Genomic DNA, 64,739 nt, shown 5'->3' with positions numbered 1-64,739 from the left:
TTTGAACTCATGTCCAGAATGCCCAGTAACCATAACGATTGCTCTGTATTGGTTATCCTTTATCCATCTATGACTAAATATGACAAAAACCATTTTAGCAAAAATTTCATATTCAGTTACGTAAGATTGAAAAGACTGTGCTTCGTCAGCAGTTCAGTTTCTAACATCAGCGGCCAAAGTAACATATTTAATGTGTTTTCGTCTTGCTATTCTAATCCATCTTCCATTACAGAACACAATGTGTGTTAATGTGACAGCAGCCTCTTCATCAGCGCATCGTCGTCTCTGTCCCCCTGCTGAGCAAACCTGTGAAACCAGACGGTGACGCTTAGCGTATTACCATGGTCGTGTACAGCCGTTTCCTCGGGTTGCTGAGCGTAAAAAATAAATAAATAAACTGGCTTAATGACTTCTGAGATTTATTTTGAACTTGGATTTTCCATTGCAGAATTGTTTATCAGAAGAGACTCAATCAGCTCTGAGTATGTTCAGCACTGGGGGAGTGTGTGTGTGCATGCGTGTGAGTGTGTGTGCGCGTCTTGTGAGTGTGTCCTTGTGAGAAATAACCAAAAAAAAAAAAGAAAAAAAAAAAACCATCAGCGATGAAGCTCAGATACCCTGATTCACCATGGTAACTGGTCAAGAGAAAGCAGAAGCTACATTGAGGGAAAAATCGGAGAACAGCAGGTTTAAAAAACAGCACAATATAGAAAGACTTTTTACATTAATAAATTGATGCTCTCACATCCACAATTTGAAAAATCTCTTAAAAAGATTACGCTGGACGAATTTATGGGAATTCATATAATTTATCGATTGATCACTGATCAGGAAAATCAGTTTCATAAGTAGAGTTCTGTGGAATAGAAGATCAATCCAGATCTGGTATGATGTGCTTAGCCTTAGACAAACTTCTCTATTTTTTTTTCTTTCCATAAAGAATGGAAATAGACTTCTGAGTGAAAACTTTGTCCCAGATACAGACACATGAATGGCTCAAAAATGACCTACCAGCAAACATTAAATAAGAATCTTTGTCAAAGAAAATTAGGATATTTTCTGTTAAAAAAAATCAGCACATGCTATGTATGACTTCAACATATGGAATATTCAGCATATAAGCAAATGAATAATCAAACAAAAACAAAACAATGAACATTTTTCTCTACCAGCACCAATTCTCTCTACTGTCCTCCACTTGTTCTCTTCTGAAGTGGACCAGTTCAAGTCCAGTGCTGTCTATAATAAAAAAAGAGTTTCTTTTCTCACTCTTCTGTTCTCAACAGGAAGTTTGAGTTTTGAAATTCATAAAAAGAATTCACTAGCAGTCCACTATAGCTGGCCTTTAGGATGACCCACCCAATGGGTCAGCAGCAACTAAAAACACAAGCAGTCCATATTTTGAGCAAATACTCAAATATCAACTATTTACAACCAAGACACTTTATGCATAAACTTAGAAAGGGAAAAATAAAAATATAACATCTTCTCTGGTTGGGATTATCAATCAAATCATTTGTTCCAAATTTTGTACACTATTTTCTGACATAATGTTAAATTTTCCGTCTAGAAATGTTCATTTTCTTGCAATCAATTATAGTTGGTGTTAAGCACAGTTCTCTCTTTTTTTGACAACATCATTTCATAAGGAATAAACAGAAAATAAAATACAGAGAAGTCAGAATATTTACTTTCCAGGTGTATAAATGATTTTATTGCACCGTAAAGTAAAAACTGAGATTTATTTTCTCTAATTTGAGGAATGACAATAAACCTCTGTGGCAAGAAAACTCAGAACGTTACCAGTAGAAACAGTCTCTCACACTGAGGAACTACAGTCCTCCATTTCTTAGCAGTTGTGTTTTTTGTCAGGTTTTGCATCCCGTTCTCTTTTCCCTACAGCTTCTGATATGCGGATATCACTGGAGAATTTGTCAAAGCTGAACTGCAGCAAGTAAAACCTGCTTTTTTCACCTCTGCAGACGGCTGCAGTCCTCTGGGAAATGCTGACGACATGAACGACATGAATTTAAAAGGTTCAGCTTAGGATCTTGAGTGCAAGAAGACATTTAGAAACTGGCATAAAAATTCCTAAAAAGTACTTATACCGCTTTTCACTATTGAGTTACAGCCACATAATGTATATATCTTATTGAAGTCCTGGTGAATACTATTTCTGACCCCCTGTCTGTCTGACCCTGAGATCTGGAACCGCCTGACCTTATGGATTTGGATTCCCTGGCTCTGACCCTGGCCTGTCTGAATCTGAAAAAGCCGATCCCTCAATAAACACCTGTTCTGAATTTACTGCTCAGTCCCTGCGTCCATCAGTGCCTGGATTGTGTCAAACACATTTTCTTCTAAAGTGATCCAGAAAGGAAAACATGCCAAAAGTTCATACTGTAAAGGAACGGGGTAAAAGATGGGATGCCGCTCCCACAAGATGTCACCCTGGGTGGTTGTCAGTATTGTCCTTTTCAGAAACTTCCACTAAGAACAAGTGGCTGGTTTTTTACCAGACTGTCTTCTGTCTAAATCAACCTCAAATAGAAGATTTAAGTAAAACCAGATCACTTCTACTGGCCCTGCTAAACATCCACCACACCGCTTCACTTCGGTAGGAATTTCTGTCGACTTCTTGCTCCAAATGGTTCTCAGCAGCTAGTTGAATGACTCTTAAGCCGAGTCTCCTTGGCAGAATTTTACTTCGTTCACAGAAACAGAAAAAAATAAAATAAAAATCCACTGTTCTGCATTTGTAATGTAGAAGCTCCTTCAGACTGAACAGTATTGAAATATCGTCAAAATGTGAGTTAGTTCCAAATCACATTGTTTCTGTATGATAAATGTGATAAATGATAAACCTGTGTGCTGAGAAGGAAAATGAACATTTTGCAAAGAATACCATGTCAAATTGAATTTACTGTTGGAAATAGAAATAAAGTTGATATCTAGATATTAATATTCTGTGAATAACATAATGAAAAAGTCTAAAACATTGTGATTCTGACAGAACACAGAGGAACAGAAATTCTCTCCTTCATATTATTAATGGTGGCCTTGATGTCTTGCTTTGGATTTGATCACATGTAAATAAATCCAAAACACAGACAGACAGACAGACAGACAGACAGACAGACAGACAGACAGACAGACAGACAGACAGACAGACAGACAGACAGCATGTGCAGCCAGTAACAAATTGCAGTGGATGTAGAATCATTCCCCAGAGCTAAAGAACTACTAGGATTATGTGTTCTTACTTGACAAGTAAGCTGCCGCAGCAGCAGCTGCTCTTTGTTAGGCTTTAAACTGAGGGGACGTTAAAAAAATATGTATATTAAAATGTGAATCGTTTGCAAAAACTGTTCAGAGAACAAAACTGCTGTGTGTTCCTGCGACCTGGGGCCGGCTTTAATGGAGGAACTCCAACAGTGAGGGACAGTGGCGATGACAGATAATTGAAGCACTGTGCTGGATAATTTGTGGTCTTTTAAAGACTCATAAGACAGCAATTCCCCGAGACGGGAAGCTGTAGAATGTGAAATGGGCTTATATCGTAATGCCTGCTTAAGTTGAGGATTATGTCACATGACTTAGTGATGAAATGCCAGACGTAGTCACTTATGCCTCAGTTAATGACATTAGATTGAAGATTATTTTGTACTCAGCAGACGGCCATGGGCTTCTGTTACCTAATAAATGAGCCTTTGGGTCTGAATCTTTAGGACAAAGGATCCAGTAAGAGGTAGTGAGGTCTTTCAAATTAAACCTACCTTCAGGTAAATGACAATCTGGAAAAGTGATAACAATGCTACACCAGCATGCTGTTGGACTGCATGACAGCCTTGGAAGTTTCAAGAACAAGGCTGGGAAAAGGTTAGGGGAGGAGACATTTTGTGATGCAACACCAGGAAGTGGAGGAATCCATCAAAGCAGGGAACCAGCTGCCCGAGATCTCTACTGATCTCAAAGACTGGTGTGTTATATGGTGTTCCAGGTATAACATTTAAGGTGTAATTATAATTTGTTGTCTTGATTGAGTTCCACTGGTTTCTCCATTTCTCCATAAATCCCCCTGTGTGTTCATTGATAGAGGTCAGATTTGTTTGATGTTCTTAGTTCATTTCTTTTGGGCCCCTTTTCTCGACTTGTTTTTTTTTTAATTTCATTGAAGAAATGCCAATGCTCTAGAAACAATCACAAAACTTGGACTAAATCAATCATTTCAAACGGGTCCTATTAATGATCAAAAATGATTTCATGAGAGTTTGGTTAGTAGATTAGTGCTATAATGCCTCGTAGTGAACTACATATGTGATTATTGTTCAGTACAGTAGAAATGGTAGATATTAAACTCCTTAGGGTTTAAAGTAAATCTTGCCCTCATAACAGTTTCATCAAAAACATCCAACAAAGCGGAGATGAAGTGTGTTTGTTCTTCGTTCGTCGTTCATTCTTCATTCTGCTGATTCCTCTAAGAAGCAGACGAAGACTGCTTCTTTTAGACTGGCTTTTTTATTCTTATTATCTTGTTTGGTTTTTGTACATTTGGTTATTGTAAATCCCATTTGTTGGTTTTGACCCATTAAAGGTAATATTAACAAAGTTTGTCAATTCATTAAGAACCAAGTTTTTCTGAGTAAACCAGTGAACACATCCTTTGCTGCTCTATAGTCAACATCACCAAACAGCATCTGACCTATGAAACAAACTGTGACTCATCGCTCCCAGGGACATTGTACTCAAACCTCTTAATCCCCTAATATGCAAAATCAAGGTTTGGCATGGCTGTAGAGGCAAATGTCACAGGCTGCCATTTCCCTTCCCACTCAACGCCAAGAGCTGCTCCAGTGCAACAAGTGAGTGTTAATAAATGAGGATGCAGCGAAATGCCTCTGTATGGTTTTCCTCTGATGTTAACATAAGAAAGAATAGAGAGGCTACACACACAGAGACACGCACACACACACACACACACACACGCCTACACGCGCACACACACACACACACACCCACACACACACACACACCCATGTTTGTTTTGCTATCTTTGTGGGGACTTTCCATTGACTTCCATTCATTTCTACTCATTTCTACAGCCTAAACCTTACCTTTACCCTTTTCCTAACCCTACCCATCACATACCTAACCCTAACCCTAACCAAAACTCAATTCATACCTTAGCCCTAACTCTGACCCCTGACCCAAAAACAGGGTTTCCCCTCGTGGGGACCAGGCTCAGGTCCCCACGAGGAGCGACTGGTCCCCACAACGTAGCATATGTCAGGAAAATCGTCCCCACAAGGTATTACAAACAAATGCACCCCCACACACACACACACACACACACACACACACACACACACAGACAACCGACTAGTTTTTCTGTCATAGATGTTATAAATAAATCAGTCATTTAAGAAATCCATTCTGGATCAAAATGAAAACATTCAGATGCTGAAAAATACAGTTGTTAAACATTGAATGTATTTTTTTTTCTTTTTATGAAAGGCAAACCACAGTAAAACATGGTGGTGTTAACTGAAATACATAAAAATGGTAATTAATGGGGACCTATCAACCTAACCCTAAAACTAGCTAAATTATACCGGATTTAAAGATATATCATTTGTTTTTATGTTTATGGATCTTATTAGCTTTTCAAACTGATGTGAAATTTTTGCCCATCTGCAAAATGGCAATCTGTTGTTCAACAATAATTGAATACATTTTTTGAAAATGTTTTCTTCTGTTGAGTATTCATTGCCCAATCCATGCTCTGACCTTTATGAATTCAGCACCTAAATATTATACACCTAAAAGTAGCAAACACACTAAGAACTAATTCAAACTAACTAGAGTACACAAACAAAATGTCACAACAAAATAAAACTAAGCTGTAACAAAAAACCCCAAACTATTATATCATCTCCAGCACTTAAAACAATGATTACATTTCAAAAGGTGATCTACATAATACATGACATGCTTGATGATTAAGTTACCAAACATAGGATTTCAAACATTGCTGTTAACCTGTATATGGACACAGCTAAGCCTCCTGCAGCTCTTCTTCTGCTCCTGGCAGTTTTGTACAGGGATATTGAGAAACTAATAAATGTTTTCATGACTGTGGTTATAATATAAACGCAATAAGATCTTTGCGTAGGATCCTATTTGAAGAGCAGGCTCCTCAGGGAACACAGAACTAACACACAGGAGTGTGTGTTGCCTCCTTTGAAGATAATGTATGGAGTCTTCACTTAACTTTGGCAAATTTATATTTGTCTTACTCTTCTCTGATTTTATTGTCTATAATGAGCACCTGTGCACCAAGGAATTATACATTCCTGTGGGACAGTGGGAGGTTCTGTAATTATTCCGTCCCCTCCGTGTTTCAGATCAGGAGGGAAACCCAGACATCCCTCTCTGCTGCTAGCAAACCTTACACTGTTTAAAGTTGACAAGCTCTCATCAGTAACATGACTTATTCTCCATATTTTTATTTCTGCAACATAAACCACTTCCTTCTCTCCGTATTGATACACTCGTCCTCAGACCTCTCTCTCACACTGATGACCTGAACTTTCTCCTGATCTCATTCTCAAAAACCTTCAGATGGTTGAAAACAGAGCAGACCGTATAGAACCTCCTCTCTGCATCAGATGGAAAACTCACTGCTTCAAAAAAAGTCATGCTCTGCAATTCTGTTGGGTTTTTTCTGTTTTCTACTGTGACTTTTATTGTACCATGTCTGACTGGAACTTTATGGCTAAAATAACAGAGCTGGAGACTGAGACACTGACAGGATTATTTGAAAACAGCAGCTACAGAGGCAATTTGTACACAAATCTGTAGTTTTGTACCCAAATCACACATAAATCCAGAGGCCAGTGTTATTATGCTTGTTTTGAGTTTTGTTGAATGAAATTAATTTCGGAATGATAAGTCATTACGAAACTAATGATTTCTGCATTTTTCACATTTTTGGCTACAATTTCCCCAGATATTATTTAGAGACGATGTCCCTCTGATAATTTTTTGAAAATAAATTTTAAATTATATTAATTCTAACTTGTCCAACTTTATTCTTTTTTTTTTTACTTTTATACAGTTTTTATTTCCTATTATTATTATTATTATTATTATTATTATTATTATTATTATTATTATTATTATTATTATTATTATTATTATTACTAATAATAGTTTGATCAGACTGCTGCGAAGCTTAGACTGGGTCAAAACATATAATCCTATGTTATGTGAAAACTAACCAACTTCTGCCTCACAGTACAAGCCAAAGATTTCCATTATTACAGAAAAATTTCTTTTTTTTCTTTCAAAAGTTAAAGGCTTAAAGTTTTCTCTCAGATGTAACCATGTCGTTGTGCCAGTATTGAGAGAGAAAACAAACTGCTGCCTGGTTCAGCCCAACCATCCATAACCTGCCTGTTCTCTTCCAAGCCCAGTCAGAGCTTGACCTGTTTGGCAGAGAAGAATGGGCCACATGTTTGGCTGCCATTAGATAAATGGAAACAGGTGCATTTCTGAAAAAGAGCCAGGTGATTGTGTGTTCCTTAGAGTGGCCCAAAAAGCAGGCGACCTCAAAGCCAATCCATGCCTCCATTTACTCTGCCGACACAGAGGGATGACTCAAGCTGCTGGTAATGCTGCTTTTTTTTTTTTTTTTTAGACTGCTGAGTCTTTCTGCAGAGAATGAGAGTACATCGAAACAACATGCATTAAAGGCTTCTAAGTGCTTAGATAAAAACATATGATATGACCTCTGAAAAAGGTAAAAGGTTTTCTAATCATGTTGAGTAACCACACAAAGGAAGGACATCAGGGTTCCATTTTTGTAATTGTTCTTGCTCTTACTGGACCCTCATTGTTGCTGCTGCTCTGCCTACAAAATGATTCTCTTTCTGCAGCTCTCTGGGAAAATCTGCCTCTGACTGAATCCAACACAATTTTCCACCATAATTAGGAACTATGTTGAATCGGTCAGTCACATCACAGGCACTGATGCTTTCTAACCATACTAATTAGGTGTAAACCAATTGTAATACTCAGTTCATTGTTAAGCTTCGAGAGGTAGTATTATAAATATCAACCCAGAACAACAGGAACCAACATTTAGTTTTACACCTCTCTAATCCAGAACAAATGTAAGAGCCAGAGAAAACCCCTCCCATAGGAACCATTCAGCTGTGCAAAATGACTGGGTGGACCTAGCTCTGCTTTACAGACACAGCTCAACCTGAGTGACTCCTCCTTCAGCTCCTTCAGACTAGCCAGCAGCAATTAGCAAACACCTGGTGGAATTGCGCGTCAGCGGAGCTCATTATATGAGCTAGTTCTCAGAGCGACGCTGGTAAAAACATTGTTAAAGGGTTAATAGAGGAGCCATGTTGTGATGACTTCCTGGAGGCGGAGGTTAAGAAAGAGCAGGAGTTTTTAAAGATGGTAATCCTGTCTTTTTTTTTTTAAAGGTTTTGTTTGGCTCTAGTGGCTTTGTTTTTTAAAGCACTCTGACAGGAAAGTAGCTAATGAGAGAGAGGGAAGACATGCAGCAAAGGTCACAAAGCCAGGATTCAAACCTGTGACCACCACCACAGAACCCCGTTAATCGTCTCTTCAGAGATGGGTTCATTTGGACCCCACAAGTTTTTTACCCTGTGCACAGTCCAGCAGGGTCACATTGACACCACATGTACCTTTTTTGAAAAACAACTGAGAGCTTAGATCAGTAAATCTGTCTTTGTTCATGTTGAAAGCAAAAGGCAATTTCAGCTGGGTTTAAGTATCTCCTTGATGTTCTTTTATATTGCTTTCTGTTATAAATGGCTCACATTACCACACATTTAGTCCAGACCTCACAGTTAGAAATGCTGAGATGTCACAACTTTTACCGTACACTCAGATAAAAAGGGCATATGTGTATCAGAAGGCCGGGGATTGTGACTTAAACAGTAAGTGACATTAAACACTGTCAGAAAACCCAGATAACCTTTGGCTAACCAGCCAACTTTCTCTGGATGGGAATATCTGCCGACACTTACTGGATTGTGCTGCTAATTGTCTGTGAAATCCTCCTACTGGGAGTGGATGAGACTGAAACACAGCTGTGAAATACAGAAGAGCAATAAAAGTTTCAGAATTTGCACACATTACCACATATCGGTAGGGGCAACAAGCAAACATGTGAAAGACGGCGCTATTGTTCACTTTGGAAAGTTGAACTTTTTGGTCTGCATACAATATGCTATGATTTCTGAAAGAAAAAAAAATCCCCCTGAATACTCAAAACCCACAGCACAGCCAACAGGATCTATGTTCCAGTGTCTTTGATTCTATTTTTAAATTCTGCCTGCAGAACAAAATGATCACAGTGAAATTAATACATTTATGTCTCTGGAGAGCAGCTGCTTTGTACATTCAAAAGGCGAAGGTATTTGTTTTAGATGATGGAGTCATCCTCACTACCACACTGTGCTGACATGGTGGAGGTATGAGTGATGGAGAAACAGCCTGGAGAATATAGATAAGACCCAAAATAGCAAATATGGCAAATGATGTTTGTATTATCCACTCTGAAGGTATTTCTAACATAGAAAGTTCAATTATCTTTTTTCCAGGTAGACAATGCATTTAAAAGCTTAATTAAGTACCTATGATTTTATTTCTATCATATGTGAGTAACACAATGGAGTAATTCGGATCATATTTTTAAACAATTATTAAAATTATGACACAAAGTTCAACAGTGTAAAATTTAACACTCCTGACTGAAGGAGATTTTGTCACCGCTTTGTCTCTGAATAAATGTATTAATACAATGGAAAATGAATTTGAGAAAACAAAATTAGTAAGGCTTTCAATGCAACAGAATGGCTCAATATATATATTCCCAAGGACCCCTTAGCTTCCTGACAAGTTGCCTGATGTAAAAACACTAAATTCAGGGCCTAGCAGTTCCCACACAATCAAACCTAGCTAATGCTAGGTGATTTGCAACACTTTCCTATTATACCAGAAATATACTCAACAAACATTCAACCATTTAGAAAGTGTGCAACTTGTGACCAAATTCAAGTGGAATAAAATCTGAGGACAGAGACATAAATTCTAGTCAGGGTTTTCCCAGTGTATTCTAAGCCTGGCGGGTCACCAGGCTTTACTTGCATCCCCAGGCTAAGCATTGTTTATTTGCTTATTTAAGATTTTTTTTTAAATGTTCGCCTTTTCTGAGTCCCTGTAGTTGGTGTTGTTAATGTCTTCCAATAATACACAATTTTTCAATAACATTTTAAAATTTTCTGCCACCTTTAAACATTTTTTAACTCAAAAATCAAAGGGACACTGGATGACTCCCCTAGCTCCCCTAGCTCCCCTAGCGCCCCTCCCGCCAGGAAACCCTGCTTAGTGATGCTCTCAACAAAATGAGATGTATCTGTACTTCTTGTTTTATTTCAGTGAAGGCATGAAGACAGTGATGAAGTCATTGTAAAAAGGTTTAGTCTGGTGTTTGATTTTTGTATGCAGCCAGAATTGGAATCAGTAGAGGGATGACTGCTTTCAACACATCCAGAGGGCTTAATTAAAAAACGAATCCTGACAGCAGAATGAAATGGGAGCTCTGTTTTCCCCATGTAAATTTCTTCTTGCATTGCTGCCACAAACTGATAAGTGACGTGGATGCAAGTTATATAAAGTTTCGTTACTGAGTGGCGCCTCATCAGCACGAGTCAGCATTCCCTTTACTGCTGGCGATATCTTTGCTCTCATTAATAGGTTTCTAGTTGTACTTTATGTTAAAGCTATCTTGAACGCAGCTCTATCTGTTTTGCTTTATTCTTCCAATTAGACTGCTCTTTGATCTGCAGGCCAGTCGGTGCATGATGCCTTCATTTAAACAGATGTCAGACACAAAGACAGACACATTTGCCGTTGGGTATCCCTGCCACCTGCAGTGCATCATGACAGCTCCAGAGAGTTCTCAGTCTTCTCCTCTCCCACTGGTAGAGAATGAGACAGACTGTATCCAGGCATGCCAAGCCACCGGCCTGGGGGCCCCAAACGGTGCCAAATTACCCAAGAAAGTGAGGAGTTGAGTTGTGTCTTATTCTTAAGACTGAAAACTGAGCTAGCTCTTAAGCTAACCTGTATGTTGATCAAGTTTAAGACTTCCTGTTTATTCATTTAGAAGAGAAAATTATTTATATGAAAAAAAAACCAATATATTGTTTGTGTAAAAACTTTGGTAGCCACTCTAATGAAACTAAAGAGTGAATCATGGCTTCACCGCAGTGGTAGGAACTGATACAGAAACGGTAGCTGCAGATCCATAATTAAGATGCTTCAGCAGCTATATAGACGTTTAATTTAAACGTCTATATAGCTGTTAAAGCATCTTGTTTTAGCTAACACGTTGGACAGAGGAAAAGAATCAAGGATAAAAAACAATCAGTTTCTTGAGCGATGACTGAAGCCATTCAGTCCCACCAGCAGTGAAGTTTATGTAGAGGTCCACAAAACCCAGCTTTTATTTTGATAGTCCACAAACACTTCTCAGCAAGTTAATTTGTAGATTCGCTAAATGTTTAGCTTGGATCTAAATATTTAGTTATAAACTAAATATTTATGTATCAACCTGAATATTTAGTTAGCAAGTGAAATATTTAGCTTGCTAACTAATATTTATCTCATAGATAAATATTTAGCTAGCAACCTGTTTAGTTAGCAAGCAAAATGTGTTGTTTGCTAGCAAAGTATTTAGCTTGCCAGCTAAAAATCTAGCTAACTAAATATTTGGGGTACAGAAACAGCAACATTGCGCCGCATACGTGCCTGACCGTCACTTCCTATCTCACACAATTAGACAAAGTAATTACTATTACTCTGTTACTAGAGTAACTTTTTGGAAGTTGTCTGAGAACATTCACTGGTGTTTCATTTTGACATTCGGTAAACGTTGTCTACAAAGTTGGGAGGGTTCAGAGGACTTTGTCTGAACGTTTTGTGTTAGTTGGGAAGTGAGTAATAAACCTTAATCTTAATTCCAAATTGTCACTGAAAGGAGGGCAGTAAGATTGGGTTGAAAGAGAGAATGAGACAGCAGAGTCAGGAGGCGGGAGATGCAGAGCTAAATGAAGCAGTTTCAAGCTTTATTTTTAAATATTCTTTCTTACTCGTGTCGCATCTATGCTGTTTTTTTCAGTGGAAAGTTTGAGAGTGACATTTTGGAAATCAGAACAATTGAATAACCTCAGGTGTTTATTGCTTCAGTTGTTCCTGAATATTTGAAGAACAATTTCTATGTATATCCATCCTTTCGCTTTGCACTTATCATGTGCCAGTATGTGGCCTTGATGATTGACTGTTTAATCTTACAGAACAATCATCTGTTTAATTGCCCCTGTTGTTCCTTAGAGAACGTCCTGCTTATCTCTCAGCGTTCCTTTCCACACAGATGCCTTCTGTCTGGGGTTTGCAGGATCTCCTGTCTTTAGTATGAGGACCAGATATTAATAAATGCTTAGCATTACCATCAGATCTGTTAATAAGTGAAAAAGCTTCAACAGAAGAAGAAGGAGAGACCTCGAAGGGCTGCAGTTAACTACAATTACATGACTCAGTACAATCCATGCACATGGTCTGTTTTTGAAACAGACTTTCTCTGCTTCTTAGAAATGAGGTACAGAGGAAATCTGACAACAACAACAACAAAAAGAGATGATGACTGCCTTGTGGGCAGCTATCTGGTAAAAAACAAACAAACAAGCTGTGAGTTTAAATGTTTCTGGACACCAAGACTAAAAAACAAGCAAGCAACTCGTCTAAATTAGGAAGAAGTACATTGTTAACATACAAATTATTTGTTGAGAGATCAGATTTAGACAGTATTTTATACATTACATTTATTCCACAGTCACTAAATCTAAACCTCAGCAGTGTTCAACAAGTTTATGAACTTCAAAACGGATTTATTACCTTGAATATTCAGGACTAAATTAACCAGAGTGATGGGGTGAGTGGGTTCACAACCAGACTAGTTTATGTTCATGAAGTGATAAAAAGAAAAGGCTTTTGAATTTTTCCATTTTGCTGGTAGATCACACTTTGAGCCATTTAGGAAATTATGCAGTGCAATAAAAATAGTGGATATTGTTGTTGTTTTAACATTCATGACAACAATTGCTGGAAACCTAAAAACAGTTGACAATGTGTTAGATGCCCTTTATCATATTTATGCAGAAGATAGAGCTAGTGATGCTGTGGCCCCTTGTCCTACGCTATTTGGATCATACAAAGGGTCTGAGCCCTCAGCTACTGAGAAACGATTGCTTCCTGGAGGCGTGGCCTCTGTTGAACTTTTAAATTTCACCCCTTCGCTAACATTAGCCTATAACGCATGTAATGCACCAGTTCAACGCTAAAAAACCTACTGGAAATTACCTGTGCTGTAAACAACCATCCTCCACTGCAAAGAGAGAAGTCCTGATCCGACCAAGGCAGCTGTTGAGGTTAATTCAATATTTAGAAGTGTGGCCAACAGTGACTTTGCTGCCATCACTAAAACTACAGGCAGACTACAACTCTAAAACAGAGCAGAAAATCGATGCCTTCTCCCACTCAGAGTTCCCAGTTCCTCCATAACCTCAAAGACTCACAGTTTGTGTCATTTTTCAATGCTACCAAGCCCATTCCTCACACCAGCATAACCTCAGCTCTCCTCTGCAGCTGCAGTAAAATCATAGACACTCCATACAGAAACACCCAAGCCAGCATTTTAACATTGAGGTTTTCTGTGCACCAGCATTGTACAGCTGTGCTCTCTATTTTGTCATTTTGCTGAAGAAATATTGCAGTCTCTTCCCCACTCGGATCACAAATGTCCTCTAACGGACAGCTATCTACAGATTAGGCAGCCTAAAAAAACGTACATTCACTATAGTAACCCAAAAAGGGTCAATCAGGAGCCTGAGGATGTACACAGAGAAAAAAATGAGCTGCCAAATGACTTGTATGCAGAATTCACAGTACCAGAAGGGGGATAACGTTCCTGACAGATAAAGTTTCTTGCAGATGACTGAAATTTGCATAACTTAATAGCTTGATAAAAGCTTTGCAGATACATATAGTCACAAGGAGCACAAATGATAGATTAGAAAATAACACCAATTAAATTTAAAGTGCCCGATTTGTTTGTTTGTGCCTCAAATCCTATCATCTCAAAAAGAAAGCCTTGGCCTGGAAATTAGAGACCTGTACCACCAACCATATGCTGCGGCACAAACACTCCGCCTTAACAGATTCATCTCCGCCAACCTCTCTGTTTTCAAGCAGTATGAAGGGAAATGAAGCCTCAGCTAATGTGTCTCGACACTTCCCTCCTTCTCTTCCCCCATCTCCCTTCACTGCTGTGAAAAGGCTTCAGAGCTGCCAGCTTAGCAGACGCCGCTGGAGATCTCCCACATAAACACATCACTACTTCAAAGTCTGGCCGAAACACCTCAAAGAGCAACGCATCATGGCCCGAGTCAGGAAGATTTTTATCACCGATGAGAAGAAGTCAGTAGCTGCGTTTCCATTACAAATGTGCGCTAATCTTTGTCTGCTAATGTCAAAAAATAAAAAACAACACAATTTCGCAATTGCAGTGTTTTAGTTAAATACGAAATGAAATGAAAATCACCAATGAATAAGATTGTTCACATGATAAGTTGTTAAAAATCATGGCAGCGACAGATGTAAACAGTTACATCAAATGTATTCAAAATGCTGCCATGGCGCTAAAGCTCATCATCTATCAGCCAATCAGAGGAGACAACAGCTTTTTATTTAGCAGTTGGTGCAACTATTTATGTTATAGTTGGGAGCGGCGTTTTGGGAAAATTGTAGTTGGTGATTTTACAGAAGAGTTATAGATTCAACACGTTGGAATGACACAACTTTTATTGAATGTATGATGCTGTGAAGCTCTGGTGGAGCCAGTTGCATGTTGGAAAAAAAGAAAAACAAACCATCATCCTCCTACCACTTCCTGTTGTCTTTTTCATCTTTTCCACTAGTAGTAGCATCACACCATCACCTGATACAAAAAAGTATTTCAAAAGTGATGCAAAATGCATCACTTTCCATTCGACTGAAATAGCACCTCGTGCTAACGCAACAACTTTAATTTGAAAAGGGCAAAACTGGCATTCCATTAAGCAAATTTATCTTCATAATTTCAATTTGCCCAATTCTATTGTTAATATAAACATAATAGGATTAGATAGAATCATTATCAGGTCATCACTGCTACCCCGGAGGCAGACTTGAATCAGTTTTCTTCCAATACCATCAAAAGAGAGGTGGGTTTGTAACAGTGGTTACGTTTGTATGAGCCATAAAATTGCACAAATTGAAAGTTGCTTAATGGAAAAACACAAACACTAATTTTGAAAAAAGTCATATTATTCGATACGACAGGGATGAGATTTTTTTTCAGTTGTATCGGAATTGGTTTATTTTCCAAAATTTTAATGGAAATACTTTTTCACATCACACAAGTCACATGATCAACAGCCGGAACAACAACGAAGACATTTACAGGAAGTGGTAGGAGGAAGATGGTTTGTTTTGGTTTGCTCCACCAGAATGTCACAGTTCATTCCAACATGTTGAATCCATCACTTAGCGCATGGACAAGCTTATTCATGTGTGATTTTAATTTCACTTCTTATTTAACGGAAACACTGCAATTGCGAAATTGTGTTTTTACGATATTAGCAGAACATAGACAAAGAAGCACAGAGTGTCATGTGGGTGTAAAAGTATATTATAGTTTATATGAAAGAATAGTGTATGTGAGATACTTCATTTATCTGACCCTGGCTGGGGTCACTGAGTGGTTCCATGGGGTTCTCATGCCAGGAGGTTGATGTTTATTAAAAGAGTTTTTCTGCCCTGGTGCAATACAAATCAAGTCACACAACTCGATATGACTTGACTCAGTTAGCTCCTCTGAGGTTGCACAGCAGCTCACATGAACTCACCACCTGCTAATATTCCACTCCTTCTGTTGTCCCGGCAACGGGATCGGCATCAGCTGAATGATGAAAAGTCATCATGTTTAATTTGACGCTGGGATCAGAACAGGAGCACATAAAATGCTGTTTTATTGCACCGCACAAATAAATAAATAAATAAATAAATAAATAAATAAATAAATCATCGATAATAGAAAAATTCCGACAGGCAGAACCGAACCACTGCAGAGGTAGAGCTACGTTTGACAGATGATGATGTGCTGCTGCTGCTCATGAGCTCCATATTTCATTTACTCCTTCATTTGGGATTTTATCCCTCAAGCTTTGCTCTGTGGCTCTAGCAGTTATTAGATGTGTTGACAAAGGGCTGCCTGGTCTTTTTTTCCTTTCAAGAGTAGCAAGGTTTTTATGCCGTATCAGAAATGTGTTTGCAGTGCAGCGCAAACACTGTTTAGTTGAAAACATATTTAGAAAAGAAAAGTAATCACCTTGTAACCACAAAAATGTGTTTGTGGTGGTTTAATTTACAGTCTATTAATCTGTAACTGCTGCTCCACACAACAGGGCTTTAAAATACATAAATGAATAAATACATACATTTTGATATTATCAGGTAACTTAAAATTTGATTTTCAGGCACTTTATGATTTGCAGTTTTCATTTAGGAGCTGAAAGTGAACTCCCCTGTAGTCAAGATGTTAAAGTCTGTTTTTCCTCCTTTGTTAGTATAAAACCCAGTTAGTTTCATATTCTCAGTGCCTGTGGGACAAATATTGATTTGTTGCTTTGTGAAACCCAGAATTCGCCACACAGAAACTGCGAGATCAAAATTGCAAAACAAATATAAATAAAACATAAAAAGTTTAAGTTGGATTACTAAGTTACAGGCAGGATAATATGACACATCCTCATGTAAAACTAGGTGTGATATTCACTTCCAGCAGTCTCTGCTGTTCTCTGCCTTTCCAGCTCCATGCCTCACTTATTTATATGAAGTGACATCCAGCTCTCTTCATGCTGTGATTAAACAGTTGGAAGGAGGTGAGAGCAATATATCCTCATTAGCACCAAACACTGAGGCTTGGTCAGGGATCTCGGCTCTGTTTTAGAGCGCCGTTTTTCATCATGCAGACTATGATCAGATTTGGCTCTTGCTGAGTCAGAACTTGTCAAAGAAAACCCCCCAAAAAACAGTGAGTGGAATGTTTAAGGACTTTGATCCAATTAACTCCTATTGAGTTTCTGTGCCATTGTGACTTTATTTTTGTCATTTTTATTTTTGGTCACAGCCAGACTAGGTTGTGTTTGGAAAATCAACTTATAAGGAGCAGGAATGTGGAATTGCTTCTTCCTGGCTGCATTTAGAGCTTTCTTTGGTTGCACTAATTGGACAAACAGAACAATGGGAAAGTCAAAAGATGAGAACGTCTTTTTCTAGAACATCAGCATTTGTAATTGTTTGTGCCTCTTCTCCACATGGGGAACCTGTGGATCATATGACCCTAACCATTTTATTTTTTAACAGAGTTCCAGAGTGAAAATTTTACAGTGCATAATCTGAGTTGTGTGGACTCTGTGAACGCAACCTAGCATTATGCTAGGGGTCAGATTTGAATGACTTGAGGACTCAAAAATTGTTGGACATTTGAACAAGCTGATTCTGAAACCAACTCGTCATTCTGCCAACAGAGAGAGGTCAAATATTTAGTGAGAGCTGTTCAAGGATCTAATTGGTTACAAAATGGTGGTGGTCCAGGAGCTCCTTGTTAAAGAAACATTTCACCAAATAGTACCTTTTTGACCATATTTTCAAAGATCACTCATTGGATCTGACCAATGAGTGATGAGCAGGAGGAGAGATTCCACCAGGACAGAGAAGAGACAGAGAATGTTACACAGTGAAGATGTGATATTCGACATGTTTTTACCCTTATCAGTGTTTATTATTCAATTTACAGAAATCCAGGTTTGTAACATTGAATTAATACACTCTGTTAGAAAACATGTTTTTTTTCTCCTAAAATCTCTTTTTGGATGATAAATACTAATGGAAATTAACTGTTGATGTCACAAAAATGTCACCAAATGTAGTCAGAAGATCAAATTTCTCTAAATCAAATTAGAATAAAAACCTGACCTGATTGAGAAAAAATATATAATTTTTGGATTTAGTAGTGCTAAATAATCCCAATTCAATTGAAAAAAACTAGACAACTTCCAAAAAATATTTTTTTGTAACCCAGTGTTATGTTCCTGCTAACTGTTTCAACCCAGCACCACAGGTTTGGAGTGAAAACTATAATAATTATCTGTCTGAACGTCTGCTCAGCATGAAGAAATCACCTTCCAAAATAAGAGAGATGAGTCCAGAGATGGAAATGCACAACATCATCCCTCTGTGTTTCTAAGATGACTTTCATCCAGAAGTAATAATGAACCGATGCTCATCCTGGGTAACAATTCAAGTGAGAGAGAGAAAAGGAAAAAAAAAATCCAACTGCGAGCAGGACTCATTAAAATACGAAGAAGCTTAGTAAAGTGACAGCCGGGTCAATTACACACCGATGGCAGAGGTTAGGAGCGGGAGACTCAGAGACGCGCCGCATACTGTGTCTCTTTACATATTCCTAATAAGCCTGTGATTCTGCTGCTGTGGGAAAAGGAATGGCTGAACAGGACAGTAATTACAAAGACTTCCTGGAGCTGCAGTGGTGCCTTAATGGAAATTCTGAAGCACTTGAGACCACATGTTTTTATTTCAGAGCTAGTAAAAGAGAACCTGTTTGCCGTGGCGAGGCCTTAGAACCAACTGGTGGCAGCTGATAAAAAACTGGAAGTCTTACCCAATCAATAACCCTGAGTTTCTGGATGAGCAAACTGCAGCTGCTGTTCGGTCGATTTGTCTTCACGAACTCCTGAGATCGGCTGCAGAAATGTGAGTTATTACACAGACTAGACAGAATATGTCTACCTTGGTGTGGTTCTGAGGAGCAGCTCCAAAAACAGGAAGTGCGTTATAGCGCAGGGCATTCTGGGTAAACACAACCAAAACAAAGGAGTGAGTGGGAGAAATGGCTTGTGGTCTTCAACCAAAGACAAAATAGAAACTGGTCAAATCTGATGCAACTTCACTTTTGTTTACATTTTTGTAAAGAAGGAAGTTCTCATTGTCTTCTTCAAAGGTTTTTATGTTGTTTCCTTCAGTGGTTCTGGGTGCAGCGCTGCCACAGGCGAGGAGGGGAAGAGGCTTTCAAAGGGTTTGGTTTGATTGACAGTGCAGAGGAAATGAGAACCACAGCAGCTGAAAACAGAACAATCAAACTGATTCTACCAGACCATCAGGTGTGAAAACAGCCGTAGATTAACAGCAGGACGGATCCACACTTTAATGTTGTTTACGCCACACTCTGATGAAAATGAGACTCAACAGACCAGACAACATTTTTCCAATCTGTTACTCTGTGATGTTTGGTGAGCTCAGGTGAGCATCAGTTTGCGGTTCTGAACTCTTCTGTGTGTCGTTCTGCATTCACAGTTCAGAATCTCCCCATGGTGGAGAGGAAACCCCAGAAACCCAAAAGCTTCTGAAATACTCAGACTATTCACCACATTATCAAATCCTCTTTCTTCCACGTTGTGATGGTTAGTTTCAACTTCTGCATGTCTTCTTCACCACACCTACAGACATAAATGCGTTGAGCTGCTGTTATGTGATTTGCTATTTGTGTTGATGGAGCTGCTTTTGTTCACCAAAGTGTCCTGACGTTTTATGTAAACTAAAGCGGCTTTATCAGCAAAGAAACTTGTCGTCACACCGTGGGCCTTGTGTAGTAAATACTTTATATCTGAATTGGAGAAATATCTCGATCCTTCTTGTTGCCAACTACCATTTAAACCAAAGAGTTTCTAAAGGTTCATAAGAAGTGCAAAGTGTTGGTCACTTGATTGTACAGCAAGAGGCTCTGAGACCGAGTGTGGCTTCCTTCTCTGCAGCATCACACACACCTTTTAATTAGTCCACAGGAGAGTTATTGATCCTGCTCTGTGTTTTATCCTGCCCACAGCTTCCAAGTAGAAACAACAAACATGCTCACTGCTTTGTGCACAGTGCTTTGTCTGACTTTGACTGTTCCACAGGCTGCAAACACAAGAACAAAGAGTTCAGATGTTGCTGCCCCAGTGGAATCCTTCTTGCTTCCAATAATAAATTGTTTGTTTTCAATTGAGTTCAACTGTGATAAAAAAGAACTTTATCTGTCCCAAAGGGAAATTAGATCTTGCCGTCAGTAGAGTACCTCTTTGTGGATGGTGATGCTGTGGGCAGAAAAGGAACTCCAGTAGCAGTCAGTCTTGCAGTGAATTTGAAGAGGCCTCTGACAGAAGACTGTCCAATGATGGTTTAAACTTCCTCCTTCTTTTTCTTCTCTGCATCCATGGAGCCTCTTCTTCAACTCCTCTGGAATTTGGGCTCAAAGTTCAGGTGTTATTAGAGCTTATGAGATGCTAATCAGCTGCTCCCAGTTGTAAACTACACCTTGTTGCCATGGTTACACATCATAGCAACTGTCTGAAAGTAAGAAAACTCCTTCCAGCTGCATAGGGAATAATTGTCCAAACATCAACAACTCAACCAAAGAATTTGTGAACCGAAGTCCACAAAAAGAATAATTCAGAATTAGCATAACAGAGCTGCTCCAGCCTGCTGGCACCAGGCAGAGCAGTTCGAGGTGAAGTTATACCCTCATATGATGATAGATGTTACCCTGAACATTGAGGACGTAGCTAAGGTTTGTCTTTGCTTTGTTGTTTCACAGACATTAAGGCCAGATCAGAGTTCAGCTGCTTGTACAAACCCCAGGAGCCACATGGCAGCTAGCCCAGCTAAATAAGACGTGTTTACAGCTGCAAATGGTACAAGAGCTTTAAAAAACAAAAGAGACAAATTTCAAATTTTTGAAGTTGACAAACTTCAGAAAATTTGACATTTCTAAGGAGCTTCATTTTATTGCTGTTTTGAGGTTTAAAATAAAGAAAAAACATGAAACATTTGCAGAAAAGAAAAACAAATATGCTTCCCTCTGTGTGGGATGTTTACATTTGTGGAAAATGAAAATGAAAAAAAAAACAAAGTAAATGATTTCCAGCTTAATGACACAAAAATATAACTAAAGTAATATTACTTTAGTGCCAGTGATAAAAGCATTTCTTAATAAATTTATATTTGAAACATTAGTTGATTCTTTTGAAATCATTTTTAGACAGAGCCACTGCTGAAGGTCCAAAGAGCCACTTGCAGGTTGCAGACGCCTGGACTGGACACGCTCCAACTGAGCGATGAGTTTATTTAAAGTTTAAAATGAAAATAAATAAATAAATTATTAATAAGTAAATAAATATATTTAAAACAAATATTACATGTTTATGGTAGAAAGGCTTACATATGAAACCTAAAAATCCACGCATTTTTAGGTTTCATCCATGTATGTATGGCTGGATGGATGGATGATGGATGGATGAATGAATGAATGATGTAGTAGGGAACAATGTCTGGAGAACAAATAGAATCCATATCTCCTCATCTTTGTCCCAAACTTCACCAGAAGCTGCTGACTGCACGCGCTGAAGGGCGGACCATAAAGGAGGAGCGCAGCGCGCGCACAAACACACCGCTGCCTCGAGGACACATCTTTCTGTTCCTCCTGGATTTTAGAGGGAGAGGAAGGGAAAAAACTATCTTTTAATTTCTGCTTCTTTTCTGTTCTTTGATTCAATCATTTGTGACGTTAGATCCCGACAGTTAGCAGTGAGCCAGTTTGACTCGGTGAGGCGGACATGGAGCCCTACACGGTCCCCGGAGCCGCAGCGCAGCTCTCCCTGTCCGACCTGTACTCCGTCATCCCCTTTAACGTCACCTTCCCGGAGGAGCTGGCCGAGCTGAACGCCACGGAGCCCGGGAGCCCGGTGAGGGGCGCCGGGGGGATGGTCATCGCCGTGTCCATCACGGCGCTCTACTCGGTCATTTGCGTCGTGGGACTGCTGGGCAACGTGCTCGTCATGTACGGAGTGGTCAGGTAAGTATGAGCGGTGAGTGCGCGCGCTCGCGCTTGTGTGTGCATGTACAATAAAATTTGGATTTTATAAACTAAAAAGTGACTTTAAGTGAGATGAAAATTACTCACTTAAAAATGGGGGACTTTTTATTTTAAGTCAGAAAAGATCCAGCTTTTCCAATTTATTAATTAGACAAAATCCCAGTAGTCGTTGAAAACCTCTAGTGTCTCATTAAACTGCTCTGCTGTGGCCGGAGCCCTCAGACAGATCTCTCCAGTCTCTCTCATCTTTTCTGCAGGAATAAGGTCTTTAATGATGATGAAAGAATGTTCATTTTGAGTCTGATGAACCTTGTGTTAAAGTAGCCATATGTATTAAATCAGCTTGTTAAAATACCCAATTATGGCTCATTTTCATGTAACTCGAAGAGTTCACCATAGTTTTATTTCCAGTATAAGGTAATTGCATCCTCAGGACTCTTTGGAGAGGACTTTGACCCACAGCATAATGTTCAATTCAGTTCAGTTTACTTAAATAGCTCCAAATGTCATCTCAAGGCACTTAATGAAAATAATCATTTTAATTAAATCAGACATACTTTACAACTGATTGAATTATTCAAAGTTGATTAAAGCGTTTCCATCTAAGGAAACTCTGCAGATCCAGTCATTAATTTGCAGTAACAAACATAACAGCATGAGGAGATTTACAAGATATGGTCCTCTGATTTATGCTGAACGTAACCAGAGTGTTTGTGACTGAAAATCTCTTCATCTCATCTGACCACAGTGGACAGTGCTGGTCAAACTCTCAGTAGAGTTTCATAACTTCCTCATGATTACATTTTTTGCATAAGGTGGAACAGAAATGCCATTTATTTTTTTTGTATCATTTTTTTCTCACGCCCAGTTGGCATTTAGACAGTGTCTGCTGGTTGTTATGGTAACGTGGTGACCCCCAACAATCATCTCTTTGCTGCATTTCCTTAACAGCGTGCTATGACCTTCCTCTGCTCACTGCGTCTGTAGGCAGGATGAACACGAGTCCTACTGATCAGTGGCAGAAGGTGTTTGTGTCCCATTACAGTCACAACCCAGGGAAACAGAAAATTCCAGACTATTAAATAATTGATTTATTTACCTAATGTCAAGATGAAAGTAAAAAAAATATTTATCTTACAATAAAATAAAAAAAAAGAAGCTAAAAATAAAACCCTTTCAATGTGAGAAAAATGCTTTAGTATTAGAAGTTGCTCAGCAGAACCTGCCACTCTGACCTCAGCAGCCTGTTGGTTGGATTGGGTTTGAGCAGGAAGTGAAAAGAAATGTTCATGAATTTAATCGTGCTTTATTACATCATGATGAGTATTTGTGTGCATGCATTGGATTCTATTGTTTCTGGATGAACTCTCTTCATCATGAACAAGTGATTTCATATACATTCACATATTCTTACCACCACCCAGGGTGGGCCATGAGCACAAAGAGATGTACCGTGATATTTGCTGTATCATAATGATAAAAATAAAAAAAGATTTAGCTGAAAAACAATTCCTTCTGTATAGAAAGCAATCATAGCAGCACAGACACAAATACTGTTCTTGAAAAACATTAGAACAAATTTTCTTCAGGATGCCACATACTGAAAAAAGTGGGATTTATATTAATAAACCGAACGAAGTAACTACATTTAATCATATCTTTGAATGTACCAATATTTATTTATGCTCCCGTTAAACAGTTGAAATTGTAAACATAAAGTTTCCAATAATACTGACACAGTTTTGTTTACTTAAGGTCATTAATTGGAATTTATTGAAACATTGATAATACACTGCAATACACTCTCTTATGAAAAGATCATAAAACGTGACTCTCTGAAGATGCTGTTTAGAAACAGGCTTCATTAACTCCTGTTGGTCAGCCTGCTCTGATTGGCTGATCCTGCCAGCGCATCAGAAGAGCGGGCAGATTTATTTTCTAACACCGCGGTCTCAGCGGACGGCCAAACAGGAGGGGAAGCAGCAGGACCTGGCAGCAGAAACAAACTGTCACATCAGCTGCTGGTGGCATTTTATTGGAAAAGAAACAGAAGCCAAGATCAGAAGAGGAAATGTGGAAGGAAAAGAAACAAAACCAAAACAAAAAAACGGGAGAGCATTTCTGAAAATTCAAATGTATAAAATTATTTTCCATTTTTCTGAGGTCTGAGTGAAAATTGTGTGTGAAAAAAAAACACAACAGGAGGACCAATGGAGGGACATGATGGTAATAAATTATGTAGGTTAGAGGCTTCAGGCACCATGTCAAAACATGCTAATGAAGTTTATTTTATAGAAAACAACCTGATCCTGGTCAGGACTGATGGATCCTTAATCTCAGACATGATAGTTTTCATACCTATTTATCTCCTTGCCTATAAATTATGAACAAATTCCTTCTGAGATCTGATTTGTCAGGCAGAGTAAACAGGTCAAATACAGTAATTATTACTGTTTGATTTTGATCATTCTAGTCAAAATAAAATGAGTTCCTGAGTACAAAAGCCCTAAAATGTGAGGGAGATTTTTTTATGCAGAACCATTTCCTAAGTCTGACCAATTTTTTTCTCTTGTGGCCTTGGAAATTATCTGCAACAAAACAAAATGATCACCTTCCGAAAAAAATGGCCTGTCATTTTTTGTAAAATGTATTTTTTGGGCCATAAAGAGGTGGTGATTATTTTTTGTTTGTTTGTTTTTCTTTTGCCAAAATTACTTGGGAAACATTATAGGAAAGAGATGAAACTATAATTATAGAATAAAATAGTTTTTTTTATTTGCTTGTTTTTTTCTAAAGGAACATTAAATAAACAAATGAATATTTACTAAATTGGAGCAATTGTGCTTTTTCATTAGGTTTTCTAGATTATAAAAACATTCCAAAAAAAGTAGAAAATTAATATTACTTTCAAATTCAAAGCCCCTCACACCGCCAAAATAAAATCAACAAATAAATAAAACAAATGAAAAGCCTTGAAAATAATCCTTTTTTGATGGGCTGTTCAAAGTAGAAATAAAAGAAACTTAATTTTCGAGTCAGAAAGACTTGATGATAAACCACAATTACTCAAATTGAACTTTTTTATTCATTTTTTGAAGCCCTTTAGAAAACTAAGTGCTATTAGGAAAAAATTAAACCAAGAAAAATCTAAAACTTTTTAATATTTTAATCTGTAATAACTGGCCAGTCTACACAATATTTATATGACAACTGTTCTGGAATACTGATTAAATCCTCAAAACTGTTAAAATCTAAAACTGTTAACAGTTTGACTCTTTTACTGGACAAAAAAAGACGTTTTATGTAAATTTATGAAGACTGGTGCAATGCATGCTGCCACATTATAATTATCATCAATCAATCTGCTACACAGTGCAAAAGTACTGTCATGAAAATGTATATTAATGATGCCTGAAAAGATATGAGTCATGACAAGGAATATTTAATAATTAGCTGATACAGAAGAGAAGAGTGAAGGTTTGTTATAAAGTAAAGGCTGAAATAGTTCAAATGAAACCTTGTGCCTGAATTTTCTTCAGTATAAACAAAGAAAGGAAAAACTTCATTCCAGTCACATTGAAGTGGTTTTCCTCTCCACCGGGTCTTTCTACCCGACAGGATCCCAGTCGTCCAGCCGTTCTGTCCGTGCAGTGAAAGCTCTCCTCTCTAAGAGCCACTGCAGGTCACAGAATTATTTTACAGGAAAAAACAAATCCAATGAATTTCATGTGAAAATCACATGAGAGGACATGTCAGTGTATTAATCCATTAGCCTTTAGTTCTACTTTACACAATGAAAGCAACACAAAGAGCCTTACAGAAAATAAAAACAGAGCATGAAAAGAATGCAGAGATGTGCAGTTAACTGACTGACTGCTGGTTTGAGATATTGGATTATTATTTTGTCCATAATGACAGTTTAAAGCGAGACACTAGAAAAGGACAAAGTCACGAAGTGCTCAAGGTTCCTGTCTTTGCAAAGCACAGCAACTCTTTCTTCCCCAAGAAACTTTTCATGGACTGGCTTTGCACAAGAGTTAGATTTTTTTTTCTGCAGAGGAAAGTTGGAAGTTGTCAGGTTTATCCTGTAAAACGGAACCCAACATTAAATAGGCATAGACAGATGAACTAAGTAAAATGAGGTTGTCAAAGTAAAAAGGGGAACTAAAAATACAACGGCTGCTGTTGGCTTCTGAGCTCTCAGCTTAGATTCAGGCAGGTGTTATTTTTCCACATCATTTTTACTTTTATTTGTATTTGTCGGTAAGATTTTTTTTTTATGTTCCCACTTCAACAAACAAAAACAAACCCCGGATCCAATTTGGCTGCCATTTTTATACAACCTGGTGAGAATTGCAGGTATGAAGTATTTGTTAGCACCTTTGAGAGTTTTTACCTTGGTCTGGTGCGTAATGCTGTATTTGTGGACATGTGTTGTAAGTGTTTGAATGAATAGCAATTAGCTGGTTAGCTCCACCATAATTACTAAATGCCACTGCTTTTCTCATGCAGTCAGGTGTGACTTTACTCCCAGATTAATTGGTGCTTCAGTAACTTTGTCCTTCTAAGATGTTAAAAACACCAATTATCAACCAGCTGGGAATATATTTTCTGCTTAAAAGCTTCTAACTGAACCTTGGTGCAAAATTTCTAAACTATCCCATTAAGCACTTGACCTTCATTATACATAAATGTCTTATTTGCCTAACTCATCAGTGAGGTTATGTAACCGCTGCAGATAAGAGATCTGGTATTTATGCAACAAGCAGTCTGTTAAATCACCTCTGAGAATGTACGACTCCAATAAAATCCGACCTGAAGCTACTGAGATAAGAAATATGAATATTTTTATAGGCAACACAATGGCCTGAGACGTCTGGAGTGGTTCGCTCAGAAAAACACACAGAATGGAAAAGATCCAGAATAATAAACCATTAGATGTGAGGGACATTTTAATCTGAGCTAATTCAAATCAGAAGCTTTTTTTTATAAAAAAATAAAATAAAAAAAACATCCATTTGTAAGTCGTTTTCCCCAGACTGCATGTAAATAAGCGAAGCCTCATGAATTTTGGATTCTGGCCTTCGCTCAGATGCCCGTTTCAAAACACTAAAATGCGTAAAAGCACTATTTATAGCAGATCTGCATGGATCCTCACGTCAGTGTGGATTGGGCTTTGGGCGGTGGTGCTGTTGAGAGCCCTTGGTCTGATTGCTTGTGGAAAGGCTCACACTGACATCTCTGGGGATGGTCTGCTCTAAATGCAGGTTAAGTCTGCAGCACAAAACTCCTTGGAGGTGTTCTGTCCTCCACATTCCTGATACCACACTTGTTAGAAGAAAATTAAGTCGATTGCTCATGAAGTTCAGAATTAAGTGGCCTCCGTTTGAAGTCAATTCAGTGGGCATCCACAGTAAGGAAATGAGATTACCTAACAACAGCAAAGGGACTTTTATGAGGACAAGACAAAAGGTCTTTTCCCTTTTCCTTTTCCCAGGCGGAACAAGCTTAACTTCAGGTGCTAAATGAATACTTTCAAACAGGTAAGCTTCTGGATAGACAGTGCTGAATTTGTATTATTTCTAGTAAGTTGATATTATCGCATAATTCATAAAGTGTCATTCCACATGTTACTGAAATTTCAGTATGAAAACTTGAGAAAACCCAGAGAATCGGTGTGACCTTTCTTAAATTTGATTTGACTATTCCTCCTGTCCCTTCGTCCAGATTGCAGTGTGTTTGTCTAAACATGTTTTTAAAGCTCAAAATCCAATATTTTGCACCTAAAAAAGCTCTCCATTTCTGATTACTTGTAAATTGTTTGACAAATAAAAGAGGTGAGCACAGAGGATAAATATATTTATAATTTTAAACACATCAAAAGATGCTGTACAGTGATTGATCCTCCCAAACTGTCCCTCAGTGTTTATCCTACACTCCATAACCAACTACTCCAAATATTGCTACTTGATTTTTAACTCTTCTACTTGTCTTGTATGCATTTTTATTCCTACCAGATACACCAAGATGAAGACAGCCACAAACATCTACATCTTTAACCTGGCCCTGGCCGATGCCCTGGCCACCAGCACGCTGCCTTTCCAGAGCGCAAAGTACCTCATGAACACCTGGCCCTTTGGACAGGCTCTGTGCAAGCTCATCATCGCCATTGACTACTACAACATGTTCACCAGTATCTTCACCCTCACTATGATGAGTGTGGACCGCTACATCGCTGTGTGCCATCCCGTCAAGGCGTTGGGCTTTCGGACACCGGTCAAGGCTAAGATGATCAACGTCTTGATATGGGTCCTGTCGTCCGCGATTGGGGTGCCGATTATGGTTATGGCTGTGACCAGAGTGACAGAGGCTGGTAAGGAAACGGTCTCTTTCACTATGAGGTTTATGACATTTTAGGTTTCTTGAAGCATTAGTTATTATTATTTTTAATGGTCATTTATTTTCTGATAGTTGCACTGGAGTTACTTAAGCTGATGTGAATAGTGGTACTAATAAATATATTTAGGGCTGCTTCCACACCAGCTCTGTTCAGTCCACGTTAGTCAAGTTTCAGTTTATTTGCCTAGAATGTCCAGTTCTAGGCAAACAAACGTTTGGGGAGGTGTGACTGCACAATCAAACTCTGATGCAAACTAAAAAGGCGAACTCTGGTCCACCTCGAAGTTTAGGTCTCGCTTTGGAAGAATCAAACTCTGGTTCGGTTCAAATGCATATGTGAATGCCTAGTAGACCAGAGACCGCTGTAAAAGCAGGAAGTGGACTATAGCTCACAGCATTCTGGGTAAATACAATCAAAACAAACGTCAACATCTACCACTACTTGCTATGTAAGCAATGGCTTACATACAATAAGTTGTTAATGTATGTAAGCCTCAAGCTACCAAAATCTGACCCCACTCCATTTTAGTTTATTTATTCATGAAGAAGTAAGTCGTGCTCTTATCTTCTTCTTCAGATGTTTTCAGTAGTTCTTGGTGCAGTGCCACCACAGGTGAATAGAGGAACAGTTTTTTAGGGGTTTAGTTTGTTTGACACAGTGCAGTGTGAAACGAACTGTTGTAGCTGATTCTGACTGCAATGGATCTAATTGGACTGAGGTTGATAACATAAAATTGGAAACACAACTGTCATATGAAATGATTTGAGACAATTATTGTTCTCAGTTGGCATTATGAAAATAACCTGCAGCAGTATTACACAGTGGTGTCCTGATCCGATACTAATATCAGTTTGGGATCAGCCAAAAAAAGATAAACAGTCGAATTATATCAGCCTGCATTTAAAATATGTGATTTAAGTTTATTTTATAGGAATCCTCTTCTTCAGCATTCCTTTATGGCAGTGTTTGTATGGCAGACCCACTGGTTAATAATAAATGGCTCAGTCGTTCTCATCCCTATTGCTGTTAATAGTTTTTAAGAGCAATATCACTTGACCAAGCCTTTTCTAACATTCTACACTACAAAATAAGAAAAAACAGTATGTATGATTCATACTGATACGGTATCAGGTCAATATCGGTATCAGCCAATACTCAAATCTCAGCATCGTATCGGAAGTGAAAAAGTTGTATCGAGCCTAATGGAGATGATAATGCTTGTAATCCTTTAGCTAAGCTTTAAGTCCATCAAATAGTTTTTTTCCCTGTTCTCTTTCAGGTAACATTACATGCATGTTGAAATTTCCTGACCCTGACTGGTACTGGGACACCGTGACTAAGATCTGTGTTTTCATCTTCGCCTTTGTGGTCCCTGTGATGGTCATCACTGTTTGCTACGGCCTGATGATCCTGCGTCTGAGGAGTGTCCGTCTGCTCTCTGGCTCCAAGGAGAAAGACCGCAACATGCGGCGAATCACCCGCATGGTCCTGGTGGTGGTGGCGGCCTTCATCATCTGCTGGACCCCCATCCAGATCTTTATCATCGTGAGGACGATGGTGGAGATCGACACCAGGAATCCTTTTGTCATAGCCAGCTGGCACTTGTCCATCGCCTTGGGCTACACCAACAGCAGTCTCAATCCTGTCCTCTACGCCTTTTTGGATGAAAATTTCAAGCGTTGCTTCAGGGATTTCTGCCTGCCCTGTCGGACCCGCATGGAGCAGACCAGTGTGACTAGCGCCCGCAACACAACCCGGGAGCCGGTGTCTGTCTGTGCTCAGACCGAGGCAGGAAGGAAGCCTGCATGACTAGCTGAGGAGAGGGTCCCACTTAACTCCAACATGAGCACAATCCATCAAGATCCACAGTCACAGGACACACTGATCTCCACCACAGAGTTTTGATGCCCAGTGAGGGTAAAGTACTGGGGTAAAATAAGCAGGAATCTCTGAGCTCGTTATCAAAAACAGTGTCTGACTTTGACAGATTGTCCAAAGCCCATCATCCTACGGCAAGATCATGAAACAGAATGTTCTTAGTTTTTAGCTCAGAGTGAGACGGTAGAAGAGTTGAAGAGTTTTTTACGTTAACAAAGCTAGGAATATATGACACACCAAACCAGCGACGGCTCGGTGGAAGAGTCCTCTGCTTGAACAGATTTGATCAAAAGGAGGCCACAAAGAACTGCGCTGCACTAGAACGAGTGATTAGAGGATTTTAAAGTGTTTCTTGCTAAATATTTAGAAGTACAATCAATTTCGAATTAGATGGAAGGATACCTATCACAGAACTTCTGTGTCTGGATGTCTGTAGACCCACATTGGGATCAAAATTTGTTGGTACTCAGCTGTCCATTGGAGACCACCACTGGCTGCCTCAACCACGACGGCGGCTTAATTCCTGCAGACTAATACTTCAGAGACTGCCAGTGATATTCTGTTCAAGTTTACTCCACGACAATAATTAGAAAAAGAAACTCTGGCGTCTGTCTCGCCCTGTTGGACACTTGTGAAAAGTTGCGTGGTGCTCTCTGAAGCAATGACTCACTCTGGCAAATTAAGCTTCCTCAACCAACAGGAATCAGACCAGAGCCAGCAGTCCTGGAAACAGAGACAGAGGTGATGGATGATGACTTCAGCTGAGCGGACATGCTTTACACAACTTTTTGTAAAAGAAATCAAGCCCAGCTCAAACGTGGGTTTTCCTACAAGTTCAGAGTTTAAATTATGACAACAGAGTGAGGTGTTTGGGAGACAATAAACACATCTGAACAAAAGTGTTAACACTACTTTCACTTTTCACCATCAGTAAAATTATTTTTAATAGAGTTAATTGTAGGGTCTGTAATTAACTTAAGAAAAGGTGGAGCCATTACCACATTGTAGATTATGTAAACTTTTGCATTAAAACAATTTAATCTTAAGTTACTTTAAGAGAAACGCTGAGGTGCTTTGTGATTGGTTCTGCTTTCTTCCCTCTGAATATTTAGATTCTGCTGCTGTCCGTTTATTTCACGCAGAAAAATACGAGAATCCAAGTGAAAAGACTTCATGTGTAAAAACGGCCTAAGAAACTGTGTTAGACTTTCTCTCTGGCTCCAAGATGGAGACAATAAATAATACATGCTCTGTAAACAACATGAGATGTAAATGTACAGCATGTGATTTGTTTCCTGGTGTTACCGTATCGTGTGCTGTAGCGTGTATAGCTGTTCATTCTATGACCATTGCTGCCTTTGTCGGGTGTGTGAATGTCTCTCAAAGCGCATAACTTTTACAAATTCAAATACCTTCAACAAAGAATGTAATGTTCTCTACATCATGGATACAGATATTCAGTTTCCAGCAGATGTTTTTTTAGGCTAACGGTGCCAAACATGATGCACTTTCTTCTTCTTTTGGATGCTTCCTGAAGGGATCAATGGACTGAATCATTTGCATTCATTTCACTCTGTCCTCAATGATGTTATTCACTACATTCATGAGCCTTGTTTTCTCTGTAACCTTCCTGTTCTGCTGTAGCTTAGCTCCAAATTCTAAATCATATGTCCTTATCTGTCCTCTCCTAACCATCATAGCCTCTCTGGCTTCCCAACCTAAGCTGTCTTTCTAATACATAAATCTCAGCCTGGTCACTTCCAGTAGCTGCATTTCTATTAACCATATAATTGTGCAATTTGACATTTTGAAAATTAATTTGCTTAATGGAAACGTACCAATTTGGAAAAACCCCATTGTTTTTCCATAAAAAGAGTTGGTGCTAGGATGAGGTGGTTTTTCTGGCTGTATCAAAAGTGCAATGGAAACACGAGTCACATGATCAACAACTTGATGTTGCTACTGGCACAAATAACGAATAAGACATGTTTTATTAATGACTTATTTACATGGGATTTACATTGGTTCTTATTTAATGGAAACAATGCAATTGTGGAATTGTATTTCTTCGACATTAGCGGAAAATTTAAAAAGTTTTTCTCACATTTGTAATGGAACCACAGCTAATAGAAACCTTTCCTTCATCTCTGACTCTTCTTGCCATTCTCTCTATCCAGTTGGCCAGAGGTAATTAAACTCACACTGTTCTTTTAGCCAGTAACTGCAGCTCCTTCTGTTAAAGGACACAGAAAGAATGGGCATATCTGAAAACCAGAGGTGTGTTGTACTAAATATTGTAGAATCAATTCAGTACCAGGTAAATACAGGGCCAATACCGATCCTGATAGTAATATTTTTTGATTTACGTTTGATAATGCATCAAACCTTTCACAATTTAGGTACCAGAAGTTTCTCATATGTTTTGCTCAGACATAGGAGAGAATTTGGTTAAGTTTTATATTTTAATGACACATTAACATGATAAACAGAAACAAGGGAAAACCAAAAAATATATAAAATGGAAAAAAAAAGATAATTAGAGAGCAAATCAAACAAATCTTTTTTGAGATAGAGTTAAGAAACCACAGCACAAAAATAAATAAAAAATTCAAGAGGGAATCTGAAACTAAGACACTCGTATCAATCCAATACAGACACGACTTGATATTGATTTTATCGATCTTTGTGATTGACCCGCCTACTGAAAGCTGACACACCACTGTTTCTTATCTTGCCACCTAAGTAGGTGTATCGACCCACTTACCTCATTTCCTCACTCTGTGTTCATAGAATGAAGTTCTGATGTATTTTCAAATATAAAGTAAGTTTAGGAAACTTCCCAACATTTATTTACTCCAAGTTTGCTGAGCTCCAAAACACACAGTCCATCTCTTTGCCTTTGGTTAATAATAACTGGAACACTGATCAGTATATTTGATGTATATTTTCTTGATGATGGGATTTGACAAAATGTAATGCTCACTGTTTGTTTCATAATTGTTTTCTGTGTTATATTTTATGGTGTAAAGCACTTTGACCTGCCTGGTTCTGAAATGTGCTGTACTAACTCGACTTGTAGATGGATGTGGTTTAAGGCGGTTCCTCTGTGTCAGGAAGGATGAGTTTGTCCTATTTTGACTCATCAAGATGGAAAAATGTGCAGCTCCTATTTTTCTTCTAGTTTTAGACAAAATCTGACAGTCAGATTTCACTCATATCTTGTTTAAGTAAAGCTTCAGTGCTGTATTTTTTAAAATTTATATGTTGTTAATTGCCATTTTTGTTTTATTGCTTGATACTTTGTTGCTGTAAATAACTTAGCTTGATGACATTGTTGGTGTTGGTGTTATGTTGTAGTTGTAATGGCTTGTTTTCATCTGGTTTTATCCTGACCAGGACGTCCTGGAGAAAAAGATGAATAATCCCAGTGGATTTCTGTCCTGAAAAATAAAGTTAAATAATAAAAAAAAAAGAAAAAATTATGTCTTATGTCTTTAGTATCAGAACCACTTCAGCTAGATTTAGAAAACAATGCTTCTCTGTTTTCTGGAAGGTGCTATTTGAAGAAAACCAGTATGACATTCTTTTGTCATTCAGCTGTTTTTTTTGTTTTTTTTTCTATCCCCATAACGATCTGAGGGACTTAAATTGTAAGTAGACTGAAGTGATGCAGAGTCCAGAGCAGGATGTACCACAGGAGCATCAAACAGTGATAGAAACTTAATGACTTTAAGTTGGTCGTCCAAAGCAATACATTTGCTGGTGAATCCATAAATCCTTTCTGCCTTGAGCTGTCTCTTGGAACTTGATCTCCTGTCTTTAGATTTTCCTGTGTGCTTTCATCTTCGTCATTTTCAGAGTCAACTAGTGAATTGATATTCAGCTGTGTGACTCTTTCTCCGCCACCTCAAGAAAAACCCAAATGATTATTTTACCGATTGTGAGTGGACTGCTTTTAGTTTCTGTTTTAAAATAGTTTCAAAAATCAATGGTACCAGCACAACTAACTGCCGTTTTCCTGTAGTTGCCAGAAGCCACTTAGGTTACCCAGGAAAGAAAAAGACTTGGTGCCTCCTCTCCAATTCCAAAATACCGTAATGATCAGTGTGTAAGATAGCTTTCAATAATAGGTACTATTGGTATTCCTAAAGCCTTTTCAAGTCCTTTTCAAATATATCCCAAAGCTGCATTCAAATAAAAATATGAATGGTTTTCTATTTCTAAGTTTTTAGATGAGATTATGAATTGATGAAACAAAGAGGTTACTTATACAGCTGCACCACAGTTATAGCATCTCCAGTAGCATCATTAGGTAATTTAGCTAGCATAAGATCTGCACTATCCAATGCATCCAAAAAGCATAAAAGAAACTCAGAGAGGGACATGTTACTGCCAAACATATAAGAGTCAACAAAACTGATAGTGAAGTTAGCAGCTGATTCAAATGAACAATTAAATAAGTGAAACAGCTTTGAGATGCTAAAATGCTAACTTTAGCTTGTGAAGATAACAGAAACTTTGCTATTAGCTAAACTGTGAGTCTTTAAAAGATTAGCATATTTCTCAGAAGGACATTTCTAGAAGATAATTAGCTTAAACCTTTACTTTGAATCACCTGATAATGACGTGGTAGTCTGCGCGCGTGTGTGCATAGGTGTGTGTGTGTGCGTGTGTGTGTGTATGCTTGTTTCTGTCATAGATTTTTGTGCTGGTTCAATTATAAGCTGACTACAAGCTAATGTTTTTTGGATGGATGATATGAACATGTTATTCTTAACTTGCCTGTCATTCAGTGGACTGAGGCTCTGCAGTAGAGTCGTCAGCAGGAATTGTTTGGTTTCTATGCATCTCTGCACTCTTGATGATTTTCTCCCATTCCCTGTTGTTTGTCAATAGCTAATGGAAAAGAACCTCCAGTGGCAGATGGTGTGTTTGGCCTTGTGCACATTCCGACTTAAAATGTGCCGTTAAGGACAATTTCCTCATTCTCATCTCATGTCTGCAGTTTGTTTGCTGGTAGATTAGCGTCTATTCTGTTAAAATGTTTCCATCTTTTAAGGTGTATCATTAAAACACTGACACTGAAGAGCAAATAAAACTCTCTTTGGACTCAAGTAGCCAGCGTTATGTGAGTGTTTTATGTGTTGCTGTAAACTCAGTCCCTGCCTACAGGGATCAGTATTCGAAAGCTTAATTCGAATTAAGATGGAATGACAATTTATTCTTTAACAGCTTTTTGTGTGGATGATTTCACATGTAAATGCAACGTGTCTCCCAGACTTTAGATTTTAACTGGTAGGCTGATGCTGTGATTTTTTTCTGGACCTTGATTTTACACTCTTAAAGAAGAATCTGTTGTCATGTAGATTCAGGTCTCCATTCGATACTTGCATACAGTGAACCTTTGCCTATTTGAGGTTTATTTGTGGATTTTTTTTCTGCAACTCCAAATTATTTGTAGAAAACTCACTAATTCCTGAATATGGAATATCTAGGCATAACACTGAAAAAACTCATAATATTACCAAGTATTTTTGGTCTCATGTCTAGTGCAAATATCTTAGTACACTTGAAATGAGACCAAACTAACTTATAAGTCACTTTTCAGCAAGTAGGAAAAGTTAATTATGGGGATTATTGAATTTGAAGTCAATAACTCCCAGGTTATAAGATGTCATGAAATTCTACAATCTACGAAAAATGTCTTGTTATAATTTATAAGTGAAATAAAATGCCAAAGGAACAAGTACTTACAAGTACAATATTACAGACTTTCTAAAAACTAAAAACAAGTTTATAAAACTTGCTCAAAAGTTACTTTTAAGTTTGTTTTGTCTTACTTCAGGTGTACTAAGATATAGAAACTAGACCAACAATTATTTGGGGATTTCAGTAATTTACATGCTTCCATTCAAATAGAAAAGTAATGATGATTCCATCCAATACTATTGACAAACTGACATGAGTCAACTTTAGGGTGTGGCGTGAGGAAGGCACAGCGACGCAAAGGTCAGTGTGTTTCAGAATAACTCAACTAATCTAAATGATAGATTTATTAATAATTGCCTAAGACAATTATTTATAGTTGTTCAAAGCAAGCCAGACCCTAATGTTGCACAATACTGCCATCATATCCAAAAACTAAATTGACTAAATATTTAGTAAGGAACAGCTCTGTCTGGGTTTCCTGGTTGCTTCAGTAAATGGTTTCAATTTGGAGATGATGGGATTTAAAAATCCATCCTGCATGACTGTGATTGAGTTGAAAGCCAAAGAGTGCTTCAGAAAAGTTCACTGTGGCGTTTCCACAAGCACTCAGATAAACAAGCCCAAAATGATTTGAGGTTTTCCTGAATCCCTGGGAGTGCTATCGACAGCCATCAGAAAATTAAACTGCCAGCTGTGCATCTCTTCTCCAGATTCAGAGCAGAATCAAGGAGTCGCCATGGACACCAGCAGCATCTCAGGCCCTACGCTCTTCAGAGTACAAGCCAGAGAGAGAGTCACAATTCAATTATGGAGATATCCCCTGTTAGCAGGCACTTAATAATTAGCCTGATTGCTTTTTCCTCAACAAAGAGATCTGTAATCTGCTGAGGCTCATCCCTCTAAAGGAGACTTGTGTGTCCGATGTTTCGTTGAAAACGGTCTCGATGTGTGTTATAAACGCAGGAATGTGGGCTGCAGCTGCCCACTCACGTCACATGGCATTTATGAAGGAACTGGGATTCCTGAAATGATCTGTGAGAGATGAAGGTCTGAACTTTAAATAGTCATTTTAATCCAACAAATCGAATTTTGGTGACTGTTTCCAGCTGTGAAGGGGCGAGAGGCTGGAACTCGACCAGGACAGGTCCAGAGTCCACCCCAGAGCAAAAGAAAAACACACAGGACAAAAGACAGCTATCCCCACAAGCTGTCTTTGTCCCCACAAAGACAGCTATCTTTGTGGGGACTTTCCATTGACTTCCATTCATTTCTACAGCCTAAACCTTACCTTTACCCTTTTCCTAACCATCACATACCTAACCCTAACCCTAACCAAAACTCAATTCATACCTTAGCCCTAAATCTGACCCCTGACCCAAAAACAGGGTTTTCCCTTGTGGGGACCAGGCTCCGGTCCCCACAAGGAGCGATTGGTCCCCACAACGTAGTATATGTCAGGAAAATCGTCCCCACAAGGTATTACAAACAAACGCACACACATACACACACACACACACACACACACACACACACACACACCGAAGGAAAATTTTTGAAAGACCAATTAACCCAACAGTGGTCACGCTCATGAACAGTAAGAGGAAACCAGAGTAAATGGACTGAACTTTTCCAGTCATTTTGATCAGTTTACATTAGAGACATCCAGCTGCTGTCAGCAAAAATCCTCAAGGAATTTAAAGGTACGACACAATTTAAGTTAGAAAAACAGATGATAATCTATTCAGGATTAAGCCACAAGCTTAATGACCACTAAATATGGAACATATCAACTGAAAAAAAAAACAGCTGGTAAATTGGTTTCTATCATGATGATGACAGCTTTTATCACCAATTAATAATCTGAAATGATGGACTTGTCAAACACACACTTTGACGTCTGACTTTTAAAACCTTCACTGAGAGAAACAGTAGAATCTGAATTATCTCCCTCTTTGTTTAACCTCTTAGACGACTGTTTGCTCAACTCCCGGGGTAACTGGTATGCCAACACATTTTCATTACTTTTTTCTTTTTTGGCTTCTTCTGCACAAGCCAGCAAATGGATTTCCTGTATCCTGGTCCAGAATCGGATTTGTCGTTAACTGTGGCATCGTTCATGCCTGCTAATCACAATGCTCTTCTCAACACAAAGGTAATTACAACAAGCTAAATGTTTCCTGAGCTTTGGACACTGAGTGGCCTCTGAGCTAAAGTTTGGCATCAGCTTATGAATTATTGATATATTCTGTATTACTATTCCAAAGCATCTTGTGTTGCAGCATCTCCACTGTTCAGATTCATTCTTTTTGTTTCTGTCATGCTTAAAAGTTTTAATGTCAGACAAAGATGACCTGAGTAAAAACAAAAAGCAGTTGTCAAGTTGGATTTGATGCAAAATCAACTTGTTTTTCATATTTTACGTCATGTTATCATGTTATTCCCTCTTCAAAAACATCCCTGGAGTTTTGCTTTGATCCTGTTGGTACCTGGGTTTTACTTCTGCTACACACCGTTGGGTTAAAAACATCTTTTAATTGTTACTAACAGAAAAACGCAAAAAACGACATAAGTAATACATAATTTGGGTTATTAAAAAAAAAAAACTTTGTCATATTTTCCAGTTGTAATTTATTTAATAATGCCCAATTAAATTAAATGTTCTTGTTTATCACACTAAGACTTGAAATACGCCGTACATTTGTGTTCATCACCTACTTACCACTTCTTATAAGACTATCAGTTCATTGTAAGTGAACATCCTTTAAAAATAAACTATATCCAAAATATATATTCAATTTTATGCGTACTACTCTCACCAGCATTGAGAATATGGGTTGTATTCTCTCTGAACCAAGTGAACCGAGGCAGAACCTGAAATTCACCCCAATGATCAGAACATTGTGGCTAATGAATGGGGCACACACACCTGACCCAGTACACACACCCGACGCAGTACACACACTCACATTAAACCACTGAAAAAGGAACGGGAATGTTAAGAGGTGAGAGGAAGGAATCAAAGAGACGCACTAAAGAGAAGGAAACGCTTTCTGAGTCAATAACATGTAGATCTCGTTATTTCTGGCTCCATTAAGTTTCTCATTAAGACTCTGTGCTTCATCACAGAGGTAACAGAATGAAGCTGGCTTTGTGAGAAACAAACAAATTCAGTTTTATGTTTTTGTTATTCTTACGGTCTCTGAACTGGAATTATATCCATTAATTCTTATTGTTGGTTTGACTGTTAAAAACATCATCTAACTCATGTCCATCTGGTGTTTTAATCTATAATTCAGACTGTGAATTATTGATTAGTAGATTATAGATGTTATCCCCATCTGAGTAAAAAAGACATTGGAAACAGAAAAATAATTTCAAAACTCTGCTTAAAGCTACAGTATGTAACTTTTATTACTATATATATATATATATATATATATATATATATATATATATATATATATACATATATATATATACATATATATATTTCTTACATATTTGTTAAAACTGTTACTTTGTTGCAGTGTTGTGGTACTGGAGATCGGTCTTGGTCTCGAGTCCGGTCTTAAGACCGTTTTCTGATGGTCTCGGTCTCGTCTCGGACTCGACCACATTTGGTCTCGGTCTTGTCTCGGTCTTGGGCTCTGAGGACTCGGCATTTTATTTCAAGACCAGTCGAGACCGCAGCTGTGAAAATATCACTAAACGTGCAGCATACTGTCCTACGGAAGCGCATTGCTATCATGCAGTAAAAAAATTTTTTTCGATCACTATCTCGTTATAACGAGATACGTATCTCGTTTTAACAGTTACGTATCTCGTTTTAACGAGTTACGTATCTCGTTTTAACAAGTTACGTATCTCGTTATAACGAGATACGTAACTCGTTAAAACGAGATAATTTTAGGACCAGGAAGTGGCGATATTATGCTAGGCTAGTACAGTGGCTAACATGAATTGGTCAGGTTTCCCTTCATGTTTGGTCTACTACATGTAGAGATACGGATGCTGCTTTGCACTGTGGTTAAAACCATTAACAGCATGCCTACTCTGACCAGATCCTAAACAGAACGGGACTGCACAGAAGGAGACGTCAGTCCGGTCCTCTAGCTGTGGCGGCGTTCCTGACTGGATCGAAGCTGAAGTTGGCTTTCGATTGTAGCCTCTGATTCGGGAAATGGCTAAAGGGAGATTATAACGGAGGCTCAGATGTATTTGATGAACATTTTCTGGTCAGATTTTTTATTAGAACAGTACACTTGCTGAACAACGGCAACGGCTGTTAAAACGAGATATGTAAGTCGTTAAAACGAGATACGTAACTCGTTATAACGAGATACGTAAGTCGTTAAAACGAGATACGTAACTCGTTATAACGAGATACGTAAGTCGTTAAAACGAGATACGTAACTAGTTAAGACGAGATACGTAAGTCGTTAAAACGAGATACGTAACTCGTTATAACGAGATAGCGATCGAAAAAATTTTTTTACTGCATGATAGCAATGCGCTTCCGTACTGTCCAGTTTATTTGTTAACATCTTTGTTTTCAGTGGATGCAAAAATCCAAGCAACTACGTGTTTCTCCCCCTCCCCCTCCCCTCCCCACCTTTCACTCGCGCGCGGCGCTCCAGGACATGCGCAGTGGTTTTCTCTCAGCGGCAGAAAATGTTTGTCTAATCGTCAGTAATATAATAGCGCTGCATAAATAGTAAGAAATCCGATGGCCACAGCTAACTCAGCAGCGCTTCGCTTTCACAGACGGTGGGGACAACGTCTAACTATTTTCGTCACTTAGAAAAGTAGCTCAAAGAAGGTAAGCTCCGTTAACGTGATGTTAGCAAAGCTAGCTGTACAGAGACACATAAGAATTTGTGATGAAAAAAAGTCACTCACTGCCTGAATTATTGTGCCGAGATGTTGGTCATTCTATAATTGGAGATACATTTGATGTCCAGGGTCATTATTTTTGGCCTGCTTTGTTGAATTTTTTTTTTTTTTATCTTAAAAATTTCTTGATTATTTGTATTGATCATAATATATCACTGTTCATAACATTAATATAATTACATTTAAACATGTTTTATATAGTTTAATAAACATAACTACTTGTTGTCCGAGATGGCCATGGCTTTTTCTTCCCATCTTTGAAAATGATGAAAAAACAGGTTTTTCAGGGTTTTTTCTTTTGGAAACTATAAAATATTACTTTTCCAGCCTGCTGAAATAGTCAATTATACAACAATATTGCAGTAAATTAATTAAAAAGACTTTTTTTTCCTAAAAAATATGTGTCCGAGAATATTTCGTCAACTCTGTTACCATAAGGTTTTGTCCCTTTAAATTTTTGGAATGACATTCCACAGCTATAAAAGTTGCATGAAATGACATCACTTCCTTTTGCTGACAAGATCTCAAGCACTCAGAGGTATGTCTACCCTTCTCTGAGAAATTATTTCAATATGAAAAGCGTCAACACCAAGAGTTATCGTTTTTTATGTCAATCTTGTTACTCTAATATCACTAGGAAGACACGACTGAATTTTTTATGAAGATATCTCTTTTTTTTTTTTAAAGCATAATTTTGTTGGTGACATGTGCTTTTAGCATTTATGCTAGCAAGTGGAGTTTTTAACAAAAATGTTTGAAATTGTCAATTCTGTTACCGTCAAACTCTGTTACCAAGGTAGAGTAACAGAGTTGACATCATGCAACTACTGAGTAGTAATTTTAAAAGTTATTGAATAAATAGTAATAAACATTTTAATGAATGAAATAATTAAATAAAGAAATATATCTCAAAGTGATTTTTGACTAACTGTACCATATCTAACATAGCCTACATTTTAGATATGCTACTTTCAGCAGCTGAAAAACAAAGAAGATATCGAACTAGAAGAGATGCAAATAAAAAAAGAAGAGAGGAGAATTTAGCAAAGGACAGGGAAAGATGGAAACGCAAGAAAGACTTGAAAATAGTCAGATTGGTGGCAGACATGACACCAAGAGAGAGGAGGAGCAAGCGAAGATATTGGAGAAGAGCACAGGCTGAAAGCAGAGCTAGAAGAAGAGTAGTGCATAAAGACAAAGAAGAAGATCCACCACAAATTCGAGAGTTCTCTACGTCAAACCAGACCTCCACAAGCATAAATGATATGGGAAACAGGTTGGTAGACACTACGGGACATGTTGCAACATAGAGATAATGTGTGTTTTGTTCATCAGAAGCTGTTGTACTGTATCAGGGTAACTAAAACTATTCAATTATACTTTTCAGTGATACTTCAGGCCAGACAACTGTTATTACAGTTTATTAATAGCAAATTTATTATTTTCTTAAATCTGAACCATTGACCTTTTATTGTAAAGTACTGTTTCCAATTGTCCTGTCAATTTTGTTACTACAGTCAACTCTGTTACTTCAGTCGTCAACTCTGTTTATCAATTGTTTTTACGTTAAAAAAACATAAATAAATGTTTTTCATATCTTTCATATTGTTGGTTGGCGTATTATGTACAATAGCATTATTGGCATAATTGTTTTTTTAAATATTCGTTGGTATTTAATGAGTTTTAATAGAAAATATTTACTCCTAAAAAAACAATTCTGTAAATGTTAAGTGTTTTGTTAATTTTTTAAAAATGTATTTTGAGTTCAACACCCCACCTTAAAGTTATCTTGTGTAAGGACAGCTTATATATGAAAATGAAGACAATTTAGCCTGTTACAATATATCGTTTTTTCAAAGCATTGTCTGTGTTGTCCGTAACAGAGTTGACACATCGGTCGATATCCAACATGTTTTCACTGAAAAAAAGTACAAATAATATGTAGCTGGTGTTGGCAAAATAGTGATTTATTAAAGTTTAACATATTTCCAATAAAATGCCTGAAAAAAAAATTGAGAAATTTTCAGTTTTTTTTTGTCATTTCTTGAAGTGCCAAATGTATCTCCAATTATAGAATGACCATATAGGACAACGCTATGTCCAAAAGTCTGCAATATAGTGATGTGACATTCAGAAACAGTCAATTCTTCTCCACGGCTCTTTATTTATTAGATAGGACTGGAGTGTCACTCACTGAGAGCCGTTGTTCTATCAGATTACCATACACTGTCAGAATAGCATACGTGCAGTGAGTACCATGCCTGCGCATGCGCATTAAGAAGTCCGACCGTCAGAGGAGTTGTCAGTTCACCATATGCAGCAAGTTGTGACGAAAATAAGTCATTAAATTGTTTTCAATGATAACTATATAGATATGTGTTGTCATGGTTGCAAAGTGTATTTAAAGCAGGTCTGGCTGCAGCTGGAGTCAGCTACAACACACGCCCGTGTAAAACTCACTTAACCGCTAAGTCAGGATGCCATACAACTGTTAATAACAGATCTACGTCATGATTCTATGTTCCTAGCATACATGCAGTGCCAACGCATGCGCCTTAAGAAGTCCGACCGTCAGTGGAGTTGTCAGTTCAGCATATGCAACAAGTTATGACGAAAATAAGTAATTAAATTGTTTCTAATATGACATAATGTGATAACTAGATGGATATACATGCGTTGTCGTGGTTTCAAAGTGTATTTAAATTAGGTCTGGCTGCAGCTGGATGCCATACAACTGTTAATAACCAAGTGTATGATGATCTACGTCATGATTCTATGTTGCTGATTAAATAAAATCATATGGTAATGACAGCGTATGCATGTCTGAGCTAAGCGTACGACTATCTGACAACGTATGCTGATCTGACAGAACACCGTGATCTGACCTGACAGAACACCCGTTCTTTGTTCTTGTATTGCTCTGTGTACACTGCATCATTATTTAATTATGTACGTTGATATTTAAATTAACAAATAACTAAAACACAAGAAAGAAAGAGCACGCAGAGCATGCACATTGCTCTTTGTTTTTGTTCAAAGTGGCAGCTATAATGTCTGCCATGGTGTCAGACTACCTGGCTTCATGTACTGGGAGAGAGAGTGAAAACAGTCACGGTGAGCGCCTTCTGTTTGGTTACTTCTTGCTTGTTGCTCCTTGGTCAGTGTTCGTACTTGAGCGTTATTTACCGTCAGGGCATTGCCTCAATTGCTATGTTTAATGGTGCAACAGTGGTGGATTCTTATATGAGCAATATGGGCAAATGCCCAGGGTGTTATGTTTTTAGGGATGGCACGAGACCATCACACATTGTAACACAGAAATGGAATATTTAATATTGGTAAAATGTATTAAGTATTTAATATCTAGGTGTTTTTATGGGAATATGGATCTTTCAGATTATTCTGAGAAGCAATTTCGATCATATTTTACATTTTATTGTGTCATGTAGCACGGCCGCTGGTCTTGGTCTTGACTCGGTCTCGACTTTCCTCGGTCTTGGTCTTGACTTGGTCTCGGACCCTAAAAGTCTTGGTCTTGTCTCGGTCTCGATACACTCTGGTCTTGGTCTTGTCTTGGTCTCGGGTTAGGTGGTCTTGAACACAACACTGCTTTGTTGCCACAGAATAAGACAAATATTCCATGACAACGGATCAAACTCCTCTGCCTTCTGCTGCCAGGAGGGGTGTTGCTCTGTCAATAACAGTTGTGTTCACATCTCCCCCACCCCCACCTGTTGCGTTCTGCTACGCTACAGCTTCTACCCGTTAACACAGCCTGCTGTGAATGCTCATTCCAGTTAGCATAGCCACCGATGACAGCGGATAAATGGGTTTCCTGGAATGGTAAGTTGCTTCTCAACCATTAACACATTTAGCAGTGTGTACATGAGAATGAATGACAGCGATAAGCCCCTCCTCCTGGCTCTGATTGGTTGTTTCTGACCGGGAGCTCTGCATTTCTTCAGATGGCAGTAGCAGCTCAGGGAGGAGATTGAACTTTTCACAGATGCCACACCATACTGTTAAGATATGGTGACAGTTTCAACAAATAAGTAAAACAATATATATTTTTTATAAAAGTGACATACTTCAGCTTTAACAGGTGTAGAAATTTCACAACTAAACTTGGTGATTTTTTTTTTCAATGCATTGAAAAAAAATTAAAAACGAAAAAAAAAACATGCAAATACATATTTTTTTGTTTTTCAGAAATCATTTCTGCCTTACAGCCTTCACTTAACAGTCTGAGTTGTTTCTGCCGTCGGATAGACAGACATGGACTCATTTAAACAAATGGTGATGATATTAGTACAGATTCTTATGTAACTACAGAGCCATTACTCCTTGTGTGAAATCTGTGTGTGTGTTCAGCCTCAAGCTGCTGTGTGTGGACAAATAAATGTGACAATAATTCATAAGAGGTGCAATCATTCAGCATCTGTGGAGCTCATTTGTAAAAGCGCCGCAGGGCAACTGGTGTTGCCTGAGCTACGGTGCTACTGAGCAACTTACATGCAATCATCTTGGACCTGAATGTCACGTTAATTTTTCATTAGGTATGATTTATTTGAATCATTCTTTCTGCAGATAATTCAGATGAACGTAAACAATCAGCTGAAATTTTTAACCTATGCTGAAGGCTGTTTGTGTTTTAGCTTGACGAGCTGCGTGGGAAAAATATCAGATCCTAAAGTTTTTTTCTTAAATCAGTTTTGATGCAAATGTCTAATTAAACTTGAAATAAGACAAAAGTAGCTTATAAGTAGCTTTTCAGCAAGATATAGAATCTTGTTTTGAGTAATAAGTAGTAATAATCCCTTAATAATCCCTTAATAATAATGAAAGTAGTTACAATGGCAGATTTTCGCACAGAACATGAGATACATATTTTGTTAAACGTGAAAAAATCTGCCAGTGGAATTAGTACTTTATTTATTATTATTATTATCATCATCATTATGGACTTATCGACTTAAAACAAACTCTTATGTCCTGGTTTAAAAAATACCTGTAGTTTAGTGCAGCACAGTTTTCTCAGTCAGAAACATGTAAAAACATTTCGTTTCTCCTTTAATTTGCCTGTAGAGCTGCTGCCACATGCTGGCATATAAAAATATCTGACAGGTGTTAGAACATGAAGGAATGCATTTGATTTTGCTTTATTACTAAATCCTATCACTTCTGTGCAGCACATTTGTTGTTCATGATGATCACATTTTGCATATTTGATGCATAATGGGAAGAAGTAAAGTGTAAAGTTTGCTGCTTCACCTTGACAGAGACGGTTCCATCTGCAGTGACTTTACTGTTTAGTGTTTTTTCCCCCCATACGTTCTGATCTCACCATGTTGGGCTGAAAGTGTGATGTTCTGGCTACGGGTGCCCCAAGTGACCAAATGAATCAGGAAATGGAGATAGAACTGGCTCATTCTCAAGTAACAGAATGATGAGGTGATGTTGGAACACTATTTACCTCATTATAAGCTTTAAGAAAAAAACAATCTGCTTTATGTGCTATAGAAAAGCCAGAATATAGTAAAAATTATAAAAACCATAATCATGTTTAGATAAAAGGACACTTTCTTGTACTTTAATGAAATGAAACATTTGCTTCTCCATTTCTACCTGATGAAATGCAGCTGTGAAGACAGAGTTTATGCTTGAACTTTATTAAAATCCTGGACTGTAGCTAACAGAGAAGGAGCCAACATTATACATACACCTTCAGTCGCTGCGGTCCTGCTTCTTTTGTGTCCATTCAAAGGAGGAAACACCTGATTATAGACCAACATTCTGCTCAGCCTGTCATAGTCTCTGGTTTTTGTATGTGTGGTATAAATGTATCAAGTTAATTTAATTACCGTTCAGAGTAAAGGATTTGTTGGCTTATTTGCAAAAGTTAGTTTTCAATATGTCGGGGCTTATCCTAATAAAGTGAAGACCACAAAAAATGGATCTCAAATGCAGAGTATAAAGATCTGGGGGCTACAATATGTAAATTTTAAATAAAAAAAATAAAAAATGACCCTCCTCCTGGCACTGATTGGTTAACCAGCAGTGGTGCATTTCTTCAGCTGACATGTTAGCTCAGGGAGCGGTAGGAGGAGCTTCATTTTTTCATAGATTATGTTATAAAGTTATAGTTTTATCAAATATGTAAAAAACAAGGAAGCATTTTTTTCTTGTTTTTCTACAAAAGTTGTCTAATCCAACAAAATCTCTTAATAAAACAATTTTTTTTGTGTCCCAAATATTGGATTTTTTAAGTGTGTCAAATAGAAAGGAGAGTTTCTGATTGACCCATGTAACGGAGCTTTATAATTTGAATTGAATACTTTTATATTCCAATGCTGTACAGCATAACTCTCACCAGAAACAGTACAAAAAACTTCATAATTAGCAAAAACAAAACAAAACAAAACAAAAAAAAAAACAGTATGTTTTGCATTTTGTTTGCTTTTAGAAGCAATCCCTGGTCACAGGTGAGTTAAAACCAAACAAAGAGAGGATGGATGACGGACACACCTGATTGGAAATGAAAGCAGCCCAGAGACGCAGGAGAACGCTCAGGCCTGCTGCAGGGGACTCTGCTGAAATGGACAGTAATGACATTTCTCTGTATTCTATTCTCCATCACTTCATTATCCTGCAGACCACATGTCATTAATGAGCAGCCTCCATGTGCATGGATGAGTGAAAACAGCAGCTGGCTGTTTTGTATTTCACAAAATGTAATTTTGGTCTTTGCATCGTCTTTACAAAGAAGCCAAGAGGACGAGGTGTTTGGAGAACTCCAAGACACTCAACCAACACATGTTTCCGTCTTTCTCAAAATGTCTGCCTTTAGGGCAGGGGGTTTACTGTTGCTTTATTAAGGACAACAGGAAATGATTAAAACTCAAGGATTTAAGAGCTAAAAGAGAAACACATAACTCATCAGATGGCATGATGATGGGACTGTAAGTGTTGCACTTACAATTAATCAGCTCTTAGGAAACAAAATTAAACACATAAGGTCTTCTTTGTAAAAATATTTCTTCCTTCTAAACCTAAAGGTCCCCTCATCTACTTCTTCTCACGAGCCCCTCCTCTAGGGAACTCTCCTTAGAAGTGGGAACCACAAACCAGTCGTTTGACTTTTTCTGGATTTTTGGCAGCAGTTTTTTTAATTGGCCAGAAGATGGCACCATAGGACCATGGTTGGTGGGGGGATTTAAACCTCATTTTTCAGGTTTTGGGGCTCTGTAATGTACTTTACAGACTTCTTGATTACTTACCTGCATCCATAACATAATTATTATCAAATATATCTCTTATCATTTCATATATGGGAGCGCTGTGCATCTAAACCTATATTTTGAGCAACACTATTTTATTACACTGTGTGTGTATATATATATATATATATATATATATATATATATATATATCTTTTTTTATTACACTATTTCTATTTTTGTTGTCTAAATGTACTCGTAGAAACACTGTAATTTTATGTATATTTCAAAATATGTTCTGAGTATTTGAATATAGTTACAATGGCATTTGCCTTCTGATTTTTGTTCATTTTTCTTCTTTATTTCAACTCAGTCACACTGATGCCTACCAGCAGAGTTAAAGCTGTAGACTTCCTGGACACAACTATATGCAAAGGCTCACAGTTCAGCACCACACAGATTAGACATGAAAGTCTATTTCAAGCCCACTGACACACCTGCTCTCCTCTACAAACCCAACTATCACCCCAAGGACACATGCAGGGCTAATCAAATCCACAACTGCTGAGATTTCACAGAATCTGCACCCAGCCAGCAGACGTCTGACTCTATGTACCAAGTTTGGCTTGTCTGACCCTTATAGCTTTTGAGTTATTTCACTTACACAATATGCCTAATCCTAACCTTTGACCCCTAATCCTAATCCTTGCTGGTACATGACCTATTGACCTTTTGGATGATTCATAATAAATAAATAAAACACTATAAATGTAAACTATATAAATTCTCTATAAATAAATAAATTCCTTTATTATTTTATAAGACCCAATATGAGTTGTGGGACAGGGGTACGAGGAGGCCTGGAACAGTGATGACCTGAGCATCTCAAATGTTGTCACCTTTGGACTAAAAGACCATGAGATCCACTACCTCCATCATCCAAACAATCCGGGATTTGAACATTTTTAATCAACCATCAAAATATATTTTAATATTTTTATTGTACATTTAATTTACTTTTTTTTCTTTTAGCTATTGATCAGTTATTCATATGCATTAAATCATTTGCTGAAATGAAAAATGCAATCCATATACCAGAATTTTTTTAAACTCTAATTATGTAAACATTTTTTCCCTCTCATGCCATTTAACTTCTCAGTTTTTTTTTTTTTGAGAAGCAGCAAGTGCCTTATTGATGCATTACCACCACGACCTTTTGAAGTTTGAAGTGTAGTTTACCCTTTGAGTTGCACCGCAGCACAACCAAGGAGCAAAGTCCAGCAGAACAGTGGTATCGGTTTGGAGTATTGGCATGTGTACCAGTACTGGAACCTGGTAGTGGACTGATGCCAGTATTGGGACACCACTACCAGTAATGGCAGCTTCTCCTCTCATACAACTTGCACTTTGAAATTGGGCTGAATTAGTTTCAGAAATTTGGACAAGGGTTTTGTTTTCATACATTCTGGACCAAGGCCTGACAATGTATGATAAATTTTGTTGAGCTCATGTAACCAGACTTTTAGTACTAGAGAGAATCCTTAATGGTCACAATCTCAATAATGAAATTTCCACAACTTTCAAAATTTTTTTCACCCACTCTTTAATTACAAAGCCAACAAGTACAGAACACAATTAGTAAATCAGAAAAAGAAAATAAGTAGCAAAAACAGTTGAACTTTGTTTAATTATTTTGCCCTAAAACTGTGGCTGAGTGAACTTTTTGGATGTAAAAAATTTACAAGGAGAGAGAGAGAGGCTTATGCCACATGGAAATCCCTAAGTTGGTTCATTTGTTTTTTGTGTGTACAACATGGTATAATCCAATTTTCTCCAATGTAGGTAGATGTGGCCCCAATAATCCAATTAAAACCCATTGAGCTTGTTCTTGACAGAACCTATGAAAAATGTTGTATGCAACAAAAAGAACAAACCCAGCATGAAGCAGCAGTCTGGAGAGTAATTCTAACATTTTAAGCTTCAACCCTTGGCTAGTGAGTTGGCCTCGTCAGAGATGCACTTACTCAGTCTGATTTAGATTCTCAAACCTTGGTGGTTAGTTCTTCACCAGCTCACCTCCTGATGTGAACATGAAGACTGTCCCCAAGACACAACACTGGATGTTTCCAAAGAGAGCTCTTATATGCCCTCTAAGCCTAACATGATTCTATGATCTTCTGGAATCTAAACTCATTCTTTGTCCTTATTAGGACATGTTTCCTGTGTGTCTTCATGAGCATCTCTGAACCTGGATTGTGTGTCTGCTGTCTGGAAGCATAACTGGCTTCCCCATTACACCCTGTCTGGAGTCCCTCTTTTGTTGTTCTGTAACCTTTTGTCTATTTGCCCATATTTGGATCACACTAGAGCTAGTCTGGACATCTTTGCAGAATCTTGTGACCTTCCCATTGCTTCCAGGTGCATGGTCCCTGCCATCGAATGAACTTCCTCTTTAAACTCATGTCATATCTTATCATGACCCCCTCATGTCTCTCTGTCTCAGTAAACATCTTTTCCACTCATGCCACATCTGAGTCATCTCCTGTCCCTTATAACAGATTAATATATCTCATACATATTTAATCACAACATTAATTTAATCAGAGATTTACCTTTTACCTCACATTACTTTCAATTATTGATATCATTGTTCAACATTATGATCAATATTTGTAACATTCAATTCTTAAGTTAAAAAAATCATTTATTGACTGCTGACAATTTCAAATGGTCAGTTATAGGGGAGACTAAGGTAAAGTCAAAATCACAGCTTTGGGGTAGGTTGAGCCAAATGACCAAAATACACTTAATGCACATATTTTAGCTGCTGTCTATGTGTCTTCAATATTAGATTCTGCATTTTCATGATTATAGAGTGGACATCACGCCTCGTGTATAATAGCACAAAACAAGTAGGGGAGCCACCAGTGAAGTTAGTGAGGGGAAGTCTATTGGATCTGAAGCAATGCATACAAAAACTGATACACTGATGAAAAAGAAAATGCACTTCTGAAAAGGAGGCTAAAATTATTTTTCTTACATGCCACAGAGTCTCAACTTTGCAAACATATTAAGAAAGGAACTATAATTATAATTATGAAATAATGTTGACTTCCCAAAGGAAACATTATGGTCCCTAGTGAAACATTCCGGCGGTGGGAAAGCGAGGGATAGGGATCCCTAACCGGTGGTAAATTGACTTGAAGTCAACATACACAGGCTATGTTGAGCCAAGAGATAACTATTACTGAAGATGCTATTTTATGAATAAAGCTGTGTTTACATTCATTCTGATTGCTTAAAGAGAAGCACAATATCCCAATAATACATGCAGATATACATTTTGGCAATTAGACTAAGATTGCCTTTTTGTAGTGATCCTAAAAATGAAAAATGACCACAGTCTCTCCTACAGCCCATGTAGTTTTGATCAACTTACCAAAATTACAAATTTTCCATGATTACATGATTAGATACAGAAATATTATCCTACTGTTAATTCCTTTAATGAAGGGGGAAATCTGACAGATCAGTTAGTTCGACACTCTTTAAACTTAAACTGCTGCAGCTTCATCATCAGGAAACAGTTCAGCTTCTCTCCCTTAACAAAGATGGTTCCCACCTGCAGAGAAAAGGAACAACAGAGGAAATCAATGAGCGTTTCCAGCCTCTCTCTCCATCAGCTGTTGGTTAGTGATGAATCATATCCAGTAGAAAGAGCAGCAAGGACTTCTTTCCTGCTCAGAGAGCATCTTTCTTTTTTCTCTCATTTTAACATGCCTGAGTAAACACACTGAGCTTCAAGCTCATACGCCTGCACACACTTCTAGTCTTAAGTCTGCTTCCTCTGCAGGTTTCACTCACGTTCATAAATATGGAACACATCTGGATAAAACTAAGATCTGATGCTACCAGGGTTTGATGAATGAGCATCACTGTCTCAATCAACCATGTTGGAAGGTTGATTATTTCCAAGAAAGATGAACACAAAAACAGTTATTTTCACATCAACACAAACACAGGTACCACAACAAGCTACAAACATCAGATTGGCTGATTGTTGTCTATTGTGTCCACTCAAGAAGTCTTTCACCATTCCCCTCTCACTGAGAAGCAGCAGCTCTACTAGAAACACTGGATTTTTGATTTGATACTAGCAGGGTTTAGTTCATTATTGCTGAGAGCTGAACTCATTCCAGTCATCTACTGACCTCAGAACCTTTACAAGATCCTTCAGCTGCTGAACATCTGACTCCTTCAGGTTGTTGTAGCTCAGGTCCAGTTCTGTCAGATGGGAGGGGTTGGACTTAAGAGCCGAGACCAGAGAAGCACAGCTGATCTCTGACAACCTGCAGCCGTTTAGTCTGAAAGAATGATAAAATGTGAGATGAAGTCATTGGGATACAGGTTAAAAACGTCCAACAGAACCAGTTCATGAACTGATCTTAACAACATGCTGCTCCTTCAGTAAAGACCATCTGACTTCAGCTCTTAAACTCTGCCAGCTTCACCAGCAACTCCATCAGTAGAAGCTTTGCTTCTGTAGCCAAATTATTCAAGTTTTACTTAAAACAACCAAGTCAAAAGGAATTTTGGAGGAAATGTGAACAAATGTAGATTAACACGGACAAATTCAACTATTTCCACAGCCATAAAAACATGACATTATGGAGAACGTTTCATGTAAAACCGATTTTAAGAGCTGAAACAGACAAATCTAGAATCTAGTGAAAAATGTATTGGAGGATTTTAATCAGTAAAATCATTCATATTCTTATAAGTGTTGACGCATCTATCAGGAATGCCATATTAATTATCAGATAGATTACAGGAAGTGAAATTCACTTTTCTGAACTTGATCAAATTACCTTTGATCTGCTTCACATGCGGGGAATTTATACACACTCGGGTTATAACTGCTGTCCTGTTCTGACCTCAACTCAGCTACACAGAGGAACTAAATTAAACACTAGCTCTAAGTCCAAAAACAAATTTGCAAAAAAAAAAAAAAAAAAAAAAAATATATATATATATATATATATATATATATATATATATATATATATATATATATATATATAATAGAATAAAGGATATGAGGTTTGTTTTTCAACTGAATAATATAAATTATTTATAGAAATATGAACTGAACTACACTTGTACCTCAATATCTGTATTTTACATAAAGGAGTCTGTAGAAAACCACAGAGCTCCTTCACTCCAGCATCTTTCAGGTCTTTGTTCTCACTCAGGTCCAGTTCTGTCAGGTGGGAGGAGTTGGACTGCAGAGCTGAGACCAGAGAAGCACAGCTGATCTCTGACAACCTGCACTCCTTCAATCTGAACAAAGAACAAAAAACATGAGCTGTACTACATCAGAATGCAGGTTATAACTGATATCCAAACACTGAAATCTATTTACTACATTATTAAATGCTCTAAAGGGTTTCAGTCCTTCAGTTGAACCAGACCTTTCTTCTTTACCACTCATCTAGCTTCTTCCTCAAAACTCAGCTGCCCAAATCTTCCCTGGAATTTCTCACATTTGTCTCTGCTTCTGTGATCTCAGCCTTAATTGTTTACATTTTGACTTACCCCCATTGTGTCACAGGAAGGTTTGACTTAATTTTTACAGACCACAACTATGACACTCTGCAATGCCATATAATTTATAGTAGTCTGTGAGAAATATTTATTATTATAAGCTTTTGTGTACACTACAGAAACACAGTAGACCATCTTTATTAAATAATGCAGGCGGATTTGTGATGTCAGTGACATTAATTAATCAGAGGAAGTTTTAAAAAACAAGCTAATTTTAACTGAATAAAACCAGAAAAGAAGAAAACAGACTTTACCAGGAATCAGTAGAATATCATCCATTAATCTGCAGTGTAGTGACAGCTAAACTTTGACATCAGAAATATCAGCTCTATTTTGAATATTTCCTTACGTCAGTTTTTGTATTTTACATAAAGGATTCTGCAGAAAACCACAGAGCTCCTTCACTCCAGCATCTTTTAGGTCGTAGTTCTTGCTCAGCTCCAGTTCTGTCAGGTGGGAGGGGTTGGACTGCAGAGCTGAGGCCAGAGAAGCACAGCTGATCTCTGACAACCTGCACCACTTCAATCTAAGTAAAGAATACATTTTGTGAGCTGAGGCCAACAGGATCAAGGTTAAAACTTAAATATGAGCAATATTAAAACTATAGGAAATTAATTTTACTTAATGTAAAAGTGACAAAAATGTGATAAACTGATGTGTAAAACTGCATATTTTATACATATATATATATATATATATATATATATATATATATATATATATATAAAACTACCTAACATATACTGATCCTGGTGAAGAGTTATAGCTTTAGGTATACCTCCAGAAAACCAGGGTGAATATTATTTGCTGCACTGCACAAAGCTGTGACTTAAATTCCATTGAAAATCTGAAATAAACCAGGGTTCATGCGAGAAGACCATTGAATTGGAAAGAGCTTCAAAGGTTTGCCAAAAAAAGAATGGGCTGGGATTCCTCTGGAGAGTTGCAAGAGATTTTACAAATTACTATAAATGCAGTTATCCAGCAAGAAGAATACAAAATGGACTATTGGAGTCAGAGGGGTTAATAATTAATGTATAGATAGATTTATCTATCTAGATAGTGTGTATACGTCCCTGCACCCTCCACCCAGGGGTTCAACTACACATTATTCAGGTGGATGCGAAAACATAAATCGGCGCCCTCCCCCAACCCCTCCCCCACTCCAACCCCCAAAGGAAGGTATGTCAGGGTGAAGGAGCGTAGAAAACATAAAACTTTCTAAACTTGAATATCTCCCACCCCTGCATTCTACTGAATTAATTCCTTTTGGTATCTAGAGAGAACATTTAGTGCTTTTCAATGAAACCACATGTGAAGGGGTGGGACTTTTGTACCTTCCTTTTTCTCATTCATAAATATGGCGTTCATCAGTACTAGCACATTTTATGGGAAGAGACAAAGTAAGTGCATACAACTTTTTATTGTGCAAATTTTGGTTTAAAATTTTGTTGGAATATTTTATGTCTTTTAGCAGCATATTAAAACATTCTATGAATTGGTTTGACTGTATTTTATTGTAGTATTTATTTGTTGAATAAATAGATGAAACAAACCTCAGAAACGTCACTTTAGTGACTGAACTCTCCAGGATCTCACACAGATGCTTCATTCCAGAGTCTTTCAGTTCAATGATCCTACTTATTTCCAGATCAATCAGATGGGAGGGGGTGGACTTCAGAGCTGAAGCCACAACTTTACATTCAGTCTCTGAGAGATCAGAGCCACCAAGTCTGTGATTAGAGAAGAAAATCAGTTCTGATTAAATCAGACAATCTAGATTATAAACAGACTAAGATGCGGTATCAATCATATCATCTGAATATCATTTTACTGAGATTGCCACAACAGAATCTCTGCTGTTCATGATTAAGCTCTTGGAAGACAGCATTCGGAGAACCCCTGGCTCGAAGACACAGAACAAACCATCCTTGTTTGGACAGACCACAAAAACCTGGTCAATCTACAGTCTGCTAAACACATAAATCCTAGACAGGCCCACTGGACATTGTTCTTTTTTCAGTTCAACTACAATTGCCCTGGTTTCAGAAATTCCAAACTAGACAAACAATATTCTTCTTATAACTTTGAAGACTCCTCCAAACCTATCCTTCCACCCTCCTGTTATGGCGGTTCCATTATTTGGGGTCCAGAGGGCCTCATTCAGGCAGCTCAAGTAGATGAACAAAACTGTGGAGGAGGTCCTCCAAAGTGAACCTTCGTCATTTACAGGGGTCAGCCATACTATTGGATTTCTTCGTCGTCATTTCTGGTGGCCGTTCCTTAATAAAGGTGAACAAGAATACATTACAGCCTGCAAAATTTGTGCTGGGGGTAAATCATCCTACAGTTCTCCTGCTGGTTTGCTTCAGCTTCTAGTAGTTCCCTCACACCCATGGCCACACATTGCCCTAGATTTTGTCACTGGTCTTCCCGCCTCCCATAACAAATCAGTCATTCTCACAATCATTGACAGGTTTTCAAAGCCATGTCACCTTTTTGCACTGACTAAGCTTCCTTCTGCCTCCGAGACAGTCACTTCTTTTTCAGTATGTTTTCCACTTGCATGGCATCCCATCAGAGATTGTATCTGATAAAGGGCCTCAGTTTCTCTCAGGGCCAAGCCCTGTCTGTCCTCTGGCTTCCACCCCCAAATCAATGGGAAATGCGAAAGAATGAATGAAGAGCTAGAAAATTCCCTGCGTTGTGTTTCTGCATCTAATCCTGGTTCTTGCGGCACCCACTGACCTGGAGAGGAATATGCGCACAACTCTCACATCTCAGCCACTACAGGCCTTTCTCCTTTCGAAGCCTCTACTGGCTACTAGTCTCCCTTGTTGCCATCCTCGTTTCCAGAACCAGTCACCCATTCAGTCAAGACTCACCTCAGGATCTGCCAGAGTGTGTGGAGTCAAACCAAGGCTGCCCTACAACATACCTCTCTTCAGAATAAAAGCACTGCAGATAGACATTGTGTGCCAGCCTCCTTTTATGCTCTGGTCAAGAGGTTTGGGCTGTCTTCAAAAGATTTTCCCCTTAAGTCCATCTCAAAAGAAACTCTCTCCCAAGTTCCTTGGTCCATTTACCATTGTCTCCGTCATCAGTCCTTCTGCAGTCTGCCTTAAATTCCTTCTCACCTCCATTATGTTCATCCAGTGTTTCATGTCTCTCAGATTAAGCCTGTTCATTCCAGGACTCATGGTAAGAACACTTTTTATGTGGTGCATAATGTTTTTACATGTTTTAAGTCCATCTTTTGTTTTTACAGAAACGATCTGTTGTCTTCATGACGCCAAAACAAGGGGCAGGTGAGATTAAAAAAGACATCTGATGTTGTGAACTCTTAAAAATATGTGCATTTTCATTTTTTACAGACATAACATAAACAAAGAGCTGAAGACAGAAGGTAGTGGAAGGAGAGAGAGCGACTGACCAATGAGCATGTGTGAAAACAATGAAAGTTGTTCCAGTAATTAAGAGGATGAAATGTCTAAAGTGTTAAAGGCTGCAGATGAGGTGATGATGAAGAAAATGTTTCAAACTCTGGAATCTGAGTCCTCAGATCTTTGGGAGAACTTGACAAAAACTAGGATTCCTCCAGAAACTTTTAATGTCATTTACAAGCTCAGAGAAAATTAGTGAGAAGAGGAAAAATTTGTTAACAAGGTTTTCTGTGTGAAAGCAATTATTTTCCATGGCAACAACTACAATGAAGTACTTATTTTAATGGTCCAAGATTCTATGAAGCCAAAACTGATTTTATTAAAATGGTCAAAGATCCTAAAAGACAAATTAGGGACTAATGGCCCAATGAGCATAGAGGTATTTAACTTTTAAATTGTGCATGTGGCTGATTGGATCTTTCATATACAATATAGATTTTCTAGTTCCCAATGTCTTCTATTCATTGCAATTGAATATGAAAACAGAAGAAACATGGGACACTTTTAAATGAGCAAAATCTCTAAATACCAAAAGCTACAGCAGTGCTGTCATGAGTAAGCTGAACATTTACATTTTTCAATTGATATCTCAGATACCAACAATGAGAAAATGACAGAATTAAGTAGAAGATCTTAAGGCATTTTAAAGAAGATGGAAAATAGAATGGGGAAATAGTCTTAAAAGTACATTTTCCTTAGACAGAAATGCTTTAAACTACTTTGAATAATTCACTGGGCTTACCAAACCTTTTAATAACTAGGACCAATTGGAATGTTTGTGTGACTGAATCATTTTTCTTAGTGCCAATAAATTGAGTTGAATTGAATTGAATGGTTTAAATAGACCAAAGTATTAAGGAAGTAGCTAAAAGCCAAGAAGCATCCAGAAGCAACTTGAAGAACTAAGAATAAACATTAGTACAGTAGTGCTGAATCAACATCCACACAACGAAAACTCCTCGACTCACCGAGCCTTTTTGCAGTTCTTCACAGCTGGAACCAGTCTCAGTTTTCCCCCCTCTGATGTGTTGTACTTCTCCAGGTCCAACTCATCAATGACCTCCGGTGACATCTGCAGCATGAAGGCCAGAGCTGAGCACTGGCTCTGTGAGAGCTTCTTCCCTGATTGCAAGAGCTGTTGGATCCCCTGAAAATATGACAGGTCATTCATCTCTGTCAGACACCAGAAGATGTTGATGCTCCTCTCTGGAGAGATATCATCAGTGTTCATCTCCTTCAAATTGTTGATGATTCTCTGAATGGTTTCAGGGCTGTTCTCTGTCTTCCTCAGCAGGTCTCCTAAGAGTCTCTGGTTTGATTCCACAGAGAGGCCATGAAGGAAGCGAACAAACTGGTCTAGTTGGCCAGTTTTACTCCTGAGGGATTTCTCCATGACTTTCTTCAGGAACTCATCCAAAGATGAGTAATTATGGTTTTCTCTTAGGAAGCTCTCTATCACCTCTGTGTTCCTAATGGCAAAACAGTGAGCCATGTAGACTGCAGCCAGAAACTCCTGGATGCTTAGATGAACAAAGGAGTAGACTGAAGTTTTGCCTAATCCTCTCTCCTCTTTAATGTGCTCAGTGAACACTCCTGAGAACAACAAGGCATCTTTGATGTCAATGTCACACTGTTTGAGGTCTGATTTGTTGAAGATAAATTTTTCTTTAATTAGTTGCTCCAAAGCCAGTCTTCCCAGAGACTCAACCATCTCTTGGATGTATGTATTTCCAGCTCCACCACTGTATTTTTCCTTGTTGGTGTTCTTCTGAATCACCAGGAACTTAATGTACAGCTCAGTTAAAGTTTTTGGCAGCTCTGCTCCCTCTTTGAACTTTAGTTCATTCTCCAGAACATCTGCAGCGATCCGGCAGACCTCTGGGATGTGACACATGCTGTCCAGGTTTCGTGATGTCTTCATGTGGGAGATGATCCTGTTGGCCTGCTGCACATCTCTGAATCTCTTCCTGAAGTACTGCTCCTTTTGTGTGTCAGTGAACCCTCTGACCTCGGTCGCCATGTCAATGAACTCATCTGGGATCTGATTGGCTTCTGCAGGTTGTGTGGTTATCCAGATGAGAGCAGAGGGAAGCAGTTTCCCTCTGATGAGGTTTATCAGCAGAACATCCACTGAAGTGGACTCTGTAACATCAGTCAGGGTTTGAGTGCAGCGGAAGTCCAGAGTAAGTCGATTCTCATCCAAACCATCAAAGATGAACAAAACCTTTAAGTGTTCAAAGCTACACATTTCTTTGTTTTTAGAAAAGAAGAGATTGACAAGTTCCACCAAGCTTAATGTTTTCTCTTTCAAGGCATTCAGCTCTCTGAAAGTGAATGGAAATATGAAGTGGATGTCCTGGTTGGTTTTGTCTTCAGCCCAATCCAGAATAAACTTATGTGTTAAGACTGTTTTCCCAATTCCAGCCACACCTGTTGTCATCACTGTTCTGATTGGTTCCCGTCTTCCAGGAGGGAGTTTGAAAATGTTTTCTTGTGTGATTGTTGACTTATGTTTCCTGGATGCTGATCGAATCTGTTTCCATTTACTTACTTTGACTCCCTTTTTATCATTAACTACTCCAATCAATCCCTCTGTGATGTAGAGCTCTGTGGAGATCTGATTCTGAAAGGTTTGATTTCGAGCTTCAACATTGTCTTCATGGAGATATCGGAACATCTTCTTTAGAGACTCTTTAAGGTCACTTTGACACCGACTAACAATATCTGAATGAAGAGACAAACAGAAAACAGGATACACTTAAAAAAAAATAAAGAATACAAACTATTACTGATCCTCTCAGAGGGGTGTTTGTGTACAAGGTCACATGGACACATTAAAATGCAAAATATATTCACAGTAAATTAATTATTATGGTTCCAAGCCTGTGGAAGAGAGCAGATGGCCAAGTCAGGGCATGGCCATTCTCTTCCTCCTGTGGAGTAATTTGTTATTCTTTTTATTCCTCTCCTCTAATACATATTGGCCAGAAAAAGCAGGAAACACTGGAATAAAGCTAATGAGGCTCTGGTTGAAAAACTTTGTTGCTGCTTAGAGAAAACTCTTCATATTTCCCAATACTTAGTGGGCACTATTACAAAGGACAATACATTTTGGGTAGTAACTCCTAAACCTCAAGTCCTACACTCAAAATCTTAATGGGATCTTAAGCCTTAGATGATCCTGTAACAGTTTTACTTTGGCCATGCCCACTTCTGCCTAGATTTTTTTTGCTCTAACATAACATCTATGGACCAAGCTGCTAAAGCAATACGGAAAGAATTTAAATATTTTTTGAAAATTGTGCAAGCTATGCAATACCAAACAATTAATTAATAAATCAATCAAATTTTATTTGTGTAGCACGTTTCAGCAACAAGGCATTTCAAAGTGCTTTACATCGTAACAAATACTGGTGTTATTTAAACTAACAAAAGTATTTTAAAGTCTATCCTCTGAGCTACAGGGAGCCAGTGTAGGGACTTTAAAACTGGTGTTATGTGCTCTATCTTCCTGGTTTTAGTGAGAACGCGAACAGCAGCGTTCTGGATCAGCTGCAGCTGGAGGAATGATTTGTTGAACAGACCTGTGAAGACACTGTTGCAGTAATCAATGCGACTAAAGATAAACTCATGGATGAGTTTCTCTAGATCAACCCCATACAGAACCATTGAAGCCATTGCTAATACAGGACTAAAGCGAAACAAAGTCCAAAAAGACCCTACTATGAAAGAAATAAGTGAATGAAGGACAACCGGTCCTTTGTGCTCATTACTCTGTTGTAATAAATGTGTAATTTATTTCACAACCTCCACTGCAATAAGCTCCAATGTTCTGGAGCTCCTGAACATGTTAGGAAGATATAATAATCGTGATATGAATGAATGATCCGATAAACATTGAATTGCTCTCCCTGTCTACTTCCTGAGTCCAGGTATTGGTGGATAGAATAAAGACTTATGTATCAGACAGTTACACCCCTGTTCTTCATATCATTCCATCATAACTTTGTGTTTCTGCAGAGTTCTGGAGTCCATCTGAGTCCATTTTTTGTAAAACCTGTTATATTCAGGCTTTACAAAGATTCTAACTGCTCCCCACAGTGTTTCACTGAAGAGAAAGAAATGAAAAAGATCTCTCTTTATAGACTGAAGCTGTGGTTCATCATACAAGCTGTAATTTGTCAGTTTAGATTTGTACTATTTTAATGGTTGATACAGAAAAAAACTCCTGAGAACTGCAAATCATTAAGTTATCTGATTATATACAGATATAAAGACAACTAAATATGCTTGTCTTCTCTCTATAACAGTTTCTAACAGTAACCAGTTTAAAATACTGTCACCACTTACCTGAGTCCTGCTGGCCTTCCTGCTGCTCTTCTACTTGGGGTTTCTCAGTCTTATCCCTGAAAATACATTATTTATTTATGTTTCAGGTTCTATTTACAAATTCTATTGTTTTTCACTTGTATCCATTCAGAAGGAAAACAATTAATATTGGAGCAAAACAACCAAAATAAATTAAAGAAATGGAAAATAAATAAATAAATAAATCACATAATATCCACACAGAAATTTTCTCTAAATGCCAAGAAGACCCCATCCCCACCAGAAAACACACTACTGATGCCAGAAACAGCAACCAAAACATCAGCACAGTTTATTTCGCCTGCATATATAAAATACATCTGCAGTTATTAAAGCTGACACATGTAAGTAGGATAACAGACTGCTTCCTCTGCTTTCAGGTACTAAGGTAGAAAAACTATGATTCAAGAGGGGGCCCTGCATGTGGGCAGAAAGATATGAATCCTTTTCTAAGTGACAGTTTAAGAAAACAGGAACATGTGGAAAATAAACTGACTCAGTGGTTTAGATAAATACAACCAGGTGACTCAGACTGGAAAGGACTTCACTGGCTGGCTTATTGGTCTTATGTCATAAAGTGGGTGCATAAGTTCCACCACAGAGGTGTTTGGACCCCTGATCATTTGTTTGGTTTAGTTTTCAGGTGAGCAGAGTGAACCTTCTCTGGATCTAGCAGCTTCTTAAGCTGCCATCACCGTATCTGCACTGATGGGTAGCAGCAGATATAAAGAGAAAAGGATGCAGGAAACATCTCTGGAAAACTGCAGCTTCATATTGTTGAAGCAGAAATCAAGTTCTGTTTTTACTGAAGTTGCTGTTTTGGACCAAACTGAAGAACTGCTGAAGAAGGTGTTATATGGGGCTTTCTATCAGGGTGTAGCAATCGAGCTGTGGGGGAGTGGATATTTGGGACAAGGCTGGTCCTGATCCAGCTCTGCTTAGCTTAGGCTTGTAGGGCATGACGCTGGCATGAAACCAAAAGGACGTTCTCTTTTTCCTCAGAAACAGAACGACAGATCAGCAAAAACTCAATCTGTCTCTTGATCTCCACAAACCTGCAGTCTGTAAATGAGATTACCAGCTTTAGATGGTCAGATACAAGCTGGTTCTCATCTTTCATTATTTGAGTAACAAAACTCCTGCAAAGGCCTATTGTAATTGTAGTGATTCATTATTCTTTTCTGAATCAAAGTAATTTTTTGGAGGCTCTAATTATGAAAAGTCACCAACTTTTGAACACATCAAATGTGCAGAAAAGAAAGTATTTCACTATAATTGAAAAGCCAAATAGCTTCACAACATCCTCTAAAGTTAACCCATTGAAAATGGTATAAATCATTTGAAATTTAGCACACAGATAGATTAGATACCTTCAAGACATTTGAAAAATGTCTTGAAGTAAAGAGGTATGTCATAAAATCAACAAGACATTAGTTTTTGGGGTCAAAATTAAATTTTTGAAATTTCACATATGTCAAATGACCTCTCAGGAAATTAAAAGTCTCATCTTCAGAGGTTCCAATAGAATTTTTTGTTGTCCATCATTTTGACTGATGGCATCAAAAAAATCTACCATATTCTATTTTTACCTATCAATTTTAAATAATACTGACACAAGCTATTCAGTTGCACTTAATTTTTTGCGGCTTAATTAAGTTCAACAGACAATCTAGATCCCATCACATGTCAAGCAGAGACCTGACTCCAGAGGGGCACAGTAAATTAACTTTCAATGTGGGAATTTATCATACGTGGAATCATGCATATAATCGAGAAAATAGACCCAAGTACAAAAACTTTGGTACTTAATCTGTAATCCTGGATCTTAAGGTACTGGGTGGTGTTGTTTCTTTGATGTCCGCTACTCCTCATACTTTAAATTCAATTAAAATATTCGGTAACACTTTATTTGCAAAAGAATGACATGACACTGTCATAAACATGACATAACATCTGTCATGAACATGAAGAAGTCTTTATGAATGTCTATGACTGTTGTCATGAAGTGTCATTTGGTAAATAATGACACTTTTAATGCAAAGTTGCTCTAAAAGTTGCATTGAAAGTCCATTAAAAGTGCCAACATTGCATGATGTTGTAAATGATAATTTAATGCAAAGTTGGCATTTTTAATGAACTTTCAATGCAACTTTTAGAGCAACTTTGCATTAAAAGTGTCATTATTTACCAAATGACACTTCATGACAACTGTCATAAACAATCATAAAGACTTCTTTATGTTCATGACAGGTGTTATGTCATGTTTATGACAGTGTCATGTCAGTCTTATGCACACCCCTTCAAATAAAGTGTTACAAACTAATTAGGCTTTAATTCTTATGAAGGGTTGGGTACCAGTGTTGGTGAGGCAGCATAGATACACTTGATCTGAATCTGGACTTCAGAAGAACTTGTAGAACTTACTTTTCATTATTAAAGAGATCTTCACCAGACTCTTGACCTAGAAAAAGGCAAAACAACAGCAGACAGTGTTCAATTTAACCATGGGATTAATAAAAAAGAAAAGCAGTGGCCAATAGAAACCTTGTGAACTGACCTGTGATAGAAGATGACTGCAGCTCAGACCACAGTTGTGGATCGATGGTTTGAAGATGATGAATCATCTCTTTGGAGGCATTGGTTTCCTTCTCCATTACAGTGTCAACTAAGCAGGTGGCCATGTTTACTCTGGTGTTGGTTTGAAGGATTGCCTCCTTCTCCGATGACTTCAAGATGTTTGCACTCAGCAGAGCCTCCATGAGTCGTGTCAAGGTTTCTTTTGGTACCTTCCTCACAAAGTCACTAAGCATCCTGTTTAGCTCTTTCTCTGTAGGCAGGAACACAAAGAAATCACTGCAGTTCCTTGATGGAAACTTTATGATGCTGTAAAGACCGGACTTTGGAATCTAGCTGTACCTTCTTTTGTAGATGATGGAGTAATCTGCTCCTCTACTTCAGGGGTAACTTTGTCTGTTGATAAGAAGTATAAATGTTTAGCAGGTACTTGTTCAGATGTTTCAGAACAAACTCTTGAAGGATATTTTTGCTCCATCAAACAGACCTTTATTGCTTTCAATCATCTTCAGGATCTT

At 38.0% G+C, this 64,739-nt stretch overlaps 2 protein-coding genes across 2 annotated transcripts; one reads left to right on the top strand and one right to left on the bottom strand.

Annotated features, from left to right (window-relative positions):
* The first annotated feature begins 21,875 nt into the window (after window positions 1–21,875).
* Window positions 21,876–30,606, top strand: oprd1a (opioid receptor, delta 1a). Its single transcript, XM_014978649.2, has 3 exons — window positions 21,876–22,114; window positions 28,153–28,508; window positions 29,815–30,606. The coding sequence occupies exons 1-3, from the start codon at window positions 21,876–21,878 to the stop codon at window positions 30,342–30,344; spliced, it is 1,125 nt and encodes a 374-aa protein (XP_014834135.1). The 3' UTR covers window positions 30,345–30,606.
* Window positions 30,607–52,403: 21,797 nt separating this feature from the next.
* On the bottom strand, window positions 52,404–60,046 carry LOC106908162 (NACHT, LRR and PYD domains-containing protein 12-like). The gene is made up of 5 exons (XM_088009934.1): window positions 58,248–60,046; window positions 55,393–55,569; window positions 54,186–54,362; window positions 53,396–53,572; window positions 52,404–52,596 (listed from the first exon to the last, which is right to left on the bottom strand). Exons 1-5 carry the CDS (start codon window positions 59,954–59,956, stop codon window positions 52,404–52,406), a joined length of 2,433 nt encoding a protein of 810 aa, XP_087866060.1. The 5' UTR covers window positions 59,957–60,046.
* Between the last annotated feature and the right edge of the window lie 4,693 nt (window positions 60,047–64,739).

The sequence above is a fragment of the Poecilia mexicana genome, unplaced genomic scaffold (assembly GCF_051168715.1).
Source record: "Poecilia mexicana isolate PSO_F unplaced genomic scaffold, ASM5116871v1 scaffold_11, whole genome shotgun sequence".
NCBI classification, from domain to species: Eukaryota; Metazoa; Chordata; class Actinopteri; order Cyprinodontiformes; family Poeciliidae; genus Poecilia; species Poecilia mexicana.
Note: the sequence above shows the minus strand (reverse complement) of the source record. Positions and strands in the feature narration are given on the sequence as shown.

Excerpts from the sequence above, each read along its gene's own strand:
- oprd1a (XM_014978649.2), top strand. The coding sequence starts at position 21,876 with ATGGAGCCCTACACGGTCCCCGGAGCCGCAGCGCAGCTCTCCCTGTCC. Across the intron at positions 22,115-28,152 it reads GTCATGTACGGAGTGGTCAG|ATACACCAAGATGAAGACAG; the intron begins GTAAGTATGAGC and ends TATTCCTACCAG. Across the intron at positions 28,509-29,814 it reads GACCAGAGTGACAGAGGCTG|GTAACATTACATGCATGTTG; the intron begins GTAAGGAAACGG and ends GTTCTCTTTCAG.
- LOC106908162 (XM_088009934.1), bottom strand. The coding sequence starts at position 59,956 with ATGTTCCGATATCTCCATGAAGACAATGTTGAAGCTCGAAATCAAACC. Across the intron at positions 54,363-55,392 it reads ACTAAAGTGACGTTTCTGAG|ATTGAAGTGGTGCAGGTTGT; the intron begins GTTTGTTTCATC and ends TTCTTTACTTAG. Across the intron at positions 52,597-53,395 it reads TGTAAAATACAGATATTGAG|ACTAAACGGCTGCAGGTTGT; the intron begins GTACAAGTGTAG and ends TCATTCTTTCAG.